This window comes from Zingiber officinale, chromosome 7B (genome assembly GCF_018446385.1).
Source record: "Zingiber officinale cultivar Zhangliang chromosome 7B, Zo_v1.1, whole genome shotgun sequence".
NCBI classification, from domain to species: Eukaryota; Viridiplantae; Streptophyta; class Magnoliopsida; order Zingiberales; family Zingiberaceae; genus Zingiber; species Zingiber officinale.
In genome coordinates, this window is record NC_055999.1 from 18714 (window position 1) to 90802 (window position 72089).

At 40.0% G+C, this 72089-nt stretch overlaps 1 protein-coding gene and 1 long non-coding RNA gene across 4 annotated transcripts; one reads left to right on the plus strand and one right to left on the minus strand.

Annotated features, from left to right (window-relative positions):
- Positions 1–6991: 6991 nt before the first annotated feature.
- On the minus strand, positions 6992–17490 carry LOC122004836. 2 transcript variants are annotated; one of them, XM_042559653.1, is made up of 2 exons: positions 13047–17490; positions 6992–7916 (listed from the first exon to the last, which is right to left on the minus strand). In XM_042559653.1, exons 1-2 carry the CDS (start codon positions 17404–17406, stop codon positions 7585–7587), a joined length of 4692 nt encoding a protein of 1563 aa, XP_042415587.1. In that variant the 5' UTR covers positions 17407–17490; the 3' UTR covers positions 6992–7584. The 2 variants fall into 2 exon arrangements, with proteins under 2 accessions (XP_042415587.1, XP_042415588.1); XM_042559654.1 differs by having other exon boundaries at positions 7795–7916; positions 13948–17490.
- Positions 17491–22923: 5433 nt separating this feature from the next.
- Positions 22924–52814, plus strand: LOC122004837. 2 transcript variants are annotated; one of them, XR_006118255.1, is made up of 4 exons: positions 22924–23218; positions 25397–25560; positions 36450–36496; positions 52611–52814. It is a non-coding gene; the product is annotated as an uncharacterized LOC122004837 (long non-coding RNA). The 2 variants fall into 2 exon arrangements; XR_006118254.1 differs by lacking the exon at positions 52611–52814 and adding an exon at positions 37192–37653.
- Positions 52815–72089: the final 19275 nt, after the last annotated feature.

Here is a 72089-nt window from a genome sequence, read left to right on the forward strand (position 1 = left end):
CAGCCTAGCATCCGTGGTTAGTCCACCCAGAGGAAGGAAAGCAGGGATGCCCAAGGTATTCAAGGCGTAGCGACCGAAGGTGGGATTTGAGCCACGAGTGACTAGGAGCCAGACTTCAAAGCAGGCTCGCACCCCCTTCCATTAGTCATGTCTGGCATCATATGGAACGTGAGGGGGTTTGGGAATTTGGCGACGCAGAGGAGGGCTTTGTTTCTGAGACGGCATCATCATCTGAGTTTCTTAGCAGTGTTGGAGCCTATGGTTGATTTGGACTGCAGGTACATGGCTCGGCGCATGGGGTTTGAGGAGGTAGTCTCTAATAAATCGGGGAAGGTTTGGTTTTTCTGGGATTCTACTATTGCTTGTAAAGTTTTGTTTGATCATGACCAGTTTCTACACTTGGAGCTTTCTTCGCAGCTGTTCCCTTCTTCTATGATTGTGACAGTGGTCTATGCCAAGTGTACGAGGTTAGAGAGGAGCTTACTATGGGAGAACTTGGAGGAGCTGAGGCCAGAGGGCGACATATTGTGGCTAGTGGGAGGAGATTTCAATGTCATATCTAGCATGGAGGAGCACTCAGCAGGAGTTCTAGCTAGGCCAGGGGCCATGGAGGATTTCAATAATTTTATCATGCTTGCTGGACTGGTGGATGTAGGTTTTGTTGGGGACAGGTACACTTGGACGAATAACAGGGTGTGGAAGAGGCTGGATAGGGTTCTCTTGTCTCCCTCCTGGGGTAGTCTGGATTTCACAGTCAGAGTGGAGCATTTGAGCAGGGCAGCTTCAGATCACTATCCCCTACTTGTGGAGTTCCGAGGCTTCCAGAAGCCGAGGGCCTCCTTTAGATTTCAAAGGATGTGGGTGTGGCACAGGGACTTTATGCAGACAGTGAGGCTGAATTGGTGTTTACCTAGTGTGGCACAGGGACTGCAGAGGCTACAGATGAAGCTGAGGAGGCTGAAGGAGCATCTGAAGTGGTGGAACATGGAGGTGTTTGGTAACATACATGACAGGGTTTTGCAGGCTGAAGAGGGTATGGCTGCAGCTGAGCAGGCATATGACAGGGGCCCCACAGAGCAGAGCAGGACTCACAGGTCAGAGTGTCAGGCTCACCTATTTAGAGTGCTAGACATGGAGGAGGACTTTTGGAAGCAGAGAGCTGCTATCAGATGGATGGGAGAGGGGGAGAGGAATACAAAGTTCTTTCACTCCACAGTGCAGAAGAAGAGGTCAGCTAACAGACTTTTCAGAGTTTGAGAGGAGGGGCAGTGCCTGGACCAGCCTGAGAGGATCAGAGAGTCAGGAGTCAGATATTTTCAGGAGCTGCTGACAGGGGAGACAGTGGATAGCACGGATGTGGACACTGAGTTGATACCTTCCTTGGTCAGTACAGAGGATAATTTGATGCTTGAGGGCCTCCCATCAGCAGAGGAGGTGAAGCAGGTGGTCTGGAGCATGTGTCAGGACAGTGCAGCGGGTCCAGATGGCTTTTCAGTGGCCTTCTACAGAGCTTGCTGGGAGATTGTGGGGGAGGATGTCCTTCAGGCAGTAATGGATTTCTTTCGAGGGGCAGAGCTTCCACGGGGTATGGCGTCTACGACTATAGTTTTGATCCCCAAGGTGGACAGTGCGCAAAGGTGGCAGGATTTCAGACCCATCAGCTTGTGTAATGTGTCCTATAAGATCATCTCTAAGCTGATGGCGCAGAGGATGGCTTCAGTGATAGGGAAGGTTATATCCCCGGCTCAGAGTGGTTTTGTTCCAGGGAGATTGATTTCAGACAATATCTTGATGGCCCAAGAGCTTGATCACAAGCTCAACTATCACATCAGAGGAGGGAACCTTATACTGAAGCTGGACATGACCAAGTCGTATGACAGAGTGCAGTGGGGCGTCCTTTTCAGAGTCATGGCAGCATTTGGGTTCTCAGAGTCAGTGATTGCATTCATCAGGAGGTGTGTGACTTCTTCATGGTTTTCGATCCTGGTGAATGGACAACTGTCAAGCTTCTTTAGATCACAGCGTGGCTTGAGGCAGGGCGACCCCATCTCCCCGTTCCTCTTCATTTTGGCGGCGGAGCTTCTCTCCAGAGGGATAGAGTCTTTATTTGCAGCGTACCCAGGGATGGCTTATGCGACAGGATGTGATATGAGGGTGTCTCACCTGACCTATGCGGATGATGTGGTCCTTTTCCTGAATGGGTCTCTGGACTGTGTGAGGAGGGGGAAGGGATTTTTGGACAGTTATGAGGCCCAGTCAGGACAGGCGATCAATGCAGAGAAGAGCTTCTTCTTCCCTTCGAGGTGCATATCAGTCAGGAGGAGGCAGCAGATAGCAGCGGTTACAGGCTTTGATTTGGGGGAGAGGCCTATGCTTTATTTAGGGGTTCCAATCATCTCAGGGAACAAGAGGACAGTCCACTTTGCGCCGCTGCTGGCGAAGATTCAGAGGAAGTTTCAGGGTTGGAACTTTTCACGCCTTTCACATGGGGGTCGCCTGATGCTGATCCAGAGTGTTTTGAGTTCTCTGCCTGTCTATCTCCTCCAGGTGATCCAGCCTCCTTTGTGTTGGGGTTGCAAGGTTGCAAACATAGTCCCATATTGGAAACACATGGGAAAGATCATGGGTTTATAAGAGAACAGATATCTCCATTGGTATGAGGCCTTTTGGGGGGAGCCCAAGAGCAAAACCATGAGGGCTTAGGCCCAAAGTGGACAATATCATGTCATTGTGGAGATATCTAAATTCTTTTCGATCCTACAATTGGTATCAGAGCCCGGACTGCACAAGAGCTATGGTCTGATTGAACCTTGTGAGTACAATATTGACCTCGAACAAAAAAAAAAGTGGGGGCTCCTATGTTTGGATCAAGAGGACCAGACACCAGGCAGGAAGTCCTAGTAGGTTGGGTGGACCGAGGGGCAAGAAGTCCTAGTTGCGGCTAGGCAAGGAAGTCCTAGTAGGTCAGGTAGACCGAGGGGCAGGAAGTCCTAGTAGGTCGGGTAGACCGAGGGGCAGGAAGACCTGGTGGGTCGAGGATCGAACGTGGGAAGCACATGGTCCTTTGTTTGAGGGGGGGATTGTTGGGGTTGCAAGGTTGCAAATATAGTCCCATATTGGAAACACATGGGAAAGATCATGGGTTTATAAGAGAACAGATATCTCCATTGGCATGAGGCCTTTTGGGGGGAGCCCAAGAGCAAAACCATGAGGGCTTAGGCCCAAAGTGGACAATATTATGTCATTGTGGAGATATCTAAATTCTTTTCGATCTTACACTTTGGAGGTCCTGAAGAAGCTGGAGGGGGTGTTTGCATCTTTTTTCTGGAGCTCAGTCGGGCATGATAGGAAGGTGCATTGGGTAGCCTGGAGGGACATTTGCAGGCCGAAGCAGGAGGGAGGGCTGGGGATCAGACGGCTGTCAGAGGTGGGGGCGGCCTTATCCATGAAGTTGTGGTTCAGATTCAGAGAGCAGAGCACACAGTGGGCCAGATTCTTAAGGAGATCTTATTGTGGGACGGTGGATCCAGGTGTGGTGACTCTGAGGAGCAATGCTTCCCCCAGTTGGCGCAGGATGATTCAGACCAGAGCTGTGGCAGAGAGACAGATTGGGTGGATTATTGAGCAGGGTCACCTCAGCTTTTGGCATGACAGGTGGATGGAGAGGGGACCGTTGTCAGAGTGGTGTACAGTGCAGGGGCCTCCAGATGTCAGAGTGGACCGGTTTTTAGCAGATGGCAGCTGGAGTCAGGAGATACTTCAGAGGGTGCTGCCCTCCGCAGTGGCTGAGGAGGTGACAGAGGTTCAGCTGAGGCCCAAGGAGGAGGATGTTATGCTGTGGTGACCCACCAGAGATGGGCGATTTACTACGAGGTCTGCTTGGGAGGCCTACAGGACTGCGCACCAGAGGGAGGATGTATCGATAGTGACCTGGAGCAGACTCCTCCTCCCCACCATTTCCGTGTTCATTTGGAGGTTCTTTCGGAGACGACTGCAAGTGGACGAGATCTTACAGCAGCGTGGTGTATGCTTAGTGTCCAGATGTCAGTGCTGTGAGGCAGTGGAGTCATGGGAGCATCTGTTTTATGGGAGCCCGGTGGCAGGAGAGGTCTAGGGGTACTTTGGACATTTATTTGGGGTTGGCAGCTGGAGGGTGATGGAGAGCTGGAGGGCAGGCACAGCTTGGAGCAGCACTGGCTCGGTGAGGGAGATCACCCCCCTTTTGATTTGTTGGTTCTTGTGGACGGCCAGGAATGACTCCAAGCACCGGGGGCTGAGGTCAGAGGGACATAAGACTATCATACAGATCATACAGTATTTGAGGGTCGGGATGACATCTAGTATCATCAAGCCCAGGCACTGGAGGGGAGCTATCTCGGCAGCCCAGGCTATGGTGATTCAGGTGAGGATACGGACATTGCACACGATCTCAGTAGTACACTGGAGGAGGCCTGATGATGGATGGTTCAAACTCAACACAGATGGTAGTTCTAGAGGGAACCCAGGTGAGTCTTCTTACGGTGCTATTGTTCGAGATCATAGTGGACAGGTGGTGGTGGCCAGGCAGGGAGTTCTTGGAGAGGGCTCCAATATCAGAGCGGAGCTTATGGCGATCCTGAGAGGCTTGGAGTTGTGTGTGGATAGACAGCTTTCCCCTATCTGGCTGGAGTCTGATTCTCTGGTGGCACTGCATATCATCAGGTCTTCTGGTATTTCCTGGGAGTTTCGGGAGGAGATCTTACGGATCAGAAGGCTTGTACGACAGTATGGGGTCAGATGTACACACATATATAGAGAGGGGAACGCGGCTGCAGACTTCCTCGCCAACCAGGCGTATCAGGTGGAGGGGGAGAGGGTGATGGAGGGGCAGGAGATTGATGGTTTGTTGCTTGGAATTTGCAGGATGGACAGAGTGGGCTTGCCGTATATCAGGAGCTCTTGCAAGCCAGGATAGTACACTTGATGGAGGGTGAATAGCTCCACCTTAGAGCTATCTAGCCCGCAGCAAACGGCTGCGGTAAAGGCATCCTAAATCCGTTGATGGTTGTGACTTTGCTAAAAAGCCAAATAGGGTGACTAGATCCACCTATGGTCTAGCTAGCCCGTAGCAAACGGCTGCGGTAAGGCGTGCCAAATCCATTGAGGGCTGTGGCTTTGCCAAAAAGCCAAAGAGGGTGAGTAGGTCCACCATTGGCCTACCTAGTCCGTAGCAAACGGCTGCGGTAAGGACACACTAAATCCGTTGATGGCTGGTCACTTGCCAAAAGTGAACATCGGGTGTGATGGAGGCCTTTTGGGAGCGGAGCAGGAAAGGACAACGGTGTTACCTCACTGTTGTCTTTGATGGTGATTCATGGAGCTTGGGCTGGACTTTCTTGGGTGCGGCTCTAGGACAACGTTGGCACTATTATCATGGAGCGCAGAGGATAGCTATGGTGGGCGGTAGGGGAGAGACAACGGTTGTTTGAACCTTTGTAGGTCAGTAGGAGTTTGGAGTTCATTGGAAATCACATGTCAAGCTTTACTTTATCTTATTAATGTGTTGCAAAGTCACATGTACTCTCTCGCAAGAGAGAAACCCCTTGTTCCCCTAGGCTAGCAGGTCAGGTTTGGCCCCCTGATAGCCTGGGTTTTTCCTTAGTGGAATAAAGGTCTCTTTAAAAAAAAAAAAAAAACCCTAAACCCTAAACCCTAAACCCTAAACTCAAGACTCAGTTATCTTCAAACCTATATGAATAAGATTGGTGTACTTAGGTGAAAATTCAAACCGGAAGGTATTTTTACTAAAAACTCATTGCAACCAAGTCTCAGAACTTATCTTTGTTTTCGACTAAAATAATTTGAATTGTGGAGGATTGTTGAGTTTTAATTCACATTATTTCTTATGCTTTTAGTCCCACATTGCTAAGCCAAGAAGGTTGGATGACCTTATATAGAGTCCTTCCATCCATGCTTAGCAATGTTATGGGGACTTACACGCATGCGCGGGCTGAGCCCAAATCAGGTGGTTTCGGGGGGTTTGAACCGGAAATCCATAAACCGGGCGCGACGCACACTATCATCGCGCGTAGGGGGGGTACAAATACCCAGCTCGTGGGCCTCACGCTTGTGAGCGGCCTGGTCTGTTTTTGCTAGTTTGGTGACCTGGTTTATTTTTTGTTGGTCCGGTTTGGTTCTGTCCCTCGCATCTGGTGGTTCGGTTCTGTCCGCGCGAGGAAGCGAAGCAGCGCGACAACATTTGTTCGGTTCTGTCCGCGTCGCGTGAGGATGCGAAGCAGCGCACCCGCGCGTGAGATGAGGTAGCTGGTAATGGTCAATCATCAAATTAACAATTTAATATTGAAAACTCTCTATTCATAAAAAACGATGATGTAGTACGAGTCCCAAGTCGAATCTCACAAGGAAACTAATAGTAGAATGCTTGATCTTAGATTAGAATTATTTATCTTTTGAGGTTTTCTCCTGATAAAATTGAAGTGTTTAGATTTGTTTCAAATCCTAAGTTAAGAATTGAAATGCAATTAATAAAACTGATCTTAAGCAACAATTAAATCCTAGATAAAGAAAACTAACGTACTTTGTGATTTAGAAACTAAAAGAGATATAACAGAATTAAATTTGCAGAAATAAAAGTGCAGAAATAGAGCTAGAGAAACAAGAGGAAAAGAGTTAAAATGCAGAATTAAGATCTAAAACAACTACAGTCAACCAACTACTACTCTTACTGCTAAACAATAACATTCTTCTCTAAGCCAAGTTCTGAATTTAATTACACTTAACAAATCCTATGAAATTACTACAACGAACACAAAGATTAAAACCTAATTACACTAACAGCAACTACTGGAATTACTACATCAAATAAAAACAGAACTAAGTCCACTAAAGAATTCTGCTGGAAATTTCTATATCAAAGAACAGTAATCAAAGCTGTAGCAACTACAAGACCAGGAACTATTTAAACTCAACAAAATCTACTGAAATGATTGAATTGAAAACCAGAATTGTAAACTAATTTTATTAACAGAAACTTGCTGGAAATTCTGCATTACAGAACAGGGAATAAAAGCAAAATTATGGAAAGAAACTGAGCTGTCCACTAAACTGTGCTACAAACGAAATCTAGATCTAGCTAAAAACAGTAATAAAATGCAAGATTAAAACTAAACCAATTCCAATCACAACCAATTCTTGAATCACAACTCTTGTCGTCACACAAGAGTCCTCACTTGAAACCTCAAATGCGAAATCCAGAAAAGCAGAAAAAAAACGCAGCTGATCTGTTTTCAGATCTGAACTCCGCTGATCTTGACCAAAGAAACCTCTCTGGAAGAGTACAGGTTCAGATCTGTGTGGAATTGTCGAAATCTGGATCTGAGATTCAGTTCTGTGCTCAGCAATGGCTTGCTGCAGGATGGTGGATGGCGGACTGATGTAAGTCGAAATCCATCAGAGAAACCTCTCTGATGTTCCCCGAATACAGAGGATGAACTCCTGCTATCATCACCGTTCAAACAGGAGTGGAGATGAAGATTGAATCCCAGCAAAATTTTCCGTCGAGACCTCTCCGGCGAACTTCCAGCTTCAGGAAAAATAGGTCAGCAGCTTCCTTGCATCTTCCTCTATGGATCTGTAGCTCAAGATGGGATTATCACTGGAATCGGGGGCTTGCGCGCGCGCTAACGGAGAAGAAATCGCCGATGGCACGATGAACAGTAGGCGCAGCCACTGTTCATCCGCGATTCTTTTGGGTTTTATACCAAGGTTTGAACCGGGATTTGCATTTGGTTTAGGGCTTAGTTTAGGAGGAAAATTAGGGATTTGATGAGAAGGTTTGACATGGGTTAGCTCAAGAGGAAAGCTCCATTTAATGGATCGGGCCCAATCCAAATTCTTGTAGTCCAATGAGCCTATTCCTTCAAAACAAATAAAGTACCATTATTAGATAGGATTCCACAAGAAATATATAGAAAATGCAACAATGCTCTAAATAATCCTCGACTCATAAGATATAAGATAAAACAAGAATTCATCATATGAGGAGATGCAAAATACTCAATTAAAGAGCCAAATTTATGCACAAAAATACTAACTATCAACTCCCCCACACTTAATCTTTTTGCTCGTCCCGGGCAAATGAACAAACTAAAAACACGACTTAAGTCGTACCCCCCTTTGCCTTCTTTAATCATATTCAGAAGATAGTAAAAAGAAGTCACCTAAAATTATGAAGTTCCAAAGACTCAAGCAAATGAACTCCATTCTTACTTCGGTTAATCACTCAATGATTTCATCCATCATGAATAAAATGAAAATAATAACACAACTAATTCTCACATGGTATTTTTCAGTGGCTCTCATCCTAATTTCAATTTCATGTAATGGTAGAGATCACTCAAGCTACTTATGGCAAAAGCACTACCATATGCTTGCTCTTCATCTAATTCTCACCTCCATCACAGATATCAAAATACATTCTTATGAAGGTTCATTAAAAGTAAAAGCAAAAGCAAAAGCAAAAGCAAATGGAAGCATTAGAATTAGAAAAGCCATAAAAAGAACAAAGGTTAAAGTAGAAGTGGAAGACATGGAGTTAGGATGCTATGTGATACTAATTTTCAGCCATGGCTTCCAATCCTGTACTCTTAGTCTTGATCAATGTTTTTGCAGATTTTTACTCATGGCAGATACTTTAATTAGTACTTCCTTGTTGGTCTCACTTCCGTTTCCAGCATTCTGCATTTAAATTTGAAAGTTGGCACATTTCCATGCTATATCCTTCATTCCCTCTTTTAATCTGCAGATTCAACAATTTTCAGAACTTTTTCAATTAAATAAAATAGATTTGGTTCTGCAGGTGGCTCCAAAATTTCTTTCACAACATTTGGTCAAGCTGTAATTTGATTCAGCCATTACATGCTATTGATTCCCTTCATTCTGTACCAAAATTGTATCAAAAGTACCTTGAATTCCATCCATTCGGATCAAAGACATCAAAAAGAACTTGTGCACAAAACTGAATATTCTTGAAAAATAAAGTTCAGTTCAGAATTGTAGCTGCAGTCCTTGCCATTTTCTCTTTTTTTTTTTATTGGAATCCTCCTTTGAATTTGATCTACAGCAAGACTTAACCCTATTTTCTGCAAATGACACAAGAATTCAACTCGAATTTTTAATTCCTACTAGCTGCAATTCTATAACAGACACAAACTGCAGAAATAGTTTCAGTTTCCAGTTTTCAACTTGTGTTTCTGTTTTTCATATCTATTTCACCACCTACAATTCATGCAAGTTGTAGAGAGACAAGATCATCATTTAATCGTACTCAAACAATAGCTGGGTTCTGATTTTCCAGTGATCCAATAGCTCTACACCATATAGCACAGTTTACTGCCATTCTGAATTTTTCATACAGCCCTCACTTTGTACCAACTACACATCATTAACTGCTCTCAAATCTCAACTCCTCTTCATCTAACTTCTTGTGATCCATATTAATGCATACTTCACAGAATTACAAGCTTCAGCAATTCTAACTGGTTACAACTTGATCCCCAGATTGGCACAGAAATAACCATCAGCAGAATTTCTGGGCATTCTGTTTAATTGCTCTTAACCTTTCCGAATCTGTTTGAACTTGAACCTTCAAAAGACTATCTTCTTATTTGATCCAAATACAGTTAATTGTCATTCAGTCCGATCAAGCTAAACTAATTAATGTATAAAACTCAGTATGCAGTCTTGCACATTCCTGCACATAACATCATATTTCTGCACATCATAGTTAAGAATTATCTGCACCTGTTTCTATCTCAGGACCAACATCCTTGCTCTCTCTTCTCTGATCTTACTTGTCCCATTTCGTTCCATCAGCACTTAAGAATCAATTAAACTGAATATATTTCAACTTCAGCTAACAACTCTCAGCTCTTGCAACTCTGCACAAATCTGCATTTTTGTGTTTCTGCACAAAACTGAATACATCCTTGCTCTCTCTTCTGAATGCATAACATCATATTTCTGCATTATTTTTTTTTTTTTTTCAGTTCTTGCAATTCTGTTTTTGTTTCTGCATTGCTGCCCCTTGATCCATTTTTTTTTTTTTTTTCATCCAATTCTGCACAGATTAGCCCTTCATCTAATTTCTCAACTGTCCAATGTTTCCTGCACACATGTACTCAGTTTCTTGAGATCAAAATGGACCTGACAAATCTGAAATACCATTTGTTTCTGCTTCTTGCAAGGCTTCCCTTGAACGTATCAGTCATTGAAATGCTGCATCAGATTTGTGATACACCTTGATACTAAATTCCAGCTCTGTCTGAAACTTAGGAATTGAAACTGAACACATTTCAACTCCAACTGACAATTCTCAGCTTGTTCATTAACTATCAGTATCACCTCTGATTACTGAAAAACATGATGTGCAAACACGAACAGCAGCAACCATTGTATCAGAATTTCAAAACTCAACTTCTACAGATTTCTGCAACCATAAGTTTAAACCAAATGAAGCAATTTCTGAATTCTGCAATTCTAGTTTTCACTTTCAAAAATGGAATTCTACTGTACTTCCTTCCAATGCATTACCACTTCACTGAATGCACAGATTGAACACGAATTCTGCTTCTGCAACCATTTTTTTTTTTTTTCAATTTGCTAATCTGATGTCTTAAACAGTTGACATTCCATTCCAATTTGCTTGAGAATTCCATTCCAATTCTGCACAGATTGAACACAAATTATGCTTCTGCAGCAATTTGGAATTAAGGTTCAGTTTCTGAAAATTTCAGAAACTGTATATCATTTTTCAGCTTCAGCAATTCAGTATCAGCAGAATGTTTTTCATATCAAGAACCAGCACTTCATTTCTTCTTCACAAAATGGCAAATTCCAGAATCTGAGTTCTGCTTTTCATCCAAATCTTGATGCTGATTATTCCATAAATTGAAATCATAACTTTCTTCCCTTAAAACAGGTCCTTCATTTGTTGTAAATGATTACTCTCAAAGACTAATTATTTCCCCCACACTTAAATTTTTGGCGTCCCGATCAAAATAAAAGCATCACACAACATCCCTTGTAACCATATCCAAGATAATAAAACAAAGGGAAAGATAAATAATATGATGATTTAGGAAAAGACAATTAGTGAAAACTAGTGGGGAATTGGAATAACCTTCATTCAAATGATTTAATCTCTGATCAAGTGGAATATTGAAAAGATTCAAGCAAGTTCTAGAGTGACAAAAACCATCAGTGCATCACACAAGTAGGCTCAATCCTCACTAGGCAAGCAAAAGTTATTATTTCAAATCATCAATTAGAATCCATCACTAAATGGTAACCTTACGCAAGCCTAGAATTCATTTATGCAACAAAGACTTGAAACTTCATGCTCAAATGTAACTTTATTTTAAAACCTCTAAAATGATATAAAGAAGTGTAAAGGAGGGGGGTGTACCATTTATTACTACTTGAAACTACCAAGTTTAGTTCCACGATACTCACAAGGACTTGATTCCTAAAAGTTGAATTATTAATTTTGAAAGCAAAATTATTAAGAAAACGAAAAAGTTAAACTAGCCACCAAAACATAAAGACAGGAACAAGTAAACAAGTGAATTATTAGAAAACATAAAAATTACCAAAACGAACAAGTGAATTATTCATGCAATTATGTAACAACATGTATATCTACGAAGACGAGAAATAATGAGAAATAGCAAGACTCCCCTTTCACATTGGATAGATGACCTCGGTACTGTTCATTTCTTGCATCACCATCCCATTTGCTCCTTCATGAAATATCTTTAGCCTATGTCCATTCACTTTGAATTTCCGATCAGTAGACTCTTCCTTTATCTCCAAGACTCCATAAGGGAAAATGTTAGTCACACTAAAGGGTCCTTCCCAACGAGATTTCAATGTGCCTTTCATCAATTTAAGCCGGGATTTATACAAAAGCACTTTGTCACCAATTTTGAACTCCTTCCCTATAATGTGTTTGTCATGAAAATTCTTGGTCTTTTCTTTGTAGATCCTTGAGTTCTCAAATGCCTCTAGTCTAATTTCTTCAAGTTCTTGGAGTTGTAATTTCCTCTCTTCTCCAGCTGTGCTAGCATCAAAATTACAAGCTTTCACTGCCCAAAATGCTCTATGTTCAATTTCCACTGGAAGGTGACAAGCTTTACCATACACCATCCTATATGGAGACATCCCTATGGGTGTTTTGAAAGCTGTCCTGTAAGCCCAAAGTGCATCATCTAATCTCTTACTCCAATCTTTCCTGTCAGGTCTCACTGTTTTCTCCAAAATTGACTTCACTTCTCTATTTGATACTTCTGCTTGTCCATTTGTTTGGGGATGATAGGGAGTAGAAATTCTATGTGAAACTCCATATCTGCTCAGCATAGCCTTCATGCGTCTGTTACAAAAATGTGATCCTTAATCACTAATTATTGCCCTGGGCACGCCAAACCTGCAGAAAATATGTGTCCTGACAAAACTACAAACAACTGAAGAATCATCAGTCCTGGTGGGGATGGCCTCCACCCATTTGGAAACATAATCAACTGCTAGCAAAATATATGAAAATCCAAAAGAGACAGGAAATGGGCCCATGAAATCAATACCCCACACATCAAAAACCTCACAAAATAGCAAAAAATGTTGAGACATTTCATTTCTAGGTCCTATGTTCCCAGTTCGTTGACACCTATCACATGATCTACAAAAAACATAGGCATCACGAAAAAGGGTGGGCCAGTACAATCCACACTCCAAAACTTTCCTTGCAGTCCTCTGTGGTCCGAAATGTCCCCCACACTCGAATGAATGACAAAATGTAAGTACCGACTGGAACTCGAAATCAGGTATGCATCTCCTAATAATCTGATCACTACAAAATTTCCACAGATAAGGATCATCCCACACATAATATTTCGAATCACTTCTCAATTTATCCTTTTGAGCTTTTGAAAATTGTGTAGGAAAAACATTACCTACTAAAAAATTAACCAGATCTGCATACCATGGAGACTCACCATGCACCCTGAAGAGCTGCTCATCTCTAAAATCATCATCAATAACCGTATTGTCCAAATCCCCTTCAATTCTGCTCAAATGATCTGCAACCAAGTTCTCCTTTCCACTCCTATCACGAATCTCCAAATCAAACTCCTGGAGGAGAAGCATCCATCTAATCAATCTGGGCTTAGCATCTGGCTTCTTAAGGAGAAACTTCAACGCTGCATGATCAGAAAATACAACCACGTGAGAACAAAGTAAATATGATCGAAATTTATCTAAAGCAAAAACAATGGCAAGAAGCTCTTTTTCTGTCGTGGTGTAGTTTGCTTGAGCAGAATCTAAGGTCTTCGATGCATAACAGATCACATGTGGTGCTCCCTCTACTCTCTGTGCAAGTACTGCCCCTATGGCAAAATTCGAAGCATCACACATCAGCTCAAAAGGTAAAGCCCAATCTGGTGGCCTGATGATAGGTGCAGAAATCAAAGCCTCCTTCAATCTCTGAAAAGCTTCCTTACACCTCTGATCAAACTGAAACTCCACATCTTTTTGAAGCAACTGAGACAGTGGAAGAGCAATCTTACTGAAGTCCCTAATAAATCTCCTATAGAATCCTGCATGGCCAAGAAAAGCTCGAACATCCCGCACGCATGCGGGGTAAGATAAGGAAGATATAGCGCTAACTTTAGCAGGATCTACCTCAATACCTCTCTTAGAGACTATGTGTCCTAAAACAATACCATGCTCAACCATAAAATGACATTTTTCAAAATTAAGTACCAAGTCAGTCTCAATGCATCTATCTAAAACCCTAGACAAATTTTCTAGACATGCATCAAATGATGAACCATATACAGAAAAATCATCCATGAAAATTTCCATGCAATGCTCTAATAAATCACCAAAAATACTTACCATGCATCGCTGAAAAGTTCCTGGAGCGTTGCATAATCCAAATGGCATCCGTCTGTAGGCAAATGTACCGAAAGGACAAGTGAAGGTGGTCTTCTCCTGATCCTCTGGGTCGATGCAAATCTGAAAATATCCCGTGTAACCATCTAGGAAGCAATAATGTGACTTGCCCGCTAGTCTCTCCAACATCTGATCAATAAAAGGTAGGGGGTAGTGGTCCTTTCTGCTTGCTTGGTTCAGCTTCCTATAGTCCACACAAACTCTCCAAGAATTCTTCACTCTGGTGGGCACTAACTCATTCTCTTCATTAGTCACAACTGTCACCCCTGATTTCTTTGGAACCACATGGATAGGACTTACCCACTTACTGTCAGAAATAGGGTAAATGATACCTGCCTGTAGAAGTCTAGTCACCTCTTTCTTTACCACATCAAGGATCAGCGGGTTAAGTCTCCTCTGGGGTTGTCTCACTGGTTTCACATCCTCCTCCAAGTAAATCCTGTGCATGCAAATAGAAGGACTAATACCAGGAATATCTGCTAAAGTCCATCCAATGGCCTTCCTGTGCTGCCTCAAAATCTCTAATAATCTGCTTTCTTGTTCTGGTTCTAGATTCTGGGCTATGATGACAGGTAGCTGCTGGTTCTCTCCTAAATAAGCATACTTCAAATGTGGCGGCAATGGCTTCAACTCATCCTGTGTCTTGTCAACTGAAAGCGATCCTAGGGGTAATGCTTCTCCTAAGCAATCCCCTACGCATAATTTCTCTTCTCTGGGCGATCCTAGGGATAGAGCTTCTCCTAAGCAATCCCCTACGCATAAATTATCTCTCTCACTCGGATATACTCCACAAGACTCATCATCCACTCCCAAGGCTGAAATATCCTCCTCTTCTGAAAACAAAAAATCACCTATACCACCCTCTGCAGCATCTGAGTCTGAATCAATCACTGAAAAGAAATTTATACTGTCCAGCTCCTCTGAAATATCCAGACTAAGAATTGAATGATCCTCTCTAGGATGCTTCATAGCGTCAAGAATACTGAATCGGACCACTGTGTCTCCTATCTCCATAGAAAGTGTGCCCGCATGAACATCAATCTTGGTCCTTGCAGTCTTCAAAAATGGTCGTCCAAGAATGAGTGGAGATCTACTGGCCAGATAGTCTCCCTCCATATCAAGGATATAAAAATCTGCAGGAAAGATAAGTTCTCTCACCTTAACCAATACATCTTCAATAACTCCAGCTGGGTGAGTCTGACTGCGGTCAGCTAACTGAATGACTACTCCTGTAGGTTGTAATGGTCCAATCCCTAATGTCTGAAAAACTGATTTTGGCATCACATTAATTGAAGCTCCCAAATCCAGCATGGCATCTTTAAACAAATTACTCCCAATCTCACAAGGAACTGTAAAAACTCCAGGATCTTCGCATTTCTGAGGAACTGTTTGAAGAAGTGCAGACACATTCTTTCCCATGCTAATTAACTCATTCCCCTTCAATTTCTTCTTGTGCACACAAAGATCCTTCAAAAATTTTGCATATTTTGGAATTTGCTTGATCATTGTGAGTAAAGGAACATTTACTTCTACCTTGCTAAATAAATCCACAAGCTCTTGGAACTCCTTTGCTTTCTCCTCCTCTACATTCTTCCTTGGTTGAACTTTGCGTTGAGGGAAAGGCAATGGAATGCTCTGCTCTGAATTCTGAAATCCTGCATTTCCAGATTTGCTGCTTTCTGAAGTTGTTGCTGTTGGAAAATGTTCAGCTAGACAAGAGTTGCTGGAAAAATCTGGCATCAGATTTCCACCTCCTTGTGAATGTTCCAAACCGTATGGATCAATGTGAATTGGATTAGAACTTGAAACTGGCACATTCTGCACTTCTGGAAGTCCTTCATTGCTGGAACCGGATGGCTGAATTTCTGAAAAATTTTCAGCAGCAGCTCTTCCTCTTGAAGATTCTGAAACTTTTCTCCCACTCCTTAAAGTTAATGCACTAACGTTCCCTTTAGGATTCGGAATTGTTTGAGATGGTAATTGACTCGATCCCTGAGCTTGAATCTGATTAATGCTAGAAGCCAATTGCCCAATCTGCCTTTCCTGATTTTGTTGCTGCTGAAGAATTTGTTGCATTAATTCCTCCAATCTAGCTTGCTGTGGATCTGAATTTGAAACATTATTGGAAATTCCTTGAGTTAAACTCATCTTTGTAGGTGCTGGAAGTGCTGGAATTGCTTGCTGGAAATTCTGATTTTGAGATTGATAATGCTGATTCTGATTCTGATTCTGAAATTGCTGATAAGGCTGATACGATTGCTGATATTGATTTGCAGGTTGGTAATGATGCTGAAAACCTTGCTGGAAATTCTGATTATGCTGCTGGAAATTCTGATTTTGCTGCTGGAAACCTTGCTGAGGTTGCTGGAAATTGCTGGAATTGTGGCTGAAATGCTGATTTGAAGATGGATGTTGATAGAATAAATTGCCATACTTCAAATTTGGATGATCTCTCCAACCCGGATTATATGTAGATGAATACGGGTCATGTTTTTGTTGGAACTGAGCTCTAGAGAATGCTGCCAAAGATTCATCTTGATGGAGATTTGGACAAAGTTCTGAAAGGTGATCTTGACTCGAACAAATGCTACAAACTATGCTTTGTTTACATGGAAATTGCATATTCGGCACAACAGAAGGTTGAGTAGCATTGTTCAAAGCTAATTGTTTCACCAAGGTCGTTAATTCCATCAATGAATTCTTTATCTCCTTTTGTTCATTAGAAACCATTTGAACCTCACCAACTCCTCTAGTAGTGAGTGCTCTACTTCCAAATTGCTGTGAATTTTCAGCCATGTTCGAAATTAGCTCCCGTGCTTGCTCTGGAGTTTTGTTCACTAAAGCTCCTCCGGCTGCTGCATCTATCATACTTCTGTCCATAGGTAATAAACCCTCATAGAAGTATTGGACTAGTAACTGCTCACTGATTTGGTGTTGAGGACAACTTGAACATAATTTCTTAAATCTCTCCCAATAGTCATATAATGTCTCTCCCACCACTTGCTGAATCCCACAGATGCTTTTCCTAATAGTTGCAGTCCTTGAGGCTGGAAAGAATTTCTCCAAGAAAGCCTTCTTCATATCAATCCATGAAGTAATAAATCCCGGTGGTAAATAATACAACCAATCTTTTGCTACTCCAGTAAGTGAAAATGGAAAAGCCCTTAGCTTGATATCCTCTTCTGAAATTCCTTGTGGCTTCATGGTTGAACAAACCACATGGAATTCATGCAAATGTCTGTTTGGGTCTTCTCCAGATAATCCTTGATATTTGGGAAGCAAATGAATCAACCCTGATCTCAGCTCAAAATCACCAGCTAAAGTTGGGTAAGTGATACATGAATACTTGAAAGCCTCATCAGGAGCTGCAAGCTCCTTCATTGTCCTACTATGATCAGCCATGGGGGTATCTGAAGATGATAAAGAACTTCCTGAGTCCTCTGAAATTTTCTCCTGAATTCTCAAAGCTCTGAAGGTCCTTTCAATTTCGGATCAATATCAAGTAACTTATCACATGAAGACCTGGTCATACCACCAAAATCAATAATTAGAACAAAAGTGGATAGACAATAAAATCAAGAAAGTGAAAACAAAGAAAAGAATAAACTATGCACAATCTAAAAACAAACTAACTCTACTAGCTTCCCCGGCAACGGCGCCAAAATTTGGTAATGGTCAATCATCAAATTAACAATTTAATATTGAAAACTCTCTATTCATAAAAAACGATGATGTAGTACGAGTCCCAAGTCGAATCTCACAAGGAAACTAATAGTAGAATGCTTGATCTTAGATTAGAATTATTTATCTTTTGAGGTTTTCTCCTGATAAAATTGAAGTGTTTAGATTTGTTTCAAATCCTAAGTTAAGAATTGAAATGCAATTAATAAAACTGATCTTAAGCAACAATTAAATCCTAGATAAAGAAAACTAACGTACTTTGTGATTTAGAAACTAAAAGAGATATAACAGAATTAAATTTGCAGAAATAAAAGTGCAGAAATAGAGCTAGAGAAACAAGAGGAAAAGAGTTAAAATGCAGAATTAAGATCTAAAACAACTACAGTCAACCAACTACTACTCTTACTGCTAAACAATAACATTCTTCTCTAAGCCAAGTTCTGAATTTAATTACACTTAACAAATCCTATGAAATTACTACAACGAACACAAAGATTAAAACCTAATTACACTAACAGCAACTACTGGAATTACTACATCAAATAAAAACAGAACTAAGTCCACTAAAGAATTCTGCTGGAAATTTCTATATCAAAGAACAGTAATCAAAGCTGTAGCAACTACAAGACCAGGAACTATTTAAACTCAACAAAATCTACTGAAATGATTGAATTGAAAACCAGAATTGTAAACTAATTTTATTAACAGAAACTTGCTGGAAATTCTGCATTACAGAACAGGGAATAAAAGCAAAATTATGGAAAGAAACTGAGCTGTCCACTAAACTGTGCTACAAACGAAATCTAGATCTAGCTAAAAACAGTAATAAAATGCAAGATTAAAACTAAACCAATTCCAATCACAACCAATTCTTGAATCACAACTCTTGTCGTCACACAAGAGTCCTCACTTGAAACCTCAAATGCGAAATCCAGAAAAGCAGAAAAAAAACGCAGCTGATCTGTTTTCAGATCTGAACTCCGCTGATCTTGACCAAAGAAACCTCTCTGGAAGAGTACAAGTTCAGATCTGTGTGGAATTGTCGAAATCTGGATCTGAGATTCAGTTCTGTGCTCAGCAATGGCTTGCTGCAGGATGGTGGATGGCGGACTGATGTAAGTCGAAATCCATCAGAGAAACCTCTCTGATGTTCCCCGAATACAGAGGATGAACTCCTGCTATCATCACCGTTCAAACAGGAGTGGAGATGAAGATTGAATCCCAGCAAAATTTTCCGTCGAGACCTCTCCGGCGAACTTCCAGCTTCAGGAAAAATAGGTCAGCAGCTTCCTTGCATCTTCCTCTATGGATCTGTAGCTCAAGATGGGATTATCACTGGAATCGGGGGCTTGCGCGCGCGCTAACGGAGAAGAAATCGCCGATGGCACGATGAACAGTAGGCGCAGCCACTGTTCATCCGCGATTCTTTTGGGTTTTATACCAAGGTTTGAACCGGGATTTGCATTTGGTTTAGGGCTTAGTTTAGGAGGAAAATTAGGGATTTGATGAGAAGGTTTGACATGGGTTAGCTCAAGAGGAAAGCTCCATTTAATGGATCGGGCCCAATCCAAATTCTTGTAGTCCAATGAGCCTATTCCTTCAAAACAAATAAAGTACCATTATTAGATAGGATTCCACAAGAAATATATAGAAAATGCAACAATGCTCTAAATAATCCTCGACTCATAAGATATAAGATAAAACAAGAATTCATCATATGAGGAGATGCAAAATACTCAATTAAAGAGCTAAATTTATGCACAAAAATACTAACTATCAGTAGCAGAAGCAAAGCGTGCGTCGCTTCCTCTGCATTACTTCAAGTGTATAAATACACTTCCTCTGCTCCTTCTCAACTTACTCCGAAAAAAAAGAAAGCATGCCTATGCTCTCTGCTTTCTCCTTCTTTTTCTTCTTCTTCTTCTTTCCGAGTTCTGAGGCTTGGTTCTGCGATCTAAGGTTGATTCCGAGTGCGGCGTTCGTCTTAGAGTGCACCTACGAACGGCGCGAGGCGTTGTCGGATCTTGGGAGGATTTTGCCAGAGAGCCTTTGCACCGTGTGCGGCAATAAATTCTCTAAAAACAGTCGGCAAGCCCGACGCTTCAACCGGAGATACACAAATTCTTAACCTTACTCTTATTACCGTTTATTGCATGCTTGTCATTTATTGGTGCAATTATAGATTACTGTGTTAGCATAATCATATCAAAACATTCTTAACCTTACGCTTACCACCGCCTAACGCATGACTCTCACTTTATTGGTGCAATCACTAGCTTACATGTGTTGTTATTGCTAGGCAAAGCTCCTCGTAATTTATCTCTCTTCCAGACAGTAAAGGACTATCATAGAAGGGTTGCCAAGATGACGATTTCACCTTTACTTGTCAATGTGAGTATTATTTGTAGTTAATGATGTTTTAAGCTTGTGAGTCCTAGTTTGGCTGTGTTATTTGACCATCTTGCTTTGTGTCATTTGCTCTGCCACTTGTGAAATTCTTTCAGTAATTAGCATTGTGTTTTTCAACTTAGTTTTGAACGTATGCATTGTTATTAAGTGGTCACTTCTTCCCCGAAGTGCTACTTGTTATGTGGCACCGCAGGAAGCTGCATGTTTGGTTTATATTTAATTATGACCCAGGAAAATAGATTGAATAGGTTTAACTTTTAAGTAGAAATCTTTATGGACAAAATCAACTTTTTAAAAAGAGATAATTCCCATTCTTCGTTATATGTCAAGTATGTAACTTTGTTTTTCAATAGTTGACTTTGACAAATTTCCCCTTTTCCAATATTATAATAGTCCGAGTAATCTAATGTGTTTAATACATAAAATGGAAAAAAAGAAATCAAGTTTCATTTGGTCAAGCTCTCTCATGTGCTAAGACTTTTCCCAGCTTCTGGACATATATACTCCCATCATAGTCTCCATTCAAACGAAAATAACATACTTATCCAAGAAACCCCTTGAAGTTTATAATTGTGAGACAAACATACAGATGGGATTTACTCAAGGACATGACAACTTTCTCTTGAATAAAAAAAATAAAAGTTTGTAAGAGGGTGGTTTAACCGCATTGCTTGCTTGTGAATTTTTAGATTTCTTTCTCAGTTTTGTCAATGTATTTTTTTTATCCTATAGTTTCATATCAGATTTGTGTAGAGGCTCATAGAAAGCCCAGGAAGCACCAGTTTCAGTCAGTTGAATGTTTACGAATTGCTTAGAATAATAAAATGACTGAGAAACTATTGCTTTTTCTTCTGTTGATTAATCGATGTAATTTATTGATCACTTTTTATTGAAATATATTATTGAGCGATGAGAGAAGGAAATGAAGACCTTCGATTTTAGAATGGTTTGATGCACGAACATTTAAAACCCTTGCCATCAACTATGTTGAAAAATTTTCTTGCGATCGAAAGGGTGGAAGGATTCGTGTTTAAAAAAATGCGTAGCTTTGAAATTATAAAAGCAGAAACTCTAAATCTAAAACAGAGTTGTCCTAGTTGAAAATCTTGAATATTATATTCTGTGTTTGTATTAGTACATTGACTCTAGCTATCTACCTTTAGTAAAGATTTGCATAAGAGCAGCGATGCACTAAGATTATAAACTATACGAGGGAAAATATATATAGTAGTTTGAACTATAATTAAAAACAAAAGAAGAAATAAAAAACAAATTGTGGGTAAAAATGAAATTTACATAATTTTATTTAAAATCAATTAAAATTGGAGATACAAATAAATCATGAGGATAATTTATTCTAATACAACGTCCATTGAAAAAGTCAAAGAGTTTGTAATAAATCTTGCAAATATTCTCAAATAATCTAGTGACATTTACACACAAGAATCAGTAGAAATACATATAACAGTCAGTATAACCCCTAGAAACACGTATACACATTAAAAAAAACATATTTTTTCCAACCAAAATTAATAGACGATAATTTTAAAATGATAGTGAAATTCAAGGTATACTTTTACAATTCTTAGCATTATTTGTATCCACAGAGGTGTCACGTGATACTACGAACTTGGGGAGGCGTCAGATCCCGTGATCTTCATTGAGAGTTGCTTTTCCCCCTCCCGATCTGACACACACCTCTCTTCTTCTCCCTGCCAAATGACGCATGTAGCTCCTCCTCTTTTTTTTTTTTTTTTTTTTAAATTTTTATTTAATTTTAATTTTTTAATTAATTTTGTTTAAAAATAACTCTCAGTATATTTTAAATTTTCTTTTTTTTTTAATTAATTTAATTTATTATTTTTTATCAATACTTATTTTTTCAGTTTTATATAAATTTTATTTAGTTTTTATTTTTTAATTAATTTAATTTATTAATTTATTTAGTTTTATTTTTTAATTAATTTTGTTTATTATTTTTCATTAATACTTATATTTTTTAAATTTTATTTAAGTTTTATTTTTAATTAATTTTATTTATTATTTTTTTAATATTTATTTCTTTAATCAATTTTATTTATTATTATTGTTATCAAATTTTTTTAATTTTTTTAATTTTATATAATTTTTAAATTACTCCTTTCCTGTAAATTACCCTCCTAATTTGACACTTAAATTATCCTCATCCAACTATTGATACATGTCATAATCTTCTCTCCCTTTAAATCATCCCTCACTCCAACCATTGACATGGTTAGAGGATAAGTAATTTAAAGAGGATGAGAGATTCTGACATGTGTTATGTGTCAATGGTTGGAGGGAGGGATAATTTAAAGGGAGAGAAGATTATGACTTGTGTCAATAGTTGGATGAGGGGTAATTTAAGTATCAAATTAGAAAGATAATTTACAGGAAGAGAGTAATTTAAAAATTATATAAAATAAAAAAAATTTAAAAAATTTGATAATAATAATAATAAACAAAATTAATTAAAGAAATAAAACTAAATAAATATTAAAAAATAATAAATAAAACTTAAATAAAATTTAAAAAATATAAGTATTAATGAAAAACAATAAACAAAATTAATTTAAAAATAAAACTAAAAAAATTAATAAATATATATAAATATTAATGAAAAATAATAAATAAAATTGATTAAAAAATTAAAATTAAATAGAAATTTAAAAATATATGAGTATGAATGAAAAAATTAATAAATTAAATTAAATTTAAAAATAAAACTAAAAAAAAATCAAAAAAAAATCAAAAAAGATAGAGGGGCAGAACAGACATTTAAAGGGGAGAGAGAGAGAGGGGGGAGGGGAGGTGCGCGTGTCAGGGAAGGGGGGAAAAGCAATTTACATCTTCATTATGGCTCTGACACTGTTCAGAAAGCAACGGGTAGAAGTAAATTGACAGAGAGCTTCCTCACCAAGACGGTACATGGCATCACGACGATCGGAGGGGGAGGGCAACAGAGAATGCAGTGATATGGCGAAGAAGGGTTGCAAGTGAGAAAAGGATCGGTGAGGATCGAGAGCTCAGGAGGCAGTGAGAGTTGCAGATCTCATGTGCCTTTTACTCTTTTTCTACATCTCCAAGGATATCAAGTGAGGAGGCGGTGAGTGAACTGTAGTAGCATTGGTGGTTGGCAAAATATTACTGTTGTTTTGGTATTTATTCTAGTCTTCGATTTGGGTTTTTGTTGAAATGTAGTTCTGGTTTCGGGTTTGCATCTTGATTCAGCTCCTGATGTTGTTTCTCTTTTCCCGGATAAACGTGTAGATGAATGTTTCTTCGATTTGGGTTTTTGTTGAAATGTAGTTCTGGTTTCGGGTTTGCATCTTGATTCAGCTCCTGATATTGTTTCTCTTTTCCCGGATAAACGTGTAGATGACTGTTTGTTTTCTGAGTGTTTGTTTTTTCTTTTCCCTGATAAACTTGTTTAGCATTTCTTTTCGGAAGTCAATCTTCCTAACTCTGCCTGTATACTCAAATATACTCTGATTTCTCCTTATTTATTTTGTAGCCTTTTATAGTTTAAAGGATAAACTCAGTTGAACTTATTCAGTCATTTTGACATGTTAGCTGAATCTATTTGAGCTAGGTTTGTGAACTGAATATGATTTCTGAACTCAACTTTTTTAACTTTGGATCTCGACTTTTGAACGTAACCTAACTTAATCACTGAACTTGGTCTAATTGAACTCAAGATCACTTTAAACTTAATCTCTAGACTTCGTAAGGGCACTTTTGAATTTGAACCGTAGAGCACAACTTAGTAACTGATTATAACCCTCTGAATTTTACTAGACTTTCAATTTTTAGCCTAAGACTTCCAACTTTGTGCCTAGATTAGATATGAGCTCTTTTGAACCTGAATCTTGTAATTGAACTTAGTATCTGATTTTATATTGTGAAGTATACTTGTCTTATAAACATTTTTCCTTACTATTTACTTTGAATATAATCAGGACTTTTAAATTTAACTTAGTCTCTGAACTTCAACTTGTCTAACTGAACTTTGTTAAATTAAATCCTAATAAATGTTAATATATATACAAAATCAAAATTTAAAAAGAAAATATTAATTTTACAATTTAAATTATAACGATTAGATTATAAAACACGCACGAATTTTTAAGGTGTCTTGGTTAAACAACTTGATTTCAAATTTGAATGGTTTTTTTTGGTTGGGCGCTCAACCACACATGCAACATGCAAATGCTTTTTGTTAAAAAAAAATTTTAAAAAAAAAACCCTATGGAATAATATTAATTTTAAAGATATCAATTTTGTTAAAATATTAATAAAAAATATAGCAATTAAAAAAATTTTAAAATTTGTCTACAAATAGATAATGAAATTATTCTTCTAAAAAAATCACGATCTAATTAATTTTGAACAAAAATATTGCGAAACAATTTATTTGAAAATATTAGACAATTTTAAACACGAATTTTTTTTTTAAATCAAATAATATATGTGTAAGGATTTTATCTAGGCATGATTTTAGCAACATATTTTTATAATAATTTTTTAATTTGACCCTTATGAAATTGTCAGTTCCAGTTAAGTCCTTTAAATTTCGAGAAATATTTGAACATGTCAAATTATGCAAATCTTCTAGTTTGCATGTATTTGCTAAGATTAATTTCAGCTTCACATTTTCTTTTTCTAAATTAACCATGTTTTTAGAAAGTATTTTAAAGAACTGGTATGATTGTTCAGAAGATAAAACACTTACCTCACTTAGTGTTGGTATTTTGTTGTCCGATGTTTCTATTTTTAAAAATACAGGACTATTGAGATATATGTTAACAATTGCATTCTATCGATTTGTTGTATTTATTTGTATTTCATTTTATTTCTTTTGCACGATCATATATGTTTTAATATTTTGTTCTTCCTTAGTTGTCAGCTATTGTTTTTTAATTTTTGGTTTTTCTGATTTACTTGCTCTGTTTTGTTAAATCCTGTTTCTTTTGTTTCAAGTTATTTTATATATATATCTGTATGAAATATAACACAACACATTATTGATAAGGAAATATATGCAGGTACTCCTCATAATCACTAGGATTTCTTTCTTTTTTAGTTAGGAAATTAAAGAGAAAAGATATTAGTTTAGACATCAAATAAGGTTGATATTTGATTATATTAAATTTGAGTTTAATAGATGATCCAAAAGAAATCTGGTATTTGTTCTGTCTCTTTCACTTTGGATCATATGTTGTGATCTATGACATGATTGTTGGGAAACTAGAAGCTAAACAGTGAATGGTTGATGTTTTGATAGGTATCAACTTTTCTTGTGGAGTGAGATTGTGAGATGTTCCAGATTGGCCGAAGAAATGAGGATAAGTCGAGTATGATTTGGCTTACCCATGGAACTTCAAGAAGAAGGGAAAAAAAGCATTTTGGGCCTTTCACATTTGGCATGGGAGGTATTGGAAAGATTTTGTAAGTAAACTATATTTTTTATTTTTCATGCAATTTTATTTTGACATGAACGTAAGATTACCAACCCTAAATTGAGCATATAAAAAAATTAGTCTCGATCATTTCTTCTTTTATGCTCCCAAACCCTAAACTCTAAACCCTAAACCCAAAAACGTTGCCTGATCTTCCACCAAGGCCCATATGTCTTTCGCCAAGGCCCAGACCAGGGATATAAGCGGCTCGGGGAGGACTAACCGATTGGAGGGGCGTTGGGGTAGTAGGTCGGGCTGTACGTGGGGCCCAGGGATGAACAGGGGTAGCCGGCCGAGGTGGACGCGCAGCCCAGGGCGAGCAGGGATAGCCGACCGGGGGGGGGGGTCGCACAGCCCGGGGGCGAGTAGGGCGAGCCATAGGAGCAGGTCGGATGCCAGAAGACCCTCGTCGAGCAGGTCGGGGTGGGGGATTAGCCGTGGAAGCCCCATTGATTGAAGTCGAAGATGAGTGGGGAAGTGCTCTTCTTTGCAAGATAACTCGGCCACGCCTCATTATTTCCATATCGCTCAGTGGAAGGGGCTGAACCTTCGAAGCGTGGGTTAAGATTTCAGCTACACAAGATAAAGTGTGAAATTAGTTGCCGTAGAGAAAATGAAATGCCCATGAAGTGATAACAGAACGGAAAGAGAGGCTTACCCAGGGAACGAGGCGTCTCAAGGGTTAGATAACTCAGGCGAAAATAGGACAACAGTTCCTCCTCAAATAATAGACGTTGATTCTGTCCGAGCGCTGAGTCGACGGACGCTGGGGACGTGGCATGCTTCACTGTCTCCGACTGGTGGCGTAGATCTCCGGCCAACCTGCAAAGAAGCCGAGCCGTGAGGGGTTTCCCGACGACGACCCTCCGATGCTCAAGTTAGGCAACGAGAGAGACACCGTAATGGGGCTACAGTAAATATTTGCCCATACCTTCGTCGACGTCTGGGGTCCTTATATAGGACCCCAGGGAAGCACGGGCATGCATCCCGATACGTGCACGCTTCCCCAAACATACCTTAACGAGTCTGTGTCAGAAAAGTACCTCTGGCGCCATTCCGCAATCGTCCGAGCATATCCCGGATGTGACGGTGGAAGCTTCCACCGTATGATCCTGTGTACGGATCGACCGCCAACTCTGATGCATGTCGGCGGCAGACGTCGCGAGGATGATATTATCCCCTGTCTCCTTTGTCCTCTTGCGATTCCTGTCTGTTCCAGGCCCGAGCGGTTCGGTCGCTCGGTGAGCATATCACTTCTACCTCGGTCGTATGCTCGGATGAGATTGCTCCTGCCTCTGTTGCCGAGTGCCCCGGCTGAATGGACATCCCGCTCGGCCTTAAAACCTTTTTACCTTGAGCATTGGAAACCCGACCCCCAGTCGGGTTGTCTTCATTCGGTTCAGGGGATTCATGGTCGGTCGGCCTGCATCGCCCGGTCGATCGGCCAGAAATGTCCGGTCGGTCGGCCTGCTTCGTCCGCTCGGTTATATCTCAAGGTTGAATCTCCTGACATTTGACCTCCACGTGCCGTTGACCTTCCGTCCACGAGGGTCCCTCGTCCTTATCACCGGATCAGACGCGTTAAGTTCAGCTGCGAGCCGACCAAGCGAGACGAGGCTTCTATGTAAGAAGAGTCAAGATGAAACTCCCCTAGTTCGGGAGATGGAGGAAGCGACTGTTGCCATCGCAAGGGCCACTCCACCTCGTGAGGAAAGATAATGAAGAAAAATTTGTCCCTCCAGCTCGGGTCGGAAGTCGGTGGGGATGAGAAAAAAGTGGTTCGAAGACGGGGCTGAAAAAGGAACGTGCCTTCTTCCTGACGCCAGAGGGTGAAGAAGCAATGGAATAAGTGGGCAGACCAGGATAATTCTCACACATCACATAGCACTACAAAGCCATAGAGGATCCTTATGGAGTTGGGTGTCAATTGTCCCAGGGGAATCCGGAAGTAGCGACATATGTCGGAAAAGAAAGGGTGGATAGGAAGATGAAGGCCCGCCACAAATTTCTCTTTGAAGAAGGTGCTAGAGCCTGTAGGAGGATTGGAGAATTGATGTATTCCAGTGGGGATAACCACTTGTACGTTATCCTCGACTCCGTAGGTATAGCGCAGGTCATCTCTATCCAATTCGTCGAAAGTGGACGAGCCAGGGTAGTACAACGTTGCCAAAGAAGGAAGAAAAGAGGGGGATGCCATGAGAAAAGAAAGGGAAGGAAGGAAAAAAGGGTCAGGCGCGAAGCTAGCAATGCACAAGTAAAGGTTCGAGAATGATACTAGACTTCAGTAGAGGAAGAGGAAGACGATCCAGCCTAGGTGCGAGGTTTGAGAAGATTATTTATAGCCGCTGATCAGAGGAGTAATTTTGTCAGCTATCATCTACCGGCTCACAATAATTGGCGGGAGTAAAAGAGAACTGAAGGATCTTCCTCGGAAATAACGCCCAGGGGCATATTTGTAAAAGTACTGGCACAAAATACGAAGAGGCGGATCTGGGGAACAGATATGAACAGCTGTCTTAAAAAAAGACCCTCGCTTTCCCGGTATGGGCTTATCCTGGGCTGGAATTTAACTTTTAATTCCCCGGTCTTTGTCTATCCCGACCTGGATCATGAGGAAACCTGGTTTGGACTTAATTCTTAATTTCCCGGCCTTCGGTTATCCAGACCTGTAATGCGAGGCAAAGGACAGATCGAGGAACAGAACCGAGGCAGGGGGATCCACAGGGAAAGGCAAGGAAAGCAGGTCGGGGCAATAGAAGGATCCCCGACCGGGGGTAAAGGAGACCTAAAATAGGTGGCCTTGGGGCATTTTAGGTGGGAAATATACAAGACTACCAACAATAGAGCAAACCTGCTGTCAGATGATTAGTACGCTAAGAGAAAATCGAGAGTCAGCGGTCAAGTGGTATCATGAGAAGGATAAACATGCTAAGAGAAAATCGAGAGCCAGCGGTCAAGTGGTATCATGAGAAGGATAAACATGCTAAAGTAAAGATAAATCTGCAAATAAATTGGAAGAAAGTTGATCAGCTACAAGTTTACATCAAAAGGTACATAAAAAGTGCAATTCATATTGCCATCTTAAGGATTATCGTCAGCAGGGTCGGGATTATCATCAGCAGGGCCAGCAGGAAGATCAGGGGGGCAAGGCGTAGAATCAGTAGGAGGCGCTGAGAGGCTAGGCTCAACATCAGTAGGAGGTTCAGGGAGGAGAAATAAGTGATCATCATCTTTGAATGAAGGGAATGCCCCATCAGGAATCTTGTCCATAACGCGACCTATATCTAAGAAATCTTTTGAAGGGGCGACACGAAGTAAATTCTGTTCAAACATTTGGCGAGCTCCTCCACCCGCGCCACAGCATACCATGAAGCTCATCAGATCTCCAATTTTCCTCATGAAGAAAGGGGAGGTAACATAGGCTCGCCTGTAGGCTCTTAGACGACCCACTTCCCCTGCCTGGTAATCTGTCAGCTTAGTCTCGACCTTCTCCTTGTCAGCATGGGCCAGAGTCAAGGCTTGTTGACTTTGAGAAATGTTCTCTTGAGCCTTCAGAAGGTCGGCCTACATAGATTTAAGAGTCGCTTGGCTCGCCTCCCACTGGCTTTGAAGGGTTTTCTCCCGGTCGGCTGTAACGACCCGACCCATTTGCCGGCCCATTTGGCGACCCTCGGGTCGTCGACCGTCGACCGTCGATCGTGCCGTTACTCACTAGGACTTTCCACCTCTAGCAGTGGATTTTTGCCTCCCCCAGGATTCGAACTCTAAACTTCCAGGCTTAAGTATTAAAGTTTATGAATCCTGGTAAAATCAGGATTCATAAACTCTAATACTTAAGCCTGGAGGTTTAGAGTTCGAATCCTGGGGGAGGCAAAAATCCACTGCTTACTAGGATTCATAAACTCTAATACTTAAGCCTGGAGGTTTAGAGTTCGAATCCTAGGGGAGGCAAAAATCCACTGCTAGGGGTGGAAAGTCCTAGTGAGTAACGGCACGACCATAAACTCTAATACTTAAGCCTGGAGGTTTAGAGTTAGAATCCCGGGGGAGGCAAAAATCCACTGGCCAGGGATGAGAAGTCCTAGTGAGTAACGGCACGGACAAGGGTCGTCGGTCGACGACATGAGAGGTCGCCAAATGGGCCGACGATATAAGGGCCGCCCAAGAGGCCAAAGGGTCGGGTCGTTACAATAAAAGGCGCCTTTTATTGTAACGAACCGGCCCTTTGGCCTCTTGGGCGGCCCAACTGGCGGCCCTTATGTTGTCGGCCCATTTGGCGACCTCTCATGTCGTCGACCGACGACCCTTGGCCGTGCCGTTACTCACTAGGTCTTCCCACCCCAAGCCAGTGGATTTTTGCCTCCCCCAGGATTCGAACTCTAAACCTCCAGGCTTAAGTATTAGAGTTTATGAATCCTGGTAAACATCAAAATTTGCATCTTCATCATAAAGAACATCACGACGTATCACAATCTTTTTGGTCTTTGAATTATATAGCTTATAGGATTTGCTTCTTTCACTGTATCCAATAATGATGCATTTTTTAAATTTGTCATCAAACTTGTTTTTGTTTGCTTGTGGAATGAGTGAATAAGCAACGCTCCCAAACACCTTTAATTGTCAAATGTCAGACTTTCTTCCATACCATGACTCATGTAGTGTGCAATATTTCAAGTTTTTTGTTGGAGAACGATTAATAAGATAACTTGCACAAGAAACAACTTCTGCCCAAAATTCATTTGATAAATTTTTCTTTTGAGCATGCATCTCATACTTTCAACAATAGTTCTATTTTTTTTATTTCAGTTACACTACTTTGTTGTGGTGTAAAATGAGCTGTTAACTCATGTCTTATACCATGTTCTCTAAAATATTTCTTAGATTCATTTGAAATATATTCGTCACCACGATCAGTTCTTAAAGTTTTGATACAAAGCCAAGTATATATAATTCTCAACTTAACTTTAAAATCTTTAAAAGATTGAAATGCTTGTGACTTTTCTTTGAGAAATTTAATTCATACCTTCCTTATGAAGTCATCAATGAAGTAGTAAAGAATTTACTCCCACCAAGTGATTCTGTTGGCATATTTCACAAAGGTCAAAATGAACAAGCTCTAATGGCCTTTTTGCTCTCCAAGTTGCTTATTGTGGGAATGGATCTCTCTGTTGCTTTCCAAGTTGGCATGTTTCACAAACTTCTTCAATTGGATCATTTTTTGGCAATCCTCTAGCCATCTCTTTTGTTGATAACAACTTTAAACCTCCATAATTCAAGTGTCCAAACTTATCATGTCACAGCTTTGAAACCTTTTTATCAACAGTAGCAAAACAAGATAAATTCACGACGATATCACCAATTTGCACACACACATCCTCTAAAATTCCCAAAGGGTATCAGCAAGAATGATTGGCTAACTATAGGGTCATGGTTGTAACCTTGAGGCTCCGCAGACCTAACATTTTGCACATGGTACATGACATCAAACTCACACCTAAGTCACAGAAAGCCTTGTTTATCTTTTTATCTTTGATGAAGCATGGAATGGAAAAGTTTCTTGAATCCTTTAATTTCTATGGATGCTCAGTTTGAATTATAGCACTGCATTCTTCATTAAGTGCAATGGTCTCATGACTCTCCTTTCTCCTCTTATGAGATATGATCTCTTTCATAAACTTTACAAATTGTGGCATTTGGTGTATAGCTTCTAGTAACGACACCGCCATATGAATCGTTTTCATCATTTTTTAAAATTTTCCAAACTCTTCATCCCGTTTGGCAATTGTTGTGGAAATAAGATAGGTGGTTGGTAAGTCTGAACTGGAGGCTTTAACAAAGGATCTGTTTTTGGCTCTTCAGGTTTGCTTAATTCCTTTACCTCCATAGGTGTTTCTGATGACTCATTTTCTTTAACAGACTGTTTGGTGCATCTTTCTTATTTCCACTAAGTCTTGCAACACCTTCACATTTCTTAAATTCACAGCATTGCAATGTTCAATCGGGTATATTCTTGGAAATTTTCCAAGAGTTCTTGAAACGGAATTTGCTACGTGAGCAACTTGATTTTCCATCATTTTCGTGTGATTGTTAAGTGTATCCCTTGAAGTTTTCAATTGATCATAACTTCGTGATTGGAATGTTGCCAGCGAAACTACTCATTGGCCTCAGATTGTGTTACAATGAATTGTTCCATTATCTTTTCCAAGCTTGATTTTTGAGGTTGAGGTTTAAAATTTTAACCGTAGCATCCTTGATTTGAAAATTACCCTTGATTCATGCAATAAGAAAAATTTAGGTGGTTCGTCCATCCCGGATTATAGGTGTTAGAGTAAGGGTTGTTTGCCCTTGAATTGAAATTGTTAACTGCATCCACATGTTCCACTTGATGACTTTGCATGGATGCCAAGGTTGAGCAATTCCGCTCAATGCGTTCTGAATTTCCACATACTTCACAAGAGGCAATGATGATATTAGTAGGGATGATACTCAATGTGTCTAGGTGCTTGCTCATTGCATCCAATTTCATCGTCATAAAATCCACTTGATTCACTGAATTCATCCCTAGTGCTTGCATCGGGTACTCCTCTCATTTGCCCACAGATGATGGTTAAATGTAATGCTCTCAATAATCTCCTCAGTTTCTTTAAGTATTTTGTTCATTATGGCTCCTCAACAGTTGAGTCCATGTATACTTTCGCAGTGTATGAAATCTCATTACAGAATGTATGAATAATTAGTCATCTCTCACGCCCATGATTTTAGGGCACTGTTGCACTAAGCTTTTGTATATGTTCCAAGACTCAAATAATGATTCTTCATCCTTTTGCATGAAATTCATAATAAGGTGTCTTATGCAAGTCGTCTTTCTTGGGAGGTAATATTTGGGTCTTCCATTGGTGTCCCGTTGAATTGACTTTGTTGAAACATACGAATTAGGGTTGGCTTGAGCTCAAAATTGTTTGCTTTAATTGTAGGTCGGGCAATGATAGATCTGAATCCTTTTACACTTGGCGATGCATAATTATCAAGTGGCCTATTATTGTTCATCATGGGGAGATTTGGGAGATTCTGATTTTGATTGAGATCCATTTTACTCGTTTTCTTAATCTTATGAAATGTTCTATCAATCTCTGGATCAAATGACAATAAATCCCCTAACCTTGCGGTTCTTCGCATGCAAAAGTGTTTCTTGAAAAAAGAAAAAGAAACAAAATTAAAATAGTATAAACAAATGCAATAATTATCTTCTCGATGTCACATCTGCTTTGGTAACATGGGTTCTTACTGTTGGACAATTTGTCGGAGATATGGGAGAATTTTAGCTAAATTGAAATTACATAAAATCAATTTTAACTTATCTGTCAAGATGAGTTGTCAAGTAGGGTAGGAAGAGCTATTTGGAATAACCGAGTTGACTTGAAAAATTGGGTTGCCTTGGATGTCCGACTTCGGAGTCCGACTCCCAAGTCGTTGACTGTCGAGTCAGAGTGTTGAGTTCAAGTGTCTGACTCCGAGTGCTGACTCCTTACTATCGAGTTCGATTATCTGAGTGCCGAATCCGAGTGTCGACTCTCAACTCCCGACTGCAGAATGCAGAGTGCCGAGTGTCGACTCTCGATGGGAAGGTTAGTGCTCCTGAGTCCTTAAACCATATTCGTCTCACCTCTGTCTGTGCTTAGAGGTAGGGCGGAAAATGATGCAAAAGATTGTCTAACAGGAAGAAGAACAGAAAAACTTATGAATTTGTATTTTCTTTGTGTTTCCATCGATGGTCATTTTCTATTGAGTATAGAGCCATTTTGTCACGAGTTATTTGCTAAATTTAAGAATTTTGTCAACTCTTTAACAAACTAAAGTAAAAGAGTGATTTAATTAGGATGTGTTTGGTTGCCTAGATTAATTAATTTATTGGACTGTTAATTACAACAGATTGTAAGCCTCAAAGGATTAAGTGTATATATATTGGGCAGTTGGAAAAAAGTTGAGCGGGAATTTAGAAAGTGAATGGATACAATGGATTAAGAAAGTAATTGAGTATATGAAAAAGAAAATGTTCATGTAAAGATCTTAAATTGTTTTGTGAAAATTCTTTATGAATTTACTTTGGCTCAAAGTTTTGATGACAAAGCTTAAGGGGTTGGTTATCAATAGTATTAACTCTCCCAGGAACATGGGAATTTGTAATTTAATTAATGACCGAATCAATTTTTAATTAACATTTGAACGAAGTTAATAGATAATGGGGAAGTTATTAGATAACAATCAAACATGGGAATTTTGTTTTAATTTTAATTTTTTATTATATTATTAGCGATTGAGTTTTAAAATTGGTCCCTAATATGATGTTGTTAGTCACACTAAACTGTACTGATAAATTATTATCAAGCAATCATAATACTTTCAATGAACCAAATATCATGATTTTCATAAACATAACCCCAACATTTTGTTAAATTTCTGACAACCTATGAAAGTATAGATATCATCTATATCCTAAACAACTCATGATCTTTAAAAAATTCTAATACGCTCTGAAATGGAAAATCCTAGATTGCACAGGTTTATCATCATTTTCTGCAAGCTGTATGTGTCCCAGCTATTCAGGATTGACTACATAATTTGTATGCCTCCATTAAGCTCTATGTGCTTAGAATGTATAAATAATAGCTAAAGAATGAAAATAACAACAATATGATACTCTGCCATATTAAAGCATCACAAACCATTAGTATTTATCAAAATTGTGCTACAGCCAAAAGGAGTGTCTCTTGGACCGTGTAAGCAAATCAAAAGGAGTCTCTTGGATTCTTTAGTTAATAATTATATTTTACTCTAAATAAAATTGTATATACTACTATTCTAAATATTCTCCTTCCTGCTCTTGGTATGACATGGTTCTAACAATGGCAATGTGACAATATCTTGGCAACTGCTAAGCAAAAAAAAAACAATAAAATAAGATAATACAGGGGAGTCAATAAGGGTGAGATAAAAATAAAGATAAAGTGCAACTTTAACATTAAAAAAAATTAGACTGATGCATGCAAAATATATACCTACTAGTATAATATATCCCTAATGGAGGCGTGAGAAAAGTTCTTTCTTAAAAAAGACACATCGTTTCTAAGGTATCTGAATTTTATATTATAATTTAATATCAATCAGTTCCTGTCAATACATAAGTACAAATATGCACAAGACTTGTAAGAAAAATACTGTTTTTCTGATCATGGCTCTTTCTGGCAAGGTTGCGAATAAAAGTTCCAAGTAGTAGTTGTTGACAAAGGGAAAAATAATAGAAGTTGGATGCAAGAGAGAAAGACGTTATAAGAGATAGAGAAGGGCCTCATTAAAAAATATCATGTCTATTTGTTGGAGGCCTTCCAGCCATGAAAGGAGCCCACTGTTTTCAGGCCATAAAAACTATGACGATCACTAACAAAAACAAAAAGAAGCACGGGTTCCATCCTGAGTCTAAGGCACTCAGCAGAATCCTTTTATTCTGTAAAATCCAATCAGAATATCTAATTAAATATTTTTCTATGAAGGTTGTTGTTTAGATTATTAAACTTTTCAGTTATTCTTTGTTAAAGAAAAAGAGCCTCTATGCTTGTGTAAATCTCCAACCAGTGAACTGAGAATAAGGTTTACTTTTTTCCTTTTTCCCTGCTTTTGTCTATGTGATGATGTTGGGAGCATGGTTTGAAATCACAAATTAAGCAACATGGCAAAAACTATATCATTATGATAAATTATCAAAACTCGATATTAATCTCTTTTATGTCATTTGTGTTGATCATTCGCATGTCATGCCAACACTCAATACTCTTTAGCATGCTATAACACATGTTAAGATGAATCCAACTAATATTTATGTTTTTTAAGCTTGTATCTGCACAATACAATGGTAAGATTATACTATTCTAAATGGATAAAAAATGGAATAATTAATGTTAGCTTAACCCTTGGATTTAGGTTCATAAGGATCTTCTCCTCTGTTTTTTTTTCCTTTTTCATCACTTTCCTCCTTCTACCTTAAATTCACCGTTAACACCAATCAAAACTTGACATAGTACTGAAGTTGTGTTGTTTTTAGTTAAGAGGGCAAGCCTTGAGCACGGCTTAGCATTTCATTCAAACTTTAGTTGAAATAGAGATAGGTGAGGTAAAAGCAATAGAAAGCTAATCAAATCTTATCATCTTATAAATACTCTAAATGTTTCACCAATTACCGTCTATATCCATTTCTTCAACTTTTTTCTTTCACATTTTTTTTTACAGTACTTTTCTATTAATATTAACAAAAATGTATTATTATCATTTATTTGAATTTTTATTTGGCATTGATCATACAGCTAAAAGGTTAAGTGGGTATAACATTCATTACTTTTTTCATCTTGTATATTCTATCTTTCTTGACTAATGATAAATAAAAGAGGTTGATTGAAATGAAAATAAGCAGTAGTTTTATCAAAATGTGGATGGATTAAAGTGATAATTTAATAGCAAAAAGCCACATTGGTATTTTACCATTTGATTCTAATTCATAATTAATATCATTAAATAAATTAAGATTTAAATAAATTTGACTTATCCAATTATTTTAAATTAATAAAAAAAATACTCACAATAGAATTAAACAGATAAACTAATATTTAGTATTATAATACACTGCATTATCTCTTTTATATTGAACATCTAATTAAATGGTAAAATCAAATAGAAATTTGGTTTCAACATATTGAAATAAATAATTTGCATTATTTGTAAATTATTGATAATAAATATGGGAAAAAATCAATAAATGTTAGAAATAATAATTTATTTCAGAATTTAAGATCATTTGAATTGGATTAATTTTTTATGTTTATTGTTTAGGTGAATTAAATTGCAAAGGATGATGGAGAGTGAAAGATTGTGGATTGGTGAGCATGTCCCCCCTGCCGTTCCCCCCGCATGGGGTTTAAGTATGAAATTTATTTTATTTTTTTTTCTTTTGCAAATATGAATCATGCCCTTCTCTATCGACACTTTGAATTCATGTGTGTGTTCGGAAAGAAAAGATAAGCTGGGTAAAAGGGCTTCGCTCTCTGTTCTTTCTTTTAGTATTGTTGTCATTGCTAGTAAGTAGAGATATATTCAAATTCATATATTTGATAGTACGTCATTATTGTTCATTCAATCTTTGGAAAGAACTTTTCTATTAATCATTCCACTACATCACACTTTTCTCGCTTTAATATGTCGTTATGTTTTATCTTCATAGTCATTCCTGGAAAGGAAGATGAGAGTGGTAAGGAGCGTAGACATCAGTTAGATTGTGCGAGACAGGTGCGAACTAGAAAACAGAGTGCTCAAGCAGTGTGTATAGATGATAGAGTGAATGACTCAGTTCGCTTAATTTGCTTTCCATACCATTTCCATGTCTATTCATAAGCAAGATTCCAAGAGTGAATTCTAGGTAGCTCGTAAGTTCTTCATTCTTAGAGAATCCAAATTTTTGGATCTTGATTCTGTTGAAAATCCTTTAAGGTTTATCTTAATTCAATTTATTTATATTTGCATTTTGGTTTAACTTATCTAATTGGTATTGACATGTTATTTTAAATTGTGATTGCAGATTTCAAATCATATATGTGTGAGACTGTTAGAAGCTGGGTAGATAGAGAAGATGCTAGATATATGTGATATATTGATCAGAAAAAAGAGTATTTGCACTGCATTTCTGAAATAGAAGAAAAACTACAGAAATATGAAAGTTTAAAATAAAATTGGAGGAGCTTGAGAAAAATCAGATGTTGTTCTGGTTGGAAATGAATGAGATGGAGCACTTTATGTCGAAGACAATGGCACTATTGAAGAACAAGTATAAAGATATTCCACAAAGTAATTTTTATAATGATGAGCAACTTGAAACTATAGTTAAGGAAGAGCAACCTAAAGCAGCTAATAAAGTGCAACCTGAAGCTATTGTAGGGCAAACTGAAGTAGCAAATGTAGTGCAACTTGAAGCTAATGAAGAGCAACCTGAATTAGCTAATGAAGTGTAGCCTGAAGCTAATGAAGAGCAATCTGATGAAGAGCAACATGAAACTAACGTTTCTGAAGGAGGTGATGAAGGAGATGGTCCAAGGAGTAAGAGGAAGAAAAATAATTGAGTGACTTTCTGTTTTTCTTTACTAGATGTGATGGATTCCTTACGTTAACCAAAGCATAAATTTATTTTGTCTACGGCAGAGAGTTAACTATGCTTGAAACTATGCTTGTTTTGTTAGAGGCATGAGATATATCTTTGTTTTGTTAAAGAGACAAATGAGGATATCTTGTTACTTCAATTGATTTATCTCTTTCCATTTTCCTTCGATTATTTTTTCTCTTTGAAAATTTTACACTAATAATTAAATTTAGATTTTATCATATAACAAAGGTTAAAATTACATTCAATGTTATTTAATCTCTTGAACTAAGTGTGCAGGCTAATAGATTAGACAAATTCAGAGAATAAGACACTAGGTTGAAATCCAATTAGGTCAGGGAGGACCAAACGGGTATAGGACACTAGGCTGAAATCCAATTGGGTCATGGAAGACTAGACGGCTAGCAAGAAATCCAGTTGGATCAAAGAGGATCAAACAACTAGTAGGAAGTCCAGTTAGATTAGCAGGACTAAACGACTCGTTGAAATCTAGATGAGGCATATGGCTGGAAGTCTTAATGGGTCAAGAAATCAAACGTTAAGAAGACAAGTCCGCAAAAGATAAGTAAAGGTAAGAAATTAGAGGATGGTAGGCGACAATCCACCTTAAGATCCATCCTGGAATCCTAAGATGAGATCAAGACTAGATCCTAGGTAAGATTTGATTGGATTTAAGTCATAAATATTATGTGTTCCTGCACTTTTATGCTAACTTTGTGTTGTAAGTGTGCATGTTGGACTAATCTATATTGCAGGAGCTTAAAGCAAAAATGAAGCTGAATGAATAGTATTCTAGGCGCCTCAAATGACTGGAGGTACTTCAAGTGGATGGAGGTGCCTTAGGTAGAGAGGATGAGGCTTCATGCAGTCGGTGTTGGAGGCATCTCAAGTGGATTGAGGCACCTCTGCACACATGGATCAAAAGTTGTAGTGTCAAGGACATGTGGCAGAACTCAAGGCGCCTCTGGTTGAGTGGAGATGCCTCAGACTAGATGAAGATCAGTGTTCGTGCATCAGATAAGCTCGAATGGAGGCGCCTCAAGTGTGTTGGAGGCGCTTCAGATGTCTAATAAGCTCATTGAACAGTGCATGATAACAACTCGAACGCCCACTTCCTCAAGCAACTATGACTACTCGTTGCGCTATTCGATTCTTCATGCTACTACGCTAATTGAAGAAGCCATCTCGGACAACCTACGTGCATCTACAACACTTTCGTGTTGCCGATTACAAGTTTCTTTTACTGTGTACTTAATTGCATTAGGATAGTTGTAAGACTGTTACAACACCCTACATATTGTAACCGACTACTCTTTCCAAAGGTTATTTGGAAAGAGAGTATTAGTGGATCGCCTATAGATATGATCCGAAGGGTCCTGAGCTCTTGTTGGGGCTCCGAATTAAATAAAACTAAGTTTCCATTGTGTTTTCAATTCCGCTGTGCACTTGTATTTTTGATAAAGATTTCAAAATGAAAAGAAGTTTTAAAACATGTGATTCATCCTCCTTTTATGTGCAAACGATCTTATAAGTGATATTACAGCCAAGAGAGTTTGATCTTAGTGCAACCACTGAATCAAACTTTTTTTTCATTTTTTTTGTCACAATACTTTTTTTATTATTCCTTCTACACTACTTACTACAAGATAAAATCTTGGGATGTTTCTTTTAATTTATATTGTGCAAGAAAAATTTGTTGGTCCCAGTATAGCCGACAAGGGGGGGGGGGTGAATTGTATGCAAGTTAGAATTTAAAGCTTCTATTGCTTTTCAGTTTAGTAATGAATACACATAATTAAACAAGTAATAAGAGCATAAGAATAAAGTAAGGGACACAAGAAATTACTTGATTTACAATCTAGGTGGTTGTCAATCCAAGGAAAATTGAGCTCACTAAAAGTCTCCATTCTTGGAGGCGGAGAAGCCTCTTATAGTGTTGAAAGCACGAACAATTGAAAACAAAGATTACAAAAGTTAAAGCAAATGCGTTATTCGAATGAAGAGGACTCAGACTCAATTTATAGCCCATTGGTCGAAAATAGCTATTTGCTGACGTGGCAACTCCGTGCGCTTGGACCTTATTCGGGCACCCTAGTGGTGCATTTTATTTGTTCGCAATGGCTATGCAACAATATGAGAATAAAACTTTATCCTCAACCAGGAGCCTAGAATAGGTCCGGGCGCATGGAGTGTTGCTGACGTTGACATTTGACGTCATCCGCACCAACAGCTTGCCGAGGCGCCCCTGCTGTGCTAGGCAGTCCAAGCACATGGGCATGGTCCAGGCACTTGGAGTCTGGGTGCCTGGACATGGTCCAGGCTCTTGGACAAGTCAACACAGTGTTAACTTGTCCGATCTTCCGCTCTGGTTGCTTGGGTGATGCTCTAGTCATCCAGAGTTGAGCTCACCTGAACCTAACTCCTGTCTTTCTCTCCTCGAGCAGTCTTCCGCTCCGGCTTCTCGTCTCTCGGAAGTGTCGCGTGTGTCCTCCTCCACAGTGTACCTCGTCCCTCGGATGCACCGAATCCGTTAGTTTGCTTCTTGTGCCATCATTATCGCTAGCTGTGTCTTTCGCTTAACTTTATGCATGTATTTCTAAGTTTTTGCATACTTATATACAAGGATCAAATATAACATGACCTGACTTAATCCAGTTGATTACATCAAAACTCACTCGGGGTATCTAAAAAATGATGCACAAAGGGATGTTGGGGTGAAGCGTCCATGAACTTCCACTATATGAAATAAACTATTTCAGAATATGGAAGCATCAAATGGAATGCTTCATAAAAATGGCCGATTTTGACTATGGCATGACACTAAGGCGATCCATTCAAGACACAGAAGTGAATACAAATGTAATAAATCAAATTTTAAAGTTATCTAATAAAGTGTTATACAGAATTGGAGAATTCAAGAATGCCTATGACCTATGGACTTGGTTGATCAAGTTTCACGAGGATCCGTCAAAGTTGGAAGATCAAGTCAAAGTCAAATCTAGATTCGAGTCCGAATCAATAGAAAAATCTATAGAATTAGAGGTTGCGCTTTAGCTTAATATGATTTATCAAAATCCGTAGCAATTTAAATATTTCTTTATATGAATTAGAAAATACTTCTGAAAATTTAAATGATATTTCTGATTATTTAGAAAATCTTAAAAATTAAAAATTTATAAAATTATTATCACTTAGCTCTTACCACTGCATCAAGGCAAAATGCATGGTCACTTGATAAATTCATTAGTTCAGTTGGGACTTGGGATTTGCACACCTAGCTCCATTATTATATTATCTCTTTTTGTCAATCAATTTCTTTTGTGTTCAATTATTTTTCTACTGAATGAATGAAACTAGTTTAAAAATTATCGATTAGCTTAGTTGGTTTGGTCCAGATGCTTGGCATGTAGCTCATTTTCTGCTCTTAAATGGACTTTTTTAATTATCCAAACTCTCTAAAGAGTTAGAATCCTCTTCATTGATGCATGTATTAATCACCTTAATAGTCTGCAAATTCTGATTGAAAACAAAGTATAAGATCAAAGTTATATAAAGCAGATATCTTAGAATCCTCTTCATTGATGCATTGTACTAAACACCTTAATCTGTATTTAAGCCACTCTTAAGAGTCACTCAAAGATATCTTAGAATCCTCTTCATTGATTTGTATTTAAGCCACTCTTAAGAGTCACTCAAAGATATCTTAGAATCCTCTTCATTGATTTGTATTTAAGCCACTCTTAAGACTCACTCAAAGATATTTTAGAATCCTCTTCATTGATGCACTGTACCAATCACCTTAATAGTCTGCAAATTCTGATTAAAAGCAAAGTTTAAGATCAAAGTTATATAAAACATATATCTTAGAATCCTCTTCATTGACGTACTGTAGTAATCACCTTAATTGTCTGTAAATTTTGATTAAAAACAAAGTTTAAGATCAAAGTTATATAAAACAGATATCTTAGAATCCTCTTCATGGATGCACTATACTAAACACCTTAATTGTTTGTAAATTCTGATTAAAAGCAAAGTTTAAGATCAAAGTTATGCAAAGCAATTCAATGGTATGAAAGAGTCTGGATAAGTAAAAAAAGTCCATTAAAGGCAGGAAATGAACTACATGTCAAGCATCTGAACCAAATCAACTATGTTAATTCATAATTTTTAAATTGGTTTCATTCGTAGGAAAATAATTTGACACAAAAGAAATTGAGAAGACAAAAAAGAGAGAATATAATAATGGAGCTAGGTACACAAGTCCCATCTGACTAAAAAATAATTGGACACAAAAGAAATTGACAAGACATAAAAAGAGAATATAATAATGAAGCTAGGTGTGTAAGTCCCAATTGAACTAATGAAGTTATTATGTGATCATGCATTTTGCCTTTAATAAGAGTACAAAACAAAGTGAAAAAATTATACTTTTAAAATAACTTTTAATCCATTAGTCTTATTTAAAATTTCAATTCTAATATTTTTATTGTACTTGACGTTGTGCCAAAGCTTCCCAAAGGTGTTCATAGCTTTCAGGTATGATTTTTTCTGGCGTTTTTAGTTTCTACTTTTAACGTCTGAGTAACGCTATCTGGGGTGCGAGAAGGCGACCAAACAAATTTTCATCTATGTGATGCATGACTAGGTGAAATGGGGAATGTGTTTTCTCTATACAAATTCCTCCCTACAAGTGACATCCATTGTTAATTCGACCAATCTAGTTTACTAGGATAAGTTTTAGATTTTCGTTATGCTTTATGTATTACATAAAAGTTGATTTCTGGAACACAAATGCTAATTTATAGGCCGATATCATTTCATTGGATTGATAGGCAATAATGCAGTATGATCTAATTGTTTTTGATATATAAAATGATTTAATCTTTTTATTATCGTTAATGTTGGAACACTTTTATGATGATAGAAAGTTAGACTCTTTACCTTGTTTAGCCCCCTAGTTCCTTTCACTTTGATGGGCAATTTTTGAAAAACTATCACTAAGTGCCCAAGGTGCAAATGAAAACATGAATTTTCGGATGACATAAATAAAAGGGATGAACGAGCGAAAATTAAACTTAGGTCCAGTTAGTCGGCTACACCTCATTTGACAAGACTTGAAAGGGAGGCTAGTGATATGAGATGTAATGAGTGAATCGAGGAGATGACATGACGGTCAAAGTTAAGGTGACGTAGCGGTCAAAGGAAGAGAATGTTCCTCACTCAGCCTTGCCATTAGTCCAACACTAAGACTCTCTGGGCCAACCCGATCATATTATGAGCTGGACGAAATAGGCTCGATTAGCCTTTAAGCCGGTTGAATAGAAGGGGTTTAGTGCTCTACTCTTAAACTGAGAAGATATCATGTTCGGTCACTCAATAGCCAACCGAGTTTCAGGGATGTCCGACCCACCTCATAATCTGTCGGCCATAGGTCTGGTTGGCATAAGGGTTGATCTCCCCGATTCTCATAAGTCTCTCTTTGCACGACCGGTCAAATAAAAGGCTGACCGAACCTAGAGCACTTAACTTCATATTGCTTCTCAGATGGATTTCCAGCATGCCCAAAGGGATTATTAACACCATTCAATATATAATTGGGCATGTTAAGGCAAGGACAGACATAAGGGCGGTCGACCTTTAAGGCTGTCCGAGACATACTCAGCAGATAACATGAGTAGAAAATCCTAACTCTGAAGGAATTATTAACATCATTCAGTATATGACCAAGCAGATTAAGGTAAGGATAGACATAAGGACGGTCGACCTAAAGGCCGGTTGAGACATTCTCAGCAGATAACATGAACAGAAAATCCTAACTCCGAAACTAGTAACACCATTTAGCACATAGTCGGGTAAGTTAAGGCAAGGACAGGTGTTCCTGTCCGAGTGCTGAGTCGACGGACGCTGGGGACGTGGCACGCTCCGCTATCTCTGGTCGGCGATGAATAACACCAACGGACCTACAAAGAAGCTGAGTCGGGAGGGGTTTCCCGACGACGGTCCTCCGACGCTCAAGTCAGGCAACGAGAAATGAGAGAGGCAGTGTAACTGTGGCTACAGTGAGGATTGCGCGTTGACGTCTGGGGGTCCTTATATAGGACCCCGGGGAGGCGCGGGCACACTTCTCGATGCGTGCACGCTTCCCCAAACATACCTTAACGAGCCCATGTCAGAAAAGTACCCTTGACGTCATTCCGCAATCGTCCGAGCATATCCCGGATGTGACGGTGGAAGCTTCCACCGTATGATCCTGTGTACGGCTTGGCCGCCAACCCTGCTGCCTGTCGGCGGCAGATGTCTCGAGGATGATGTTATCCCCCGTCTCCTTTGTCCTCTTGCGCCTCCTGTTTGTTCCAGGGCCGAGTGGTTTGGCCGCTCGGCAGACATATCACTTCTGCCCCGGTTGTGGGTATCGATCCGATTGGGAGGACTCCCGGTCGTGTGCTCGGATGAGATTGCTCCTGCCTGTCTTTGTCGCCTCATGCCCCGGCCGAATGGACAACACGCTCGGCCCTGAAGCCTTTTTACCTTGAGTATCGGAAACCCGACCCCTAGTCGGGTTGTCTTTCATTCGGCTCGGGGGATTCCCGGCCAGTCAACCCTCTCAGTCCGGTCCGTCGGGTCTCAGGGTTGAATCTCTTGACTTTTGACCTCCACGTGTCGTTGACCTTCCGCCAACGAAGGTCCCCCGTCCTTACCACCGGATCACATGCCTCCCCCTCAAGTCTAGTCGAAGGAGGCGCTAAGTCCGACTGATTAGACTGTCGGTCGACCGGAGTGACACCGCTCTGCCACCTTCTGGAATGTTCCTCCTCACGGCCGCTCGGCCTCTTACGGCCGCTGGCTTTGCTACCGTGTCGACAGTCAACGCTGACGCTCTTCGGATCTTCTCGGAAATCGTGCAAATTATCTACATTAAGACCGAGCACGCGCGTTGCGCGCTGTAATGGCGCTCATTAAATGAGCCCCTGTGCCATGGTGCCATGTGGCGCCTCCGCTGGCGTCATCGTACGGCTCAGCGATGTGTCCGAGTGGACATCGGCGGTTTGAAATGAACGGCCCGATGTGGGCCTCGGTTCCTGTGACCTGCATCCGACGGTCGAGGCCGATCGGACCCGACCTTATAAAGCCTTCACCTTCTTCCTCCGCCGCACCTTTGCCTTCGCATGTCCCGCAGCCTTCTTCGGTGCTTCAGCGTTCCGGCGACTCCGATTTCCCGTTCTCCGACGATTCCCCGCCTCCTTCCTTCGATCCTCAGCTCCTTTGTAAGGTTCTTCCGCCTTTCTTCTCTGTTTCCCTTGTGTTTTTTTGTCAAGTTCTTGTCTTCTGGTCGCTGTCCCCTTCATCGTCTTCTTCCTTCTGTCGTGTGCCTTTTTCTCGTTTTTTGCTTTCTTGCCCGGTCGGACAATGACCAGTTCTTCCTAACCCGTAGACCTCACTTTAGGCCCCTGTTATACTACCATGGAGTCTCGCTTCGATCGGCGCGACGCCGAGACCTTGCTTGATGGTTATGATATTCCGTCCGACTTTGAACTCGTTCTACCCTCACCGTCCGCACTAACCACCGCGCGGAGCTATCTGTTTTTTCCGCGACCAATTCACAGCCGGTCTGCGGTTTCCTCTCCACCCCTTCTTCGTCGACGTTTGCAATTTCTTTGGTCTCCCACTCGCCCAATTAGTTCCCAACACTTTTCGCCTTTTGTGTGGAGTGGTTGTATTGTTCAAGATACACCACATTCCTCTTCACCCGGAAATTTTTTATTATTTTTATTATCCCAAGCAGTCCGAGCTGGGTACCTATCTATTCTAGGCTCGGCCCAGCCTAGTCTTCTTTGATAAACTTCCCTTCTCCAATAAACACTGGAAGGAGTATTACTTTTATCTTCGTCTCCTCGAGCGGGCTCCTTTCCAAACCAAATGGCAGGTCGGACCGCCTACTTCTCCTGAGCTAAAAAGATTTAAGACCCGACCGGACTATTTTCAGGCCGTGAACATGCTTGCCGGTCTGAAGCTCGACATCAACAAGCTTCTGCCCGAAGGCGTGCTGTATATATTCGGCCTGAGTCCTAGCCGAACTCCACTCCCGAGCAGCTTCGGTAAGAATTTCACTTGTGTATGTACTTTGAGTGCTAACTGATTTTCTTCTTTTTTCTTTGCAGCGAATATCGTCATGGAGTCCGTGATGCTCGGGATTTTGAAGAGAAAAGCGGAGGCGCTTGAGGCGGCAGCCGCCAAAGAGATGGAGCAACTGGGCATCACCCCGGTCGGCTCTCACGAGCGTGAGAGCGGGACAAACGCGGAGGAGTCGGCCGCTCAGGCCTCCCCAGTGGAGGTGACAAGAGGCGCCACGTCAAATAGGGAACCGACCGTCCAGGAGGAAGGCTCCGATCGGGAAGGCGAGCGCCCACTCAGATAAAAAAGGCGCCGGACGGAGACGCCGCTGCGATCGGCTACTTTCGCTGTTCATGTCTCCGAACGGACGGGATCTGCTTCTCGTGGGAAAACCCCCATGGTGGAGGCATTATCCTCCGATCGGAATCCATCTCAACTGAACCCGCCTGCCGACCGTATCGAGGTTGTGTCGGTCAGCACTCTTCCATCTGCCTCTCGCCGGGTCCAGCGCTCGGCTATTTTGTCCAAGTTCTCCGCCCCGGCCTCTGCTCCCTTTGCGTCTGCTCACACGACTCCCGGCCGGAGCCGCACCGTCAGGGCCACCCTGCACCTTCCCACCGAGGAGCTTTTGGCCGAGTCTGATCGGTCGACAGTGCCCGAGCATACAATCACCATGAAGGGGCCCCTCGCCGAGATGTGGGCCGACGCTCGGGCCGGTGTTGCAATGATTCCGCTCGGCAACCTAGCCAAAAGCCAAATCCAGCAGGCCACTGGGGTAAGTGTGTTTTCTTCCGAAGTCCTTTACGCCGTCTTTCCGATCGGCTATTAATACTCCTATTTATGTCAGAGATGGGTGGAGGATATCGCTGTCACCAACCGACTGGTCATGGCGGATGAAGAGCTGAAGAGACTGAAGAGTTCGGGCGGCCCGTCCTCTCAGAGCCCCTCATATGCTGAGCTGTAGAAGGAGCTCAAGAGGACCAAAGATTTGTTGGAGGCCAAGCGAATGAAGACGGCCGACCAAGCCTACACGCTGGCCCAATTCGAAAAACAGGTCAAAACTTTTGACCGGAAAATAAGCCTGGCCACCGATCGGAAGAAGCAGGCTATTGTCGATCTAGATAAGAAGAACGTCGAGACGCGGGCCCTGGAGCAACAAGTTAAGGAGTTGATGGAGCAGCTGGACGACGAGAAGACGGGCCGCTCGGAGGAGGCGACCAAACACAAGGGCGAACTGAAGACCCTGCAGGAGGCTCTTGAAGCTTCCCAAGTTGCCTTCAGGGAGTATCAAGAGGCCGAGCCAGGCCGGGTCGCAGCCCTGAGACTGCAACACATCCGCTCGAACGAATTTTCTGAGAAAGTCTGCGAGCGGATGTATACTGCCTTTGAGTTGGCCATTACCACCACGACGGACTATTTGAGGTCCAAGGGTCAGCTTCCCTACTCCGCTACCATCCCGGCCGAAGACTACGCGGCGCTCCTTTCTTCCATCCCGAAGCACATTTATAATTTCCTTGAATGAAGTGTTTTTTGTAATCACTCTGACTGGCTCTAATGGCCTAAATTTTAATGAAGATATGCCGTCCTTTTGTTAGCTTACTCTTTTTTCGTCAATACCCGTGTCTTCCGATCAGAGCGCGAACTACTGCCGTTCACGTCCCCCACCTTTCCTTCTCGTTAATCGTCTTTCGTCTTGCCTGCCTCGCTTTCAAAAAGAATTTTTCACGAAGTATTTTCTGTAACTGGGCCGCTCGTCTGAACACATCCATCTCTTTAAATGGAATTCCCGTTAGATGTTCGCGAAGTACCTTTTGTAACTTGGCCAATCGGCCGCTCGGCTCACAGGCCGACCTTTTTATTATCTTTTTGCCGATCGACCCGGACAGAAGTACGTTATTATTTTCTTATTGCCCCTAAGAGCAAGGTTTATCGATTGCTGGTGTTTTACCACCGAGCCGGAGCCTGCATGACTTGTCCCGTTCAGGCAGTTTATAGTCGCCGGTTCGACTCTAAGATTTTAACGTCGCTGCTCGACGGTCTTCTGGCCGGAGGGTTTATAGTCGCCTGTTCGACTCTAAGATTTAACATTGCTGCTCGACGGTCTTCCGGCCGGAGGATTTATAGTCGCCGGTTTGACTCTAAGATTTAACGTCATTGCTCGACGGTCTTCCGGCCGGAGGGTTTATAGTCGTTGGTTCGACTCTAAGATTTAACGTTACTGCTCGACGGTCTTCCGACCGGAGGGTTTATAGTCGCCGGTTCGACTCTAAGATTTATCGTCGCTATTCGACGGTCTTCCGGCCGGAGTGTTTATAATCGCCGGTTCAATTCTAAGATTTAACGTCGCTGCTCGACGATCTTCCGACCGGAGGGTTTATAGTCGCCAGTTCGACTCTAAGATTTAACGTCACTGCTCGACGGTCTTCTGGCCGGAGGGTTTATAGTCGCCGGTTCGACTCTAAGATTTAACGTCGCTGCTCGACGGTCTTCCGGCCGGAGGGTTTATAGTCGCCAGTTCGACTCTAAGATTCAACGTCGCTGCTCGACGGTCTTCCGGCCGGAGGGTTTATAGTCGCCGGTTCGACTCTAAGATTTAACGTCGCTGCTCGACGGTCTTCCGACATAACTTGGATAATATACGCCCGGCTCAACGGCACGGGGTCTTCACCATACCTTCATGCAGCTACCCGCTTGGCGCACAATGCTCATGCCTTTGCTTTGTTCTTATAACTTTCACTCCTGCAGCCAAAGGATACACCCGAACGGAATATTCATGAAATATATTACATCGGCGCACCTTTCATCCGGCCCGATAGGGCTGGAGGTGGTTCGCATTCCATGGTCTCTCTAGCCGCCGTCTATCCTCATCCTCCAAGTAGTAGGCTCCCGATCGAAGCTTCTGGACGACTTTGAAGGGTCCTGCCTAGGGAGCCTCCAGCTTGCCTACGTCCCCGACTGGCTTCACTTTCTTCCAGACCCAGTCACCCACCTGGAATGCTCAGGGAATCACGCGGCGGTTGTAGTTCTGCTTCATTCTTTGCCTGTAGGCCATCAGCCGGACAGATGCTTTGGCTCGCTCCTCGTTGATCAAGTCCAATTCTAGCTGCCTCCGCTCGGCATTATCCTCGTCGTAGTTCTGGATCCGGACGGACTCTACGCCGACTTCGACTGGGACGACCGCCTCGCCTCCATACACTAGGTGGAACGGTGTTACTCCCGTTCCCTTCTTAGGGGTCGTGCGGATGTCCCATAAGACTCCCGGCAGTTCGTCTACCCAACTTCCTCCCCTGTGGTCGAGTCGAGCCCGAAGAATTCGGAGGATCTCCCGGTTGACTACTTCGGCTTGACCGTTACTTTGGGGATACGCCACAGACGTGAAGTGTTGCTCAATGTCGTATCCCTCGCACCATTCCTCGAGCTGCTTTCCGACGAACTGTCGCCCGTTATCCGACACGAGCTGACGCGGAATGCCGAACCGACAAATGATGTGTTGCCAGATGAATTTCTTGACCATCTGCTCGGTTATCTTGGCCAGTGGCTCAGCCTCCACCCACTTGGAGAAGTAATAAACTGCCACCAATAGGAACCTCCGTTGTCCAGTCGCCATAGGGAAGGGTCCTACGATGTCCATGCCCCACTGGTCGAACGGGCAGGACACTGTGGACGCTTTCATTTTCTCCGTCGGCTTATGAGAGAAACTGTGGTACTTCTGACAAGAAAGGCATGTTGCGACGGTCCGAGCGGCGTCCTCGTGTAGAGTTGGCCAGAAGTATCCGGCCAGCAGGATATTCCTAGCCAAAGATCGGCCGCCCGGATGACCTCCGCAAGATCCTTGGTGTACCTCCTGGAGAATGTACTCGGCGTCTTCCGAACTAACACACTTCAACAGAGGTCGGGAGAACGCCTTTTTGCAAAGCTGATCTTCGATGAGCATGAACGCCTTTTTAGAGTATTTTTACATAATTTTTGGAGTTCGTTTGGTATTTTTACCAAGAGGAAGAAGTTTAAAAAAAAAAAAGAAAGAAAAATGTTGAAGCTGGGTTTTGAACCCAAGACCTCGGACTTGAACCAGATCTTAACCGGACGTAGCCAACCAACTCTGCCAGCGGTCATTGTTAATCAAATATGGAAATAAATTGGTATTAAGTAGTATTTAGGAACGGAAATAAAATGAGATTAAAGGTTGCAGAAAAAGGGTCAAGCCGAGGTTTGAACCCACGAGCTGTGTTAAGCAGAACATGGCCAACCAACTGAGCCGCAAGTATTTCGTGAAAATGATAGGTGAGAAATAAATATAAGCAATGGTTGATAACAGAAATAACCCTAGGTTATAAAAAGGGATAAGTTAAGAGAGAAATTAATTTTCTCCTGAAACCCTTTTCTCTCCTCTCACGCGGTGTCGGCGTTTCCTGCTCTCGGGTGAAAACGCAGCCGAGGCTAGGGTTTCGTCTCCGGCGCCGACCAAGGGGTGTTTTCGCGAGATCCTCACACGTTCGTGGCCATCTCGTCTAGGGGAGCACGCGGACGCGAGGAAACGCCGGATTTGGAGCTCACCCGAAACCCTAGAACCTCTCTTTCTCGGTTGTAAGTCCAAGAAAACGAAGGTGAGTTGCTACTCACCTGCAGTAGGATAGCTCCGAGGTTTATTTCTTGTTATTTTCTTTGTTTCCGAAGTTTTGCCTTCTGTTGAAGTTGCTGCCGAGAATCTTAAAGAAAGGAGATAGATTTGTTTGCTTAGCATGTGGTTTGGTTTCTTCAGGCTTTGTAGATGGAATTCGGAGTTGTTTCTATGTAGATTGTTCTGTTGCATTTTTATGAGCACGATCAGTCAAATATGGAATTTTACAGGTTCCGGATTAGTACGTCTTTATTGGTTCTACTTTTGTTTTTGGAATCCTTGTATGGAGTTAAATTAAACAGATACTTGCAACTTGTCAGTCTCCTGTTAGATTCCTGCCAAGATTGGTTAGGTATTGAAGAATTAGATTGTGGTTAGAAGATTTGAGTATGGGTTAGTTGAATTTGATTCTTGCTGTATGACGAACAGATTATGCTATTTCTGGACAGAATTGAGGTGTTTTAAAATGTTTTCCATTGTGTTTCACTACTGGTGTTGGCTGGGAAATGCTGGGCAGATTTGAAGGGATAGGTTTCAGTGTGGTTAAGTGGATGTGTTTACAACATTCTCCTATGAAACTTGGATTGTACATGTACTACTTGAAGTTTTGAGTTGAGTCCTATAAGAATGACAGTAGAGGGGCGATGCATGGTTATCGGTATTACATGATATGAATCAAGTATAGAGAACTAAATTGATATGAAACACGAAAAGAAGATAGAAAGATGCAGGAAATATGTTTAGTGGAAATTTAAGTCACAAAGAAAAGATACATATGAAACGAAGCATTAAGAAACTAGCTAAAAGTGATAGAATACAGTCTATAACTTTTCGTTTACTATTATTTGTGAGCATATGCAGTTTTTATGTGCTATGAGTTGAACATGAGCAGATTTTCATTAAGCAAATGCAGATTTTTTGTTAAGAATTAGTGTGCAGATTTGATTAATGATTAGTGCAGATTTCATTGTGTTATTAGTTGGACATAAGCAGTTTCCTTTGCAGAATATTAAGTGCAGATTTAGTTTAGTTCTTTAGCAAATGCAGATTTCATTTATGCTATTAGTAGAGCACGAGCAGTATTTCTCATTTGCTATTAGAATAACATGAGCAAAGTTTCTCTTAAAGCATTAAGGTTCTAAATTTCTTTTTGTATACTAGCTTGAGGTGATTAGTTTGTGGCAAAAATATAGATTTAAGTTTCTTTGCTACCTCAATATGCATATGGAAAATACCCTAACAGTATTTTGGGTTTAAGAAAAGTATAAGAAAGATAAAGAAAAGAAAGAAAAAGGCCAAGGCCTTAAGTAGATCCCAAAGTCAAGACTTTAGGGATTTTGATACACAAGGTGCTTATTAAAATGCCAAGACATTTAAAGAAGAAGCAATTAAGATAATAAGTATTTTACTTTTAAGAAGAGGCTAGTACCCGACTTCCGAGGTTGTCGTTAAACAAATCTAGGTGTCCAATTCCGAGGTCTTGGCCTTGGTAGACCGAGGTCTGCTCTTTTAGGATTGGTGGCTCGCTACCCCAACCTATTAGGGAACGCGCATAAGATGGTACTATGCCTGGGCCCAAGAGAAGTTGATTACTATTTTGAAGTATTAAAAGTATAAGCTTTTGAACATGTAAAATAAGTTTCACATCAGTATAAAAGTATTAAAAAATAAGTTTCACATAAGTATTAAAGAATAAGTCTTTAAGCAAGTGAAATAAGATACAGAAGGTGTTTAGAATTCTGTAAGTTAAGTTCTTTATGCAAGCAAGATAGTATAGACTTGCCTTACATGTTTAGCCTTTCAGTATGTTTATTTACTAATAGAAGAGCATGAGTTAGCTTACTGTTATTTGCTATTTATGAGCATGATTAGCTATACATGTTTAGTATTTCAGTTAGTATGATTCCTTTATTGGTTTATGAACATGATTAGCTTTACATGTTTAGCATTTCAGTTAGTTTGATTTCTTAACTATTGGATGAGCACGAGTCACTTTTTCCTTAAGCATTCAGTTTTAGCATGTTTTTATTTATATACATGCATATCGAGATTTTGTGAGTTAGATAACGCTCACTAAGCATTTCACTTATAGTTTGCATTCCTCCTACTGCAGATAAAAGATAAAGGAAAAGGATAAGAAGGAAAGCGACAAGGAGATGCTGTGACGATGTGTGATGCCAGGACTATGGAGAGATCTTGGGACTTAGCTTAAAAATTTATTAAGATTGCTTCCGTCGAATTGTTAAAAGAATTTAGAACTTGTATATGCTATTTTCATTGGAGTGTTTTTATCATGCATTGTTAGAGTTATTTCTTTTAGTATTTTGATTCTTTTTCATATATATAAACTGCGTGGTTGTCTAATATATGTTCCAGCCGCCTGTGGTTGATGTATATGCTTATGTATTCCAGTTTATGGTCACCGGTACAGGGTAGATGTTGCCGGAATTTTTCGATAGGGATTTCTCATAGTTAAGTAGCGTACCGGTTAAGTAGAGTTAGTAGATAAATAACGCTCACCTTTAGAGAGTAGTTGCAGCGTAGAAGGTGGGTCGTTACAGCTTCAGAGATTAAGATCAATGTATTAAGATCAATTCAGAGCATAGATTGACAGATTAAATTAAATTGAGAAACTAAATCCATTTCAAAAATATGTCCAATTCAAACCTATGTTCCGTTGTTTAAAACCACCTCTAGTTCAAAATTAAGTACACTTCAAAAATAAGTCCAGCTCACAGTGAGACTGAACCCTTATACTAAAGGTTGAAATCAAAAGTTCAGGTTCCAAGTCACAGTTAAGTATACCAATCAAAATCTAAATTTGTAAGGCTAAACTGTGTAATAAGTTCACGACACGAATAATATTCATTTAAAGGACTTAAATAGGAAATTTGAAAACACAAACATAACAAGGAGTACATTTATTATAGACAATCTTAACAGCATACCATTCTAGAATTTTAGTAATTAAATAACTTTAATTAACAAAAACTAATGTTACACAAAATACAGTCAAGACATAGAGTAGGAATCGTAAAAGAGAACAAGAGGGGGTGTTAGTGTTGAAGGTTTCAGTTGTATCCATCGCACCCCTGTATACTTTGGTATCGTCAAACGTCACATGAAAAGGTAATTAGGAGATGAAAGGGTGGAGACTCTTGGTATACCAAGAGATGGTTATAAATATCATTTTGGATGATATTCTTCTATAGTTTTGATGTGTTGAGACCCTTGGCATTCTTCTTCTTCCTCCTTCCCTTTCTTGGCCGAAATTACCATTGTGGTTGCTAGCACAACCTTGTGATTTCTTCTCCATCTTGCTTTGTTTGTGAGACAAGCAAAGACATGGTTTGTTCGTGTGGATACCGTAGAGGCGCGGACGCTTGAACGCACTGAGATCTGCATCTAAAGAAAGGTTGCTGTCGGGATTGCGAAGGACATGCAACAAAGGTATAATCCTATCATGTAGCTTAGTATAAATTATGAATAGAAAATATTTCTTCCCTTCACATGGATCTGCTGGATAAGAGGATCTAGTATTTTTCCGCTGCATTTCCGCGTCTTTGGCGTGCTAGATCCCAATAGTGCTATATATATATATATATATATATATATATATATATATATATATAAAGTATCAAAGTCCGTATCAGCACGATACGATACCGAACCGATACGATATCGAAACCGTATCGTTCCGGTTTGAGATCGAAATCTCGGCACGGATCGAGATTTTAAACTTTGCTCTGAAACTGATCTTAATATATTAATTGATCTTATTCGCCAATGCCAGTTGAACTTATACTCTGAATTTAATGTATTTTCTCTTTTGAAGTGACTTCAGTCTTTCAAATTAGTCTCTAAATTCAATAATGTTTTGGAACTCTGGAGATTTAGTATGTAAACTTTACATTGGATCTGAACAAATCTTGCTATATATATTGATCTTAGTTTATGTTGTATTTAATTTCTGAATTTGATTTACATATGAACTTGACTTATCTGCAAAGTGCAAACTGAACATAGTTCTGAACTGGGTTTAGAGTTAAATTGTACTTAATTTCATTCTTAACATATTCTCTCAATTTATTCAAATCTTAGTTTCCTAATTGAACTAAATCTCCGTTGAAATTAGGGCTTGTTCTATGAACTTGGAACATATAGCCTGGAACTGAATTTAGTTAAGGATCTGAATCTAGAACATATAATTCAGTCTCATAACTCTAAAGCAGTCCAAGAATATCGAGCTTTAAACCAGCCAATCGCTCTGAAACTTTATTAAATGTCAGCTTTATACAAAAATCACCCCGCTCGGGCATATAGAGAGTTGAATAAAGAAGTACCTGACCTTTCAGTCCTTATTATGATGGAGCATTTTATCAAAAAAAATATAGTCCTCGGGCAGGATTAGAAATGAAAAACCCCATTAGCTAGTTGTTTGAGGTAGTAGAAGTAATGGAATACTCAGGAAGAAAGGGACTTCATACAAAAGGAACAAAATCGCAATTTCACAGAGAAGGCGAATGGAGTTCTTGTTGGAGAGGGATACGAAAATATCGACTTATTTTGGAGAAGAAGGTTGGAATGGGGATGCAAAGGCTATCCAGGACTTAGTCCCACTACAAGAAAATCCTCATTCAACAACACTCAAACGACAATGATTTTATACCAAATCATTATTTTTTCCCTTTTAACAACGATTTTAACAAAAACCGTTGTCTTTTAGCATTTTTTTGGCCTACGACAACGGTTTTTAAAAATCATTGTCTATTTATGTTTTTTTGGGGCTACGACAATGATTTTTAAAGACTACGACAACAGTTTTTGAAAACTGTTGTCTATGTGCGCTTTTTTTGGGATTACGACAACGGTTTTTGAAAATCGTTGTCTATTAAGTGTTGTTGAATACCATTGTTTTTTTTCTTTCGCCGCTTTTTCCCCTTCGTAATTTTTTGCCGCTGCGTTTTTGTCTTTCCCTCTTTCTGAAATTTTTTTCTACCACATTCCACCCCTTTACCTTCTCGATCCCTAAAACCTCTCACTTGCTCTCTCGTTTTCTATGGTGATGCCGTGATGCTGAGCGCGCGACTGTGGGATTGGAGTAGAATGGAAGGATAGAATAAGGCTTAGAGGTTTTCAATTCTCGACGATCTCTGTCGAGGCATCCTAAACCTCATCGTGTTCCTCTGATCTGCAGCCACGGATCATACCAACGGCGACCTCAACGACTTTGGAAGACTACTGCATCCTCCAATCATCCCTAGCCCGACGTCTCCCATAGAGAAGGAAACTCCTTTCTGGTATATCGATTCCTCCTTCGTTACTGTCTGATCACTTTTCTCATGAGATATTTTCCGGTTAAATCTAATAATTTATGGGTATGCAGCCATTTCATGGCACTTGGCTGATACCGAATGGATTTTTTTTTGTTACAATGATCGTTATCGATGATTCTTTGGTGATGAGTTTAGTAATGATTCTTTGGTGATCATTATCGTTATCAAATAATTTTTGTTTTTGCTAGAAAACAAAAATACTTTTCTAGACAATTAATTCATGTTGTTCTTGATATACGCATGGGTTTAGCAGGTGGAGGAGATACCAGGTGGCTTTTCTGTTGAGATCCAAGATGAGAAAGGAATGAACTCTGTTACTCTAAAGAAAAACTATCATGGAGAGAGAGTGTCAAGGTCATAGTTTCCATGCCTAACCTATGAAGAGAAACTATCATGGCTTGCCTATGAAGGACCTGATTTCAGGTTTGTATTCTTTTCCTTCATTTTGTTATTTTGTATGATTATGTTAAGGAACAATAATACAACATTTTTTTTGTTCAATGATCTGGATGAGAATCTGCAGAAATCTTTTCACAAGTATCTAGAGATAAGAGGAATTTCCCCTTTGACAACCAATTTCCTGCATGAGTACATGATAAATAAAGATAGTCGTGAGTATTTGCTGTGGCTGAAGAATTTAAAGCAGTTTATCCAAAAGTAGAATGTTTAAAAAAATTTCAATAGATTTTCATTTAATATAGTCTTATCCCAAACTCATGATTCGTTATTAAGTTTATTATTGCCTTAGAAATAACTAAGGCCCCATGGTTTTTACCAGTTACTGAGAAATCATATTCTGCAGCACAATCTTATAGTCTGATAATATTTCAAGAGTATTTAATCTGGAAATGAAATCTACAGGTTAACGTCGAGTTCATGTTTGCTTAGTGGAGATACATCTGTGCAGCTAGAATTTTCTCCATTGTTACTAGTGGGGGAATGCATAGTGTAGGAGGTAACTTTTGTAGGATCGAAAAAAATTTAGATATCTCCACAATAGCATGATATTGTCCACTTTGGGCCTAGGCCCTCATGACTTTGCTCTTGGGCTCTCCCCAAAAGGCCTCATTCCAATGGAGATATCTTTTCTTTTATAAACCCATGATCTTTCCCATGTGTTTCCAATGTGGGACTATGTTTGTAACCTTGCAACCCCAACAATCCCCCCCCTCAAACAAAGGACCACAGGCTTCCCACGTCCGATCCTCGACCCACCAGGTCTTCCTGCCCCTCGGTCCACCCGACCTACTAGGACTTCCTTGCCTAGCCGCAACTAGGACTTCCTGCCTAGTGTCTGGTCCTCTTGATCCAAACATAGGAGCCCCCACTTTCTTTGTTCGAGGTCAATATTGTACCCACATAGCTCAATCAGACCATAGCTCTTGTGCACAGTCGGTGGTTAAACCCTCTGGCAGTCCGGGCTCTGATACCAATTAATAGGACCTTGAGTATGACTAGAGGGGGGTGAATAGCCTTTCTTTGATTTTTTACCTACAATTTGTTAGCGGAAGCGCGAAAAGAAATGAAATTGAAAAACAATAAGAGAACAAGGCTAACTCCTCGATTTACTTGGTCTCCACCTCCTTGAGGTGACTAATCCAAGGCACACACACACCCAATCAAGCTCCACTAAGATCTTCTCCTTTTCAATCCAAGAGTGATGGTGGAGAAACCTTTACAAGATGATCTCCTCCTTTTACAAGTTTTTGATGAGCTTAGGGAGGAGAGAATAAGAGTAGTAAGACTTGAAGTTCACTTGGAAAGCTTAAACAGTAATTTGAATCAGTTGAGTTTTTCTTTCCAAGCTCTCAACTTTATATACAGTATGCTGGAATTCCTGATATCAGTTGACTGCTAAAACATGCAGTCGACTGGTATCGCACAACGGCTACTGCTTTATTCAAATCTGCGGAGATCCTGTGCGTCATCATCCCAACGGCATTATACCAGTCGACTGCTGAAACATACAGTCGACTGCACCAGTCGATTGCATGTTTCATCAGTCGACTGGTGACTGTGGACTAAGCGAACAGAGGCATTCTGTTCGCTCCCAGTCGACTGCATCAGTCGACTGGTGTCTGGAGTTGCTCTTGAAGTCTTCCTCCTCAGCCTTTGTCCCTCAGATGCACTCAAGCCTGCAGCTATTCTTCGTGCCATCCTTCACATTGCCTTGAGATTCACTTCCCTTCACTCCGTTTGCTTCTTGTCCGTGGTCCATCGGATGCACCATCCTTCACCAATCTTCAAGAACCTGAGCCATGAAACTTTCCAAGCTTGTGCAATCTACCAAGTCCTGCACAACTTAAGTACATATTAGAACCAATGTAAAGCCTAACTTAAAGCCTTTGACACACACATCAAAAACAAAGATCACCCTATTTAATCCTAGGTTGATTGTATCAACAACTTTTTCTTAGCTAAATTCCTCTTCATATGGGATCTGCTTGTATGTATGTATGTAATCATGGAACTGATTAACCCATATTTCCTGCTTTAGATTCAGATAGTTTGAGATATGTTATAATTGTGACCATAATTTGGTATCGATACTGGTGGTTTGTTGACTTCTGTAAAAATATTTCATTCTCTTGGCATGATGGTCACAAGCTATAGATGCATATTCTCTTTCCATGCCAATTATAAAATTTTTCAACCATGCTGCAATTCAATTGGATGCTTGTGAGGATTAGACTTTAATATTTGTTCAATGGAGATTTTTCTTACAGCTATCTAATTTTGACTAAGAGTGAAAGTACAGATTGCTCATTTCCTCTAACCTTCTAAATAGGTTTTTAAGTCTTAGATTGTCTCCATGTTACTTTCTCTGTTGTGCAACTCTAAAAACAATCAATTTCTCATCCCGAACTCATGATTCTTTATGATGCAATGACTATACTCCAACCTTAGGGAAAGGAGTTTGATTTGCTCATTGTAATATTGCATGATAATGATAGTTCTCTATATGGTATGATGTCTTTCTTGCACTTGATCTTGTTCGACACAACTTGATATTTTTGCTTGTTGACAAATATCAATTGGTTGAACCTTTTAACTTTAATTTTTTTCCCTTTCCTTGTTTACTTTATTATTATATGTCATAGTTATTACAAGTGATCAAAAGCAGATATGTGAGACTGACCTTGGTTTAGTTTCACAATGTTGCTTGACAAAGCATGTTTTCAGGATGAGTAAATAGTACCTTGCCAATGTTGGCCTCTAGATCAATGGAAAGGTGAGTACGTGGAAGGTGGATCTATTTTTCTTGTTCTGCTTTGTGTTACTAAGGCTTGATTCATAGGTTGGAGGAAGGGACACAGTTCTTGTCGATGCATTGTCAAGGCGCATTCCTCTTGTTAGCGACCGATCAACTATAATATTTGGTGTTGACGTAACACATTCTCATCCTGGGGAAGATTCTGGCCCTTCTATCGTAGTTGTAAGTAATTTTGTCAATTTTCATTTCTTAGTCTATGTATTGTTACTTTGATGTATCCTTACTATCACTTGCAATGTATTAATATTTCATTTAGACAAGAGATTGCTAGAATCAATATAAAAATTTTGTTAGCTTAATGTAAAGTTTGTTCTTTATATTCAAATTTAATTGCATGTTTTATTATCCTTTCTCTTTTTTATCAAATACAATTACTTAAATGAGGGTTAGTTTACATTGTTTAAAGTTCAGACATGTTTGTATTGTAATGCTTCATAGTAGAATAAAAAACCTAACTAGTTGAGGGGATAATGATCTTGTTTTGGATATTTTTATCTTCTAATATATGTTTATATTTTGCAGGTTCTATTGACAAAATTTCCTAGCGTGCCACCAACGTTCCAAGTAACATCAAATGTTGTCCAGGATTTGACAATTAAAAGTAATATTCACTCAACATTCTATATTTTTTTATCTATTTTTTTCATAATTAATTAAATGCATTAGTTGAACATAACAATTAAAATAGACTTATATGGAACATGTTGGTCTATGTTCCCGTTTGAATTGCACTTTTATTTGAAGCAGAAATTCTTATGCGCATGTTGATCCTTGTTACTAGTGTTGTCAAGCACTAACATTGCAAAATAGTGTGACAACTGACAATCAAGACTACATAGAATAGGATCATCCTCAAAGGTACACGCACTTGCTGTATAAGGTTTATACACGCACTTGCTATAAAATTTTAGTATGAAAATAAGCTCGTTATAATTTTTCATACAGATTGAACTTCCTTAATTAGTATTACTCTAAAAAAGACATATTTTCATTCTCTGCATAAATGCAGCAGATTCATGTCTACAAAAATGATTTGCTCCTATTTATAGAAAATAGGACCATGTTAGTTGCAACTCGCAAGAATTGATTCTACTTTCATTGGATTATAATTTCTTTTCTTAAAAAAGGTCATGTAATCGGTGGGGGGAAGATAGGGATAGTCCTGATCATTTAGCATAATTATGTGTAGGGAGTCAAGAACTGCATAGCTAAAACGAACATAGTCTAGATCTACCTAGTCAAACTCCGAGGTAATTAAAGTGTACCACATGCCGGGAATGTTCATGGGGAGCTTCTAGGGCTAGGATCCAAGGGGGGCAAAGAAATGAGGAGGGAACTTATAGGAACTTACGAGAACAAGAAATTAGCTGGCATCGCAGAAAGAAGAATGTAATAGTGATGAAGGGCATGCAAAAATGGGAATCGTTAAGGCTTCTTAAAAAGAAACCCTGCAAATCTCTTTAAAATAGACTGTTTGATCGTTTGGATAAAAAGGTGGGTCAATTGCCATGGTCATTTGATCATAAGAGAAATGGACCGTCATCTATACAAAAAGTATGTGTCAGCTGTCACGTCTAAAAAAATGAGTTTGATAGACACATGGTAATAGTAGAAGGAGGGCCTTTGTGATGAATGTAATAAGTAAATCATTATCTTGATGTGCCATCACACGTATCTACAACAATCTCTCCTCGCATTTATGACGTCTGACGATAATATAAATCCAATCGACCCAAGCTTATTAGAATCCTACATGGACATGACTCCCTATCTAAACTTGATCGGCTATAGCCGATCAGATCTCAATGAGGCACAACTCCCCACTATCTAAGCAAGGCTCCCAACATGCAATCTCATTCCGATCGGGCGTATGCTGGTCAAGTTCTTAACCGGACACAGTCGTCCACTTTATCGATAGCTTCACTACTTGATTTACCGCCCGCTCGACAACTAGGTCCATCGTCCTTTGATAATCTACTCGCTATCCGTTCGACACTCAGCTCACCACTCGATTGGCACTTCTCGTCATTCCACACAATATTCTGCTTGTCGCCCAATCGGTAGTAGCAATTCGTCACTCGACACATATGAATCACTGCTCACTAAGTACCTATGAAAATTGCCGCATGTTCATGGCACGCCACCACCCGTGAGGGAAAGCCTAGTCTTATTATCCGCCCAACACACAAAGGGACAAAGACTAGGCCATTCCTCCGCACAAACACGCAAGTACTTACAAACGTTTGGAGAAATAACAGTATAAAATGACAAGGGCATGGAATGAGAGCAAATAAAACTTAGTGAACATAGTTATATGCCTAAAAAAAGTTGTTTGCCCGCACTAGATTCAAAATACAAGACTAGGTAAACTGAGATGTATTACTTAAAATTTGGGATAACGTCTTCAGGGAGCTCATCCAAAAGCTTTTGTCAATTCAAGTAGCATGTCAAATGTTAAATGAGTAGTCTTCTGAAATTGTTTGATAGCTCCTTCGGCTCCATAAAGGAATATCTTCTTAACATAGGGGTCGAGCTGGAAGTAAAAAAACACAGGAGTGAAGGTATGCTACTCTCTTAGCTTCAAAGTGCTTATCCTCCCACGCCTTGTAGTTCGTTAGCTCGACCTGAGATACCACCAGTTCGGATGTAGTCCCCACTAACTCAAACTTAGAGGTCATCAGCTCGGACCCCGTAGCGTCCAACTTAGCTCGCGGGAACTCTAGTTATGTTTTTTGAGCATCCATGTTCTTCTAATGATCTGATACCAGCAGCACCCTGACCACCAACTTGGCATCCTTTGCGACCAACTCTAAGGTATGGATTGTTTCCAGCTCCTTTAACTTGTTAAAGAGGCCCTGAGTTTCATTGGTCTTTTCATCCAAACCAGCCATCGTCTAAACCTTGCTTATCTTTTTCAACCGGAACTGGTCTTCATGGTGGCTTCCAATTTTTGCGCTTTTACTGTCTCATCGCTAGCCAACTCTTGAGCCGTCGCATCACTGCCCCTACCCTGTTGGCCGCCGTCTCACTGACATTAGCCTCATTGGTAGAGCTGAGCAGCTGAGGATCATGCTTTTCCATCTCGGCCTCATCGAGCTTCAGGGTCTCAGCCAAAGAGGCTTTCCACATGGTCCTAGCTGTAAAAACGGAGAAAAGTTCTTAGTTAGCTATAATATAATAGTAAGGTTGAGTTCTTTACCAAAGCTAAAGGGCAGCCCGATCTTGATTGGACTCAGCCCAAAAATATAGATTATACCCTTTTGGAGCAGTTTATGGATGTTGTACTTCATGCAGTTAGTGTTCCCAATGTTGAGACGAAAATAGGCTTTCATCTGCAGTCATCCAACTCCGGCATTGGGGGGGGGGGGGGGGGCAAATCCATTTGCCAGTTGGTAGGCTTTCATCTGCAGTCATCCAACTCCGGCATTGGGGGGGGGGGGGGGTGGCAAATCCATTTGCCAGTTGGTCAGTCAAGATACGAGTAAGTTCGATCGAACGAAAAAATAATGGGACTTCCATCCCTTATTAGAATAAGGTATATCATCGAAAGAGACGAACTTCAATCAAGTTTGAAGAATGAAAACCCGCCTCTAATTTTTTTAGGATAATAAAAATAATGAAAGACACAGGAGGTTAGGGGGATGTGGTATAATCAAGAAAGATGACAACCCTACATAACAGTCAAATGGAATTTAAGGCTAACTGTTGAAGAGGAATGCGAAAATATTGAGATATTTCTATAAAACAAACTGGGAATGTGGAAGCAAAGACCTCCCAGGAAATGGTCCTTGAAAAAGGTTATATAACAGGGGAGGAAGATGGCGACGATTAAGAGCGTTGGGAATGATGATGTGATAATCATAGGAGAGCTTGAAGGTGAGCCTGATCTAGTCCACCTCTTCATCGTTAAAATCAGAGAGGGTGGAGGTGTACCACAAGGTGGGAATGTGCAAGGGGCGTTAATGGACATGGTTTGAAAAAAGCTACAAAAGGTTAGGGGGAAACTTATACATGAGGGAGAGAGTCAAAACCAAAGAAAAGAATTGCAAGAAACTATGATCGGCTAGTATTGGAAAGGAAGAAGAACACGTGGGTAAAACCCCTGGGCCAATAGAGCCTATAAACCCTAAAGTTTGAGGCACAACCACGCGATCTCAATGATAATAAAGTGGGCTAATTATCACATCTGTTTGATCAAAGAGTCAAAACCGCGAGAAGCCTAACAGTTAGACGTCTTTTCGTGGATTAAAAAAATTAGGCATGGGTGGACCACGTGGCAACACTATAGGAAAGGATATTTATGATGAATGTGACAAGCGAATCATTATCATGATATGCCATCATGCGTATTACCACACATTATTGTGCATTTATGACATCTAACACACCCCTTTTTGAGATGGATAACATCAACGGTAAGCATAGCAGAATGATGTCAGTTAATACAACATAGCCTATCGAAAAGCTAAAACCTGTAGGGGTCTAGTCAGTCGGTCCCAGCTCTCCTTTAATTATATTTAAAGGGGAGACTTGTGATATGGAGTGTAAAATACCGAAAATAGGCGAATATTAATAAGAGAATTTTCCGAAATTTTTGAAAAATTTTCGGAGCTCGTACGGACGAGTTAACGGGGATAAAAACGGGGCCCGGGAAAAGCCTGTTTAGGCTACCCATTTAAGCGAGGAAATGTTTATTTTTTTTATATTTCCTTTTTCTTTTTCTTTTTTCTTTATTTTCTCTCTTCCTCGCCGTTTATTCTCTCCCTCGCGCACCCGAGCCGCAGTTTCTTCCCCTCGCGCCCGAAGCTTTCTCCTCTTTGCCCTAACCGCCGGCCACGACAGTTTCCTCCTTTTTCTATCTCTTCTTCGCTTCCCTTCCTTTGTGCCCTAGCATCTTCGCCATCGCCTCCCGATTTCCTTTCCCCCTCCTCTGGTTCGACGAGCCACAGCCGACCGACGCGCCTCCCTTCTTCCTCCCTGTCCAAGCGCCGGCGATGCGTGAGCACAGCCGAACCGCACCCCCCGGTGCCCTAGCGCCGATCACCGCGCAGCGCCCTTTCTTCCTCTTCCTTCCGATCCCTCTCCCCTCCAGCGACACCGACCGCCGCAGTGCCGCCGCCTCTTTGCCCTAGCTGAATCCCTTCTACCGCCGGCAGCCCGAGTCTCTCCCAGCCGCTTCGCATAAGAGGAACCTTACCTTCTGCATGAAGGAGCCGAGCCCTAGTCTCACCTTCTGTGCCCTAGACTCATCATCGGGCCAACCTTTTTCCGTCCACCGGTTGCTGACAGAGGGAACAAGGGGCTCCGTTTCAGATAAGGTCAGTAGGTTGTTGTTTCTGTCCAGTAGGAGTTGATTGGGGATGTTTGACATAGAGAGAGTAATACCTTCTTTGCAGTGTCAACCACAGATTTGTGGCAGCTACTTCTTCCGGCAGCACCTGGTTTCCGCAGCAGCTGAGAATTGAGGTAGGAGTCGACAGAAGCTTTAGGGCGGTGAGGTGGATTTCCAGCAGGCCACATTGTTTATAACTGTGAGTTTGAGGTATGTTGTGGGAATTGGACTATGTGTTGTAGTGGATAATGGATTTATTTAGGTATGATTTAATTTCATGATTATGTGTAGGTTTGAATTGGAGGTTGTAATTAGTTGTCGAATGTGGATTAGGTTTATGTTATTGTTGATTAGGGTTTTGCCCTAATTTAGTGTAAGAGATTTTTTTATTTAGCTATTTATAGGAGTGTAGCTAAATAAAATATTTATGTTGGTGACCCAGGATTTTGACTCGAGACGAGTATATCGACGTCGGCTTTGGACCGGATACGATCCTTTCTTTTTGGAGGCGGGTACTTTTGACTTTATGTCTTTGATATGCATAGTAGTGAATTTAACAAATAGCAAAAATTATGTTTATTATTTTGTTTCGTTTAGTCACTACCCGCTACCTGTTACATGATTGGTTGATTGCTTGTTTTGCATCTCATGTTATGGCTTACCTGATTATACATGATTAGGGTAGTGACATAACCATGCTTCACCATATTCAGGACCTAGGTGTGATACCTTATCTGATCTGTGTACCCTTAATATGATTTATTGACTATGGTGCACATCATATATGTATTTAGATTGGTTCAGTATATTACTATGCTTAGTGTCATGCACCATTCGCATGATTACATGCTGTGTGATAGATTGCTCCATTATTGTCGAGCACATCGCCAGTTTCATCACTGTTCGGTGCTCCGTTGTTGACACTCATGGGTAGCGTGACGCAGCGTGGTAGCACGTTAGTTTGCTCGTTCAGTGCTCCGTTGGTCCGCTCATGGGTAGTGTGATTGCAGCGTGGTAGCACGTCGAGACCCCTCCCCGTCATCGTGTACCGGGAGATGAGAGCATTGCGCTCCCCCATTTATGATTTGGGGTAGGAGTATGTGTGTACTCCGACAGCATCCCGTCCACTCGGTCACTCATCAGGAGTAGTGATGCAGAGTGCACGGTTGTCACAGCCCTACCCACTGGTCCCACCATTGGGTGTGAGATGGCTGACTGGCGTCAGGGGTGACCATGACTGCATTGACATCATACACATTGATGCATTTATTTCTTGTGATTGTGTTTGCTGCATATTGGTTGGATGTCATGCTTGACATGCATACAGGATTTCTATACCTCTCAGACTGTTTATCCTTGTACCAGGTTCTGGTTAGTACAGTATTCTCCTGTTCATTTCAGATTGCATTTACCTTTATTACGTCAGGAGACTGTACGCATGATTAGTGCTAGATGTTACTTCCTTACTATGTATATCAGTTGTTATCCGCTGAGCGTTGGACTCACCCCCGCCTCCGTTATTATTTTCAGGTTGATGCTGTCAGGAGAGAGTTCCAGTTGCTAGTCCCCTGCAGACCACGAGGGCTTATTGATCTTTTGGTTTTCTTCTTTACTAGACTATGTTTTGAACTTGTTATGTTTTGGATACTTTGGATCTTGTATGGATTGTTTTACTTGTGGATGACTTTTGTTTGGATTTGCTTTTACTACATGCCTGCCTAAATGGCAGAAGAGGTAAGTTGGTTTTATCGTCGGATTTGAGCTTTACGAGTGTAGTGGAGTAGGATATCGGTTTTGAGCTTTATGAGTGTAGTTGAGTAGAGTTGTTTTCGAGTCATCGTACTACTGTTCAGTTTGATTATTATTAAAATGCATGGTTGTGTCAACCAGAGGTTGAAATTTATATAAACTGCGTGGTTGTCTGTGTTGTTGTCTATTTATTATTGTTATTATTCCAGCCGTATGTGGCTGAGGTATATGGCGATTGTAGAAAGTTTCAGATTGTCCGTCGTACAGAGGAGATGCTGCCGAAATTTCTTCGGACAGGGACTCCTCCGGGGCGTGACAAGTAGTGACCCCCAAGTGGGGTCTAGATGTCAACAGACCGACATAGGTGGCACTCAAAGTCCAAGGTAGGTCAAATCTCGAGTAACCTGCCCGGTGGGATCTCCCCACACTAATTGACCAAGGTCAATCGGACACCCTAATGGGCCCAACTCCCCACTCAGCCAGATGCTTATGAGGTTTTGCTCCCCATCACATCCCAATCAGCTAAGGTTGATCGGGCATACTCTCAGGGGGCTCAACTCCCCACTTAGCGAAATGCTTATAGGGCTCTACTCCCCATCACATCCCTATCGGCTACGGCTGATCAGACATACTCTCAGGGGCCAAGATTCTCACTCAGTCATTTGTTTATAGGGCTTTGCTCCCCATCTCATTCCAATCGGCTAAGGTTGATTGGACATATTCTCAAGGGTTCATCTCCCGCTCAGTCTGATGCTTATGCGGCTCTACTTTCCATTACATCCTGATCGACTAATGTCGATCAAACATACTCTCAAGAGCCTAGCCCCCTCCCCCCATTGAGATGTTAACTTCTTACGAGAGACTAGGCTCATTGTTTTCTGCCAATCTTTTGACTAGCAGCCCAATAGGTCTTCTAGGCTATCAGCTCATTTTGTCATTAATACGGCACATGACTTTGTCAAAGAATAAGAGGATTGTATCTTTGGATAGATACGTAATACTCTGTCTATAGATAAGTGAAAATATGATGATTAAACAGACTATTTAGCAATGATGTGATGTCTCATTAAGTGTGAAGATCACAGAGTTATTATTAAAGAGGATCTCTCTCTGCTGGCGCAGATATACAAGTCTATTACCTCTCTTCAATTACCCCACTGTTATTTTCTTTTTTTAGGATTCTAATTTGATCATTGGAGTAGCTGCGCAATGGCCTCAATTACCCCACTGTTCTTTTCTTTTTTTAGGATTCTAGTTTGATCATCAGAGTAGATGTGCTAGGGACCCTTGATTTGGTTACTGATGATTTTTTTTTTCCTCCTTTTATTTCGGCTTGTACATATAGGAGTTCTTGGCGTTCTCAAGTTAAAGTCTTCTCCTAATCAAACTCCCAGCTAATTTACCGACAATCTATAACTTATCGCTTCCCAACCGGATTAATATGCATTAAAATTAAAGTATCTACCAGAATGAGATATATTAACTGAATTAAATTACTTTTAAAAAATAAGGTTTTTTTTCTTTTTGGATTATGTATTTTGTATTCAAGAAGTACTATATTGTTAAAATTAAAAGAGTTATTTTACTTTTCTTCGTTTAAAAAGCAAATGCAGCAAGGCGATTAAAAACTCGTCGATCCACCTCTTTGGATTCTTTCTCCGATTTGGTTCATCGTCTTTGCAGTGACAGGACCGCGTTTTATACTTGAACAGGATTGCGGAGGAGATTAATCTAATTCTATTGGAACAAACCAGAGCAATCATTATTTCCAAGAACTGAAAAAAACAGTGGGCAGAGGGCAATCTAACAAGGAATCTCCTGACCCAACCCATTGTGTTTTCGTTTGTTTTTTCTGTCACCGTCCGTCCGTCTATCTATCATCCATCCATCTCTCTTTTGTTTTGTCAGATCGTCACCGAGAGAGATGGATATTGTGCATACTGAATTGAAACGAAGGCAGAGGTGATAGGGTCACATCATGTTTTGGAACTCCCAACCACTCTGCCCACCCATTTTCCCTGTTCCTCCTAGCTAGTTCCCACTGCACGCTGACATTGATGGGTTGCACGAGTGGGTTTCGATAAGGAATTGAAATGAATATAAATAAATAAACAAATATAAAAAAAAAACTAAAAAGGAAGGAAAGAAAGAGCATAAAGAAGGGAGTGGGTCGTGGTTCGTGAGCATTCATTTCTGGCTTTAGGCTTAAATGTTCTATTTGTAGTCATCTCTGCGAGGAGCAGCAATGGAGGGTTAATGTGTTGGGTCAATTCTATTGCAATGACAAGACAACTTTTGTTTTCTTATTCAATATTACTACTATTCTTTTCCTCGTTATTTAATTCTCGCACCCATCCCTGCAATGTGGAGACAAAAGACGGGAGGAATCTTTCACTGTTAGCGTGCTTGTAAGATAGTGAGAGGCATAAATGCTCTTGCCGTGTCGAGAAATCTACTGATTCCAGTGTTGGGAAGAGCATCATGATATGAGAATGTTAGGTTGAGCCAAATGCCTAATCTATTAACTTTTTATTAATTTATATATTCAAGTTTTACCATCCGATCTTTTTTTTAAAATGACCCCTCTAATCCCATAAAAAATTTTGATCGTTGATCAAAATAAATCAGAAATTAAATGAACGAATTCTAACGGACAGCGTCATAAAATTTTCAACTCTCCAAATGTGAACGGGATAAAATTCGAGCATTCATTGAGAGCTCGTTCCATTATTTACGATAGCATCATAGTTTTCAGATTCTATAATATTCCTAAGTAGTTCCATGATATGAAAAGATAAACACCTAACAAGATATTTTGTATTCACTAGTAATTGACCCTAAGATTTATTGAAACAAACACATATGTAAATACCAACTGCATTAACTTGTAGGAGCAACCATGCTTTATTTTTTTCTTTTAGTAAAATGTGATTACGTTCATTCTAATCAAGCCTCATATGCAGCCCGTCCTCAGATTATATCAATAGAAGTAAATCAGAGGATCAACTTATAGCTGATCGTCAATTGGGTAGGAGGTGAGAAAATTTTTTTTCTTAAGGATATGTTTCTGCCAAGAATTGATTTTTGCTCCATTATAATAAATTTGTCATTTTCTAATTGACTGAACATCCTATAGAAACATCGTGCTCTATTTTCCTTTTTTGGTAATCTAAATATGTATCTTTTAAAACGAACTAATTCTTAAAATATCCGTCCAAGTTTATGGAAGTTTATCATATCAAAAAGTACCATTAGATTTGTTTCTCATCGTGCTCCTTTCTTGCAGTTGCTTTAATGCGTTAACAAAAAAAAATATAGATCCGTTATATTTATAACTCTGATAGTACAAGCTCCATAAATATAAAAGGAGATAAATATAAATATATAAATATTAGACGTATGATGAAATAAATCTTACGTCATCCATTCTTGAAAATCAATTTCTAACCATTATGCGCTAAGTTCAATAACACCTATTAATTTATTCTTCGTATTATATGGGACCGAATTATTTTCTTAGTTAACTTAACTATTGGTTTTTACTTGCCGGTGTTTGATATTAACGCTCAAATACCCACACTCAATATCTCATCCGCCATTGAAAAAGCTCTCAAAAATAATTTCTTACGCCAAACATTTAAATCCACACTCGCATACGAAACTTTTACCCGAGTTCAAGTATTATGATTTTTCACTTAATTAATCATTTATGGTCATTGTGACAATCAATTGTCATGCAAAAAGCTACCTGTGATAATTTGTATCATTTATAGTGGTCTTCTACGAAATACTTCTCTTCTCTCTCCCCTTAACCATCTTGTTGTTCTTCCACAATTATGATCCAACTGTCCTCTTCATCTCTCACTTGTAACTGCCCTAAAAATCACAGTTAATCATTAAATTTTTCTATCTAAGTATAGCACTGAGTTAATTAAATTCTATACATGTTTTTTTAAAAAAAAATGAGGGGACCAAAAATTTATGACTCAGACAAGTTTCATGAGTCAAAATTAGGATTTCTCCAACTTTATACTGCTCGATGGAAAAGAATCCAAAAATTATAAAGGGTGCAAAACAAGGAAATAAATAGAGAAGATTAAAGTTGTGCAAGGAATAAAATTTTTTAAAAAATTGTGGATAATAAAAAAAATTCATATGTTCCGGTCCCAAAATTGAGAAGATTAAACTTGTGCAAGGATTTGTTTTCTATAAGAGGTGTGTTCAGGTCCAATATTATATATGGTCACGTCATCAGTCAATAAAAAAATTGATATGCATACTTCCTGAGTTTAGATTCTTTGATTTGTGATCTCTGATCTTTTCCTAATTCCTTCTATAATTTACACATTGGGTCACGGTCAAAATTAGCTATGATCTCCCCTGGGTTTATCTTTCCACCCAGATTATAACTTGGGTCGAGACAGATGGTCGGAGGCCTCCGATGAAGGGCGAACTGTATGGCGCCGAACAGGGGGTAGACCGCCCACTACCGATGGCCTCCGACCACCTACCTCGACCCAAACTACCACCTAAATGGGAAGGTGAATCTAGGGGACATCCCAGTCAATTTTTACCAGATTTCGACCACGATCCAACGTGCAAATTGCGAAAGAGACTAGGGATTATGGATCAGAGGATCTGAACTCATGCTTTTCATATATCGCTGGTGAAGGAGATGTAAGGACCTGAGAGATACTTCTAAAGAGGGTTAGAATGACACTGAAGATGGATCTCGACATGCCACTTGTTACTCCAGAGGAGGAGAAGAACGAAGAAACAGAATGGAAAAACAACTTCACTTGATATCAAAAAACCAAACCTATATATAGGCTTTTACAATGAACCTATTCAACTCCACGTTCAACCACGCAGCAAACGATTAAATCAAAAAACTCGGACAACACTAAAAACCCGGACAAACTTTTATCTACAGAAGACTCGGACAAAAACTTATCAACTCTTAACACCCTCCCTTAAACTGAAGTCGGCAGAAAACAGTTTAAGAAAAAATAATAGCAGTACGCGAACAAACTCCAAGTAGACCACGTAATCTCACAAATGTAGCTAATTTGAGAGGCTTGGTCTGTATATCTGCAACTTGATCTTCACTGCGGCAATAAATCAGTTTGATTGTTCCATCATTGCTGAGATCTCTTAAAAAATAATACTTCACATCGATATGTTTGCTTCTGCCATGTAGCACAGGATTCTTAGAGAGTTTGATTGCTGAATTATTATCACAAAAAACTGTAGTAGCTTCAACTTGTTTGAACTGAAGCTCTTCAAGAATTTTTCTCAACCAGATAGCTTGACAAGCACAAGCTGTTGCAGCAATAAATTCAGCTTCTGTAGTTGACAAGGAAACAATTGGTTGCTTCTTAGAAGACCATGATACGGCTCCTGTGCCCAGCATAAATACATAGCCTGAAGTACTTTTTCTATCATCTTGATCTCCTGCATAATCGCTGTCAGTAAATCCGAACAACTCCAATTTTTCACCCTTCTTGTAGAATAGTCCAAAATCTTTAGTTCCTTGTAGGTAACGAAGGATTCTCTTGGCAGCTAACAGATGTATTTCTGTTGGATTCTCCATGTATCTACTTATTAAACTCACAGAATACATTATGTCTGGCCTTGTCGCAGTTAAATACATCAAACTGCCAACAATTTGCTTATAAATTGTACTGTCCACCTTCTTCCCTTCATGATCCTTGTTTAGCTTCAAGCCAAACTCAGTTGGAGTGCTTACAGGATTGCAATCTTTCATTTGAAACCTGTCCAAAATTTCTTGCACATACTTCTTTTGAGAAATAAAGATTCCTTTAGTTGATTGCACTACTTCCATGCCAAGGAAGTAATGCATCATTCCAAGATCAGACATTTCAAATTCAACCATCATGG

Excerpts from the sequence above, each read along its gene's own strand:
- LOC122004836 (XM_042559653.1), bottom strand. The coding sequence starts at position 17,406 with ATGGCTGATCATAGTAGGACAATGAAGGAGCTTGCAGCTCCTGATGAG. Across the intron at positions 7,917-13,046 it reads GCAGCTCTTCAGGGTGCATG|GAATAGGCTCATTGGACTAC; the intron begins GTGAGTCTCCAT and ends TTTGTTTTGAAG.